Source organism: Dasypus novemcinctus, chromosome 6 (genome assembly GCF_030445035.2).
Source record: "Dasypus novemcinctus isolate mDasNov1 chromosome 6, mDasNov1.1.hap2, whole genome shotgun sequence".
In the NCBI taxonomy this organism is placed as follows: Eukaryota; Metazoa; Chordata; class Mammalia; order Cingulata; family Dasypodidae; genus Dasypus; species Dasypus novemcinctus.
The window spans coordinates 93,382,352-93,444,159 of record NC_080678.1 but is presented as its reverse complement, the minus strand read 5'-3'; the positions used below and the strand labels follow the sequence as shown (position 1 = coordinate 93,444,159).

General features: G+C 38.5%; 1 protein-coding gene across 4 annotated transcripts; it reads left to right on the top strand.

Moving 5' to 3' along the window:
* Nucleotides 1-10,532: 10,532 nt before the first annotated feature.
* Nucleotides 10,533-61,462, top strand: CSGALNACT2 (chondroitin sulfate N-acetylgalactosaminyltransferase 2). Of its 4 annotated transcripts, none has more exons than XM_058299217.1 (9): nucleotides 10,580-10,742; nucleotides 23,639-23,670; nucleotides 25,795-26,725; nucleotides 28,925-29,141; nucleotides 30,542-30,643; nucleotides 33,864-34,042; nucleotides 35,751-35,845; nucleotides 46,615-46,696; nucleotides 59,360-61,462. In XM_058299217.1, the coding sequence occupies exons 3-9, from the start codon at nucleotides 26,065-26,067 to the stop codon at nucleotides 59,650-59,652; spliced, it is 1,629 nt and encodes a 542-aa protein (XP_058155200.1). In that variant the 5' UTR covers nucleotides 10,580-10,742; nucleotides 23,639-23,670; nucleotides 25,795-26,064; the 3' UTR covers nucleotides 59,653-61,462. The 4 variants fall into 4 exon arrangements, with proteins under 4 accessions (XP_004452148.2, XP_058155200.1, XP_023442762.2 ...); XM_058299219.1 differs by having other exon boundaries at nucleotides 10,601-10,742; nucleotides 25,795-26,485; XM_004452091.4 differs by lacking the exon at nucleotides 23,639-23,670 and having other exon boundaries at nucleotides 10,533-10,742.
* Nucleotides 61,463-61,808: the final 346 nt, after the last annotated feature.

Below are 61,808 nucleotides of genomic sequence, written 5' to 3'. Positions count from 1 at the left end.
AAACACCATCTCTTCAGGAAGTAGGAGAGCATCTGAAAGTTACTTAACTTGCTGTCCACTTTGGTGTACCTTCCAGCAGAGGTAAGAAACCCCTACTGGGAAGCGGACTTGGCCCAATGGATAGGGCATCCGCCTCTCCACATGGGAGGTCCGCTGTTCAAACCCCAGGCCTCCTTGACCCACACAGTGCTGATGTGTGCAAGGAGTGCTGTGCCACACAGGGGTGTCCCCCGTGTAGGGGAGGCCCACGTGCAAGGAGTGCGCCCCGTAAGAGCTGCCCCGTGTGAAAAGTACAGCCCACCCAGGAGTGGCGCCGCACACACAGAGACCTGACGCAGCAAGATGACACAACAGAAAGAGACACAGATTCCCGGTGCCACTAATAAGGATAGAAGCGGTCACAGAAGAACACACAGCAAATGGACACAGAGAGCGGGGGGGAGGGGGGGCGGAGAAAAATAAATAAGAATATAAATCTTTAAAAAAAAGAAACCGCTATTATTTCCAAAGCCTCTCAAAGCCATGTATTACCCCCAAAAGCATATCTGCTCTCTGTATATGTTTACTCTCTGGTCTTTGGTCAGTTGACATGCTCTAGTAAGTGCAGTGAGCTCTGCCATCTGGGCTGATTTCCTCTCAGGTAGAGGACTATATTCTAGAGGAGGGTTTAAATTAGTGATGGGATATCCTGCTTGATAACCTCCCATTTCAGTTTTGATGTACAATCCCTCAACAAATAATTTTAAGTCTGAGTTCTCAATGGAAGTTTCTAATATAAATCTGAGCATAAAAATCCCCTAAGTACGACAGTCCTGAGGCTCCCTTTCTTCCAGTCGAGGAGGGGAGTGGCAGGATTCGGGGCAATGCAGCAGTGAGCAGTGACATCAGAGGGAGGTGGTAACCGTGTCTCATAGGACGTGAATCAGCTGGCTGAAAAGTGCGGTGTGCTCCTACTGAGCAGTAATGTCTGCATTGTGTGAGGACCCATGAGGTCAAGCAGGGAGCCTAGGATTAGCTCAGCAGAATCATCAAGTTTTGCAGTGGCAGCTGTTTCCCTAAGACAGAGGGGATCAGCCTTGTCAACCAGGTCAAGAGTAACGCTATAGTAAGCTCTGGGTTTTTTTATCGTTCTCCTGAAGCTGAGTTAAAACCCCCCAGGGCTTGTCCAGATCACTCATGCACAAATAGGTGACATGGATTTTTGTACTTAGAAACGCCTACGAAAGGAGGCCATTGAAGAGCCTTCTTCAGGTTGCAGAAGGCCTGTTCCTGTTTGGAGTCACAGAAGAGAGGGCCCCTTCTCCGTTCTCAGAAAAATGTGGCACCCATTGTCTGTAAATCCTGTTAAACCTAGAAATCCTCTCAGTAGTCATTTTGTGAGGGGGAGGCCAAGGGATGACGGATTCCTCCAGGTTTCTTGGCTATATTACCTAAAAGAATTTAAGAACACGCCATAAGGTAGGCCAGTAGTTTATTAAAAATGGGAGAAAAGAACAGTTTGGCCTCTAAACTGTAACTGCGGACTCCTCTAGGAAGAGTGTTTGGGCTTATGGGGTGAGCCTTATTAAGCCATTCTTCACTCCTCCCCTTCCTAATGCTGGGGGAGAAGCCCCGGCTGTTTGCAGTTCTGAGTGATTACTCAATCAGAACAGTTCTCAGGGGGCCAGCGGGGAGGCCTTTTGAAGACATCCGGCTTCCCCTGACCTGAGTGGGACCTCATAGCCAGCGTCTCGTGGGACCTGCCCTGCAGCCCTTCCCTCGGCAGGTTTCCGGGCAGGTTTCACTGCCACGTCCTCTGCCAGGTCTCAGCTGTGGCTCATCTTCCTTTTCCCTAAACTATTCTGCCTAAAGGGGTCTAGGATAAATTTGGGTAGATTTTAGTCTATTAGGAGAGACTTTTTCCCTCCTTAGAAAGGTCATGCCTTAAATAATGGGCTGTGTTTGAGCAAAATTTTAACTTATCTTTTGAAACTTTATGTCCCTTTTCTGCTAAGACTGCAAATGGAATCCTTTTTATAGACTTCCTTTTGTCTCTGAAAGAAGGAGTTATTGTACCAGAACTGAATCACAAGGGAAATTTAGATCTTTTAAGTGTTGACTGGGGACCTGGGAAAGTAGGAGGGGGCTTTGGTGAACCCCTGGGGCATGACCGTCCAGGTGTATTGTTTTCCTTCCCAGGTGAAGGCAAAAAGGTATTGACTCTCCTGGTCTAGCTGCATGGTGAAAAAGGCAGAACAAAGATCCACTGCAGTGAAGCCAGTGACTTCAGGAAGAATTGATTACAGGATGGCATTTGGGAAATGAGGGATAACAATTTTGTTGATGGTCCTGAGGTCTTGAATGTTCAAACTGATACCCTCATCCACTTGGTTTCTTCCCAGGCAGAACAGAAGTATTACCTAACAGCTAGTGGACATTATGAGATCTTTGACCATGAGACTTTCAACTAGACGGTTGTGCTCTTCCTTTGCTACTTGCTTTAAAGGATATTGTGGAAGTTTGGGCAACAGTTTAGCAGGATCTATCTTTTATTTTATTTATTGATTTTTTTTAAAAGAAGCTTTAGATTATATAAACATTACATAAAAAATATAGGGTGCAATGTAAACTATAATCAATGCTGTGAAGCAGGGCTCTAAAATATTCATCAAATGCAATGAATACAACAATGATGAAAGAGGTTGTTAATGTCGGAGGAGTGGAGGTAGGGTGGGGAGTGGGGTATAAGGGAACCTCTTATATTTTTTAATGTAATATTTTGTGTGATCTTTGTATCTTTAAAAAAAGATAATAAAAGATAAAATAATGAAAGATAACTAAGAAATTAATTAACAGAAAGGATGACCATGAACAAATAGCCATAGTTTTTTTACAGCCATTTCCTAAAATATGGAGTCAGAAGAAAAGTCTACAAAAATAATATAGAAGTTAAAATTGATTTATATAAATTAAACAAATAAAAATTAACCTATAAGTTAGAGTTAGGAGAGTGGTTTTCCAGAAATTGGGAAGTTGTCTAGAACAGAGCAGAAATCTGGGAAATTCTAAGGTTCTGGTTTTACAGGGGTATTCATTTTGTAAAAGTTCAGCAAGCTGAATATTTTTAATATACTCTTCTGTGAGTAGTATTTTTGTTTAAAAGTTATTTTTATTGTGAAGTGACAGGAAGGAGATAACACATCAGATGACTTTGTAAATATATAGATTCTTCACTTACATACCCTTTAATGTTTAGAACAAAATGTGTATAAATGTCAGAAATTTTGCTTAAAGAAATGGAAAAATCATATATCTCACCAAATAAAATAAGGCAAAACATGCAACCCAGTCCTATATCCCAAAGTATATATCACATTGCATAGGATTACCAAGATTTCTTATTTCAATGAGTAGATGTTAATTAACAAGCACAATTCTTTCAGCAGTGACCAGAGGTTCTGAGGTGAAGGTGAGGGAAGAATGGGAAGAACATGAGGCATTTTGGGGACATTGGAATTGTTCTCTATGATATTGTAATGACAGACAGAGGCCATTATACATTTTGTTAAAACCTAAAAAATTGGACAGTGCCAAGTGTAAACCAGGATGTAAACTATAGACCATATAATAGCACTGCTTCAATATTTATCAATTGTAACAAATGTACCACACTAATGAAAAATGTTATTAATAGGGGAACATGTGAGAAAGAAAGAGGGTATAGTATATTTTCTCTTTTTTAATGAGTTGTTAAGTCAGCTGTAAATGTTTTTGGCAAATTTTTTTATTTTGAAATTATTTCCAACTCTTAGAATAGTGCAGAAAACTTTTATATCTTTTACACAAGTTCCCAAATTATTATTTTACCATGTTTCCTTTATCATTTTCTCTTTATGGGGGTGGCAATGGTCTCTGGAATAAATATCAAAACCCCACCTGTAGCAGTTTGATATAATTGATGAATTCCAAAAAGAAATATTGGATTATGCTTGTAATCTGATCTGTACCTGGGCATGATTGAGTTATGATTAGGGCATTGCATCCCCACCCCTTGGTGGACGAAGATAAAAGGCATGGCGAAGAACAGAGCTGGGGATTTCTAACATTAGAATTTGATGCTGAAGACCCAGGAAGTCAGCACCCAAAGGAAAGAGAAGCCAGCACCAGGAAAGAAGGAAACTTGAACCCAGAGAGAAGCAAGCCCCAGGAACATAGGAACCCAGGAAGCCTGAACCCTCACAGATGTCATCAGCCATCTTGCTCCAAACAGACTTTGGTGAGAGAAGTAGCTTATGCCTTATGGCCTGGTATCTGTAAGCTCCTACCCCAAATAGTATATAATGTAAATGCCCTTTATAAAAACCAACCCGTTTCTGGTATTTTGCATTAGCACCCCTTTGGCTGACTAATACACCACCCCATCCTGGAGAATAATAATACCCTGTGAATTCCCTACCGTTTCCATATAACTTTTCTGTAATCTAAAACTTCTTTAAAAATAAATTTTAAGAAAACAAACAAAAATATAGGGGATTTCCATATGCCCACCCCATACCTCTCCCACACTTTCCCACATTGACAACATCTTTCATTAGTTTGGTTCACTTGTTTCAATTGATGAACACATATTGAAGCATTGCTACTAGCCATGGACTATAGTTTACATTATAGTTTATACTCTGCCCTGCACAATTTTATAGGTTATGACAAAATGTATAATGGCCTGTATCTGTCACTGCAATGTCATGCAGGACAATCTGTCTGAACTTTAATAAGTTCTGATCCAATTATTTTTCCTTTGTCAGTGGAATTTTTAGCCCATAGTGTGTTAGGTAAGGTCAAAATTCTTATCTGGGCTTTGCCTTAAATATAATGGAGAAGGCAAAGATCTATCCAGAGCAGGTGCAACTTGATTATGAAGAGTCCTTTGAAATCTCAGGAAGTAGCCCCTCTGGTATGCATTTCATATTACAAATACCCTTTGCAAAGTAAGTCTTGCTATTAAAATTGCAGGGGTGGTATCACAGAGCAGGAAGGAATGTTTTTTAGTCAAGGGCTCAAGGGTTACAGTTAAGGGCTAGGACCTGGAGAAAATCTGTGGGTTATTGGAAATACCCATGATCTGCATTGTATGTTTGTGCTAAGGACGAGCTTGAGCACAGGTGGTAGGGTTTAATGTAGAAAGCACCCATGTCTCCCAGGAATTGATAGCGCTCCTTATTTATAGATTTTTCAGCTTGAGTGTCCAAAAGAAAAGGCAGGATAATGGGCACTCTTTGCACTCTTTCCTTCCTTCCACCCTTGTTGACCTGAATTGAGGGATTTTGTCTTGGTTTTACTTTTGTAAAATGGGACAATCTTTTTCCCAGTGTACCTTCTATTTAAAATATCTATGTGTGTCCTTGTCAGTAGACTGTTGGTTGGGAAGTGGGCAACATTTGGTGGGAATGTAATGCTCGTCAAGTTTTCTCTCAGCCCCCAGACTGACAGTTGGCTGCCCCAAAAGCAGACCTGACAATTTGCACACCCAACAGGAGGAAAACCAAAGAAAACACTTTCTCTGGATCAAAGCCAAGCTCTCAGCACAAGATAATAAAGATGGAAGGAGAACTTCGTCCAGTTTTCTGGTAACCTACAGTAAAGTTTGTCCAAGTGGATTGTCCACTAAGAACCTCAAGCTCACGTGTGCGCCAGCTCAAATAGCAGGCTTATAGGACCTACACCTGTTATCTACCCTATGGTTCTGTTTCTAATGGCAAACAGCACTTTTAGACAACCAACACAAAACAGTAACACAAAAGACAGCCAAAGAGAAGAAAAAGAATGATCCGACTCCACCAAGCATGCCAAACAAATCCTGGGTACCAAACTGAAAATAAATAGCCTAGGAACTCAATGCAAAGCAAGCGGGGTTCAGACCTGTTGCTGACTTACCACCACAGCACACGCTTGAGAAGCTGTGTAATGGTCAGGCTCATGTGTCAACTTGGCCAGGAAATGGTGCCCAGGAGTTTGGTCAAGCAACCACTGGTCTGATTGTTACTGTGAGGACATTTTGTGGACTTAAATCATTAGTAAGTTCATTTCATGTAGCCGATTACACCTACAATCAATTGAGAAGATTGCCTTCAGCAATGAGGGAAGTCTCATCCAACCAGCTGAAGGACTTGAAAGGAGACATGATGATTTTAGTAGTCAGAGGAGAGAATTTTCATCTCTACTTCTGCCAGCCAGCTCTTCCTGGGGAATTCGAGCACCTTCACCAGAGTTCCCAGCTTGAGGCCTGCACTCTGGAATTTGGACTTATACACCCCCAAAGTCACATGAGATGAATTTATAAAATCTCATACTATTTACAGATATCTCCTGTCAGTTCTGTTTCCCCAGAGAACACTTGGTTAATACAAGCTGCAAACAGGAAGGCACAAGCGGCCTGTGTAGATACTGGGCCTGAGCAAAGGGTAGGTCCACAACGATAGGCAGTGCAGAATAAAGAGCACCCAAGTAAGAATAAAGTCTTTCTACTCAGAGCTTGTTAGGAGGGAGTCCACTATCATCACCTGCATTTGACAGAGATGCAAAGGCAGGGAGAGGAGTGGGAAAGCTTTACGGTGGGGAAAAAAGGGAAGGCTCTGATAGTTGGAGAAATACTTTTTTTAAAAAAACTACATTCTTCTAATGCTAAATACATCACAATTTTACTATAGCATTTTCCCCTAAGGGAACCATTTATTTTATAATCCCTATTATATCATCCATTATCTGCCATAGAATTTGGACTATGGTTTATCTTCTCTCTTAAATTCAAATCACATATATTTAGTATTCAACTCACCTATTAAATAAAAAATAATAAAAAGCTAACAAAAATCCACTGGTGGGAGAACCTTGAGTGCTTTCAAAATGGCAATTCTAATGGAATTGGAAAAGCCTTGGCCATTTTCTTTCCAAGTTTCAGTTTTCCTAATTGTAAGCTGGGGATTAGAACCTACTTCGTAGGACTATTGAGAGGACTAAAAGGGTTAAAACAGGCTGAGTGCTGGGTGTATCACAAGTTCGATATGTCCTAGATGTGGGATAGGCTATGATCAGTGAGGAAGGAGTAGGATAAAGGGAATGCTATAAATGAAAAAGAAAACCCAGCATTTGCAGGGCTAGCTGAGGAGGACAAAGAAAGAAAAGAATGCTTAACATGGAGGGGTTGGTTCTCTCATGGGCTGCAGCACACTAGGAAGTGAAATTGTTTTTTAAATACTTGGGCTTGCACTGTATGAAAGTTGGAACTACAGGGTTTACTGGCATTCATGCATTCATTCATCTATGCACTGGGTGTGCAGTGGACCTGGCAGGGGCCTGGCAGGGAGAGGCCGGAGAGGATGGCCAAGGCTGAGGCCCTGCTGTCACTGAGCAGGCAGTCCCATCCAACCGAAAGTACCCAGTGGCCTCAGAAGGAAAGAGCAGCCTAGCATTGCCTGTTAGTGGACACGAGGCAAGTGGACAAGGGGGCAAATGCCCCCTGTGTTTTGTGAACTTCCAAAACCAAAATCTGTCCCTGTTTCCTGGGGATGCTGTACAAAGTACCACAAACTGGTTGGCTTAAAACAACAGCAATGAATCCTGTATGGTATGCATGATTGTTTTGTAAACTCACAACTTCTCAAATAAAAATAAATAATAATAAAACCAGCAATGAATTCCCCCACAATTCTGGAGGCCAGAAGTCTGAAATCCATGTGCCCCCTGAAGTAGACTCTAAATCCAGGATGATGTCATCTCAAGAACCAGGGGTTGGGGAAGCGGACTTGACCCAGTGGATAGGGCGTCCGTCTACCACCTGGGAGGTCCATGGTTCAAACCCCAGGCCTCCTTGACCCGTGTGGAGCTGGCCCATGTGCAGTGCTGATGCGCACAAGAAGTGCCCTGCCACGCAGGGGTGTCCCCCATGTAGGGGAGCCCCACACACAAGGAGTGCGCCCCGTAAGAAGAGCTGCGCAGTGCAAAAGAAAGTGTAGCCTGCCCAAGAATGGCGCTGCACACATGGAGAGCTGATGTGTCAAGATGACGCAACAAAAAGAAACACAGATTCCCGGTGCTGCTGATGAGGATAGAAATGGTCACAGAAGAACACACAGTGAATGGACACAGAGGACAGACAACTGGGGGGGGGGCAGGGAAAGGGGAAAGAAATAAAAAATAAGTCTTAAAAAAAAAAAAAAAAAGAACCAGGGGTTGGCATGGGATGTGAGGCAAGTTCCTGAGCATTCGAAGCCTGAGATAAAAATGCCTACCTGATAGGGTCCTCATGAGAACTAAATGAGATAATACATATAAAATATTGGGACAATGCCTGGTAAAGAGTACTCTGTTATACTAGCTGTAGTCATTATACAAACAAGTAGCTTTTAAATCAGAAATGTTAAAATGTATATAAGACAGGCATTGTTAATAAAACAGCAATAGTAACATTTAAAAATATCAGCCTGTATTAGAAACCTAAGTGTGAGACAATGTGTGGTTGCATATATACATTTGGTTGTTTCTTATGATGAAATACTAGACAGACAGTAATGATGTAGAAGAGCTATTGGAAAGTTTTAATAATATATATCTGGATGTTGTAGCAGGTATTGACCCATGGGGAACGTAAAATTTTGTTCTTTATGTTTTCTGTCAGTAACGTATGTTACTTTCATAATGATACAAAACAAAAAAGAACCAGGGATTGGGTTTCCTCTTTGTGATGCCAAGTACAGGCCAGAATTACATCTTAAATAAGGGACTCCTGATGCACTTAGTCTTGAATTTTGAAGAGCGTCAAAGCTGCCCACCTAGTAACGAAATTCCCTAACAGGCTGGTGATTTGCCACTTACACTTACTTGTACTAACAGCTTAAGAATTTTAAAGAACTTTTGTTTTATTCTCTCACATCAGCCAATTGTGTGCTCTGAATCATTTGCCAGAGATTCCCAAATTCTTTAACTCTCCCAAGAAAGTCTAATTCCCTTCTCATTCACACTCTTGGTTGGGTCCTCAGGCTGGCAGGATGAACAAAATCCATGGCAGGTCCAGTCACCAGAGGAGTGATTTACACTAGCCAGACTCTCACAAGACTGAGCTCTATGGTACAGCAGAAACCAGCCAACCCCCTGGACAATTTAAGACCTGGAGTGAATTTGAGGCATGCCATCTTGCTGGCCATGTGACAGAGATTCTGGGCAGAGGAAGGTTTCTTGCACATTTTAAGTTATCTTTTGTTTAATATTACTGCATGCCAAGTACTGGGAGATGGAAAAGACACAGTGCTTGTCTTCAGGCGCCCACAGACCTGAGAAATCTATCACTAGAGGAATTCACCAGGCTGGGGTCATGTTGGCTGAGGAGAAGTGGAACTGTAAATGTTTACATTTGCTCAGAAAGGACAACAGCTTGGAGTGAAACCTTGGGGACAGGCAGAGACTCCGGAAAATTCAGCAAGCCTGGCCCAGAAGTAGGCAGCCAGAGCCTGTCAGCCCTTAGGGGCGACCAGTGACAGGATCGGCGGAGGACATGTGGGCTGAAACCCACACCTGTCAGCCAATGAAAGCAGCTGTGGGCAGTGGCGAGCCTCTCCTACAGGAGGGACCCCACCCCACCTCACCCCCACCCCCACTCGCCGGCTGGTGTTTTGGCGAGAGCGTTTAACGGCTTGCCGCCTGCCAGGCACAGCGCTGAACGCTTCAAATTACGAAAATTACGAAATTGCATTTAAACCTCCCAGCGACCTAGGAAGCACCCTGTCCCCAAGACACGACTGACAAGCCTGAGGCTTAGAGCGACGAAGTCCGGGGGTCTGCTGAGGGCACGGGAGGGAGACGGGCCCGGCCGCGGGCAGGCTCTGCCCACAACCCAGCAGGGGCCGCGCTGCCCCGAGACCCCTCGCCTTCTCCCGCACGAGGGTCTCGGAGGACAGGGCCTGGCTCGCAGCTCAACGGGGACGGGGGCAGGGGAAGCAGGGGCTTCTTGGTCTCCCCACCCCCTCACTAAAATCACACAACAGATCTCCAAGCAATCCTCCAGGACCTCTGCCAGCACTCCCCGCCGAGCGGAGCGGGAAAGAGGCGGCGCGCCTCGCCCGGCCCTCGCCGCCTGGGCAGGGCTCCCTCCCCGGGCCCCGCCGCGCGGCCACCAGCCCGTGGGGTCCCGGGGTCCTCCGGGGCCACCGGCCCTGAGTTCAGAGCCCACGCAGACCCCCCCTTCCCCGGGGCAGGGCCTCCACGGCACGCTGGGGGCCTAGCCGGCCAGAGCCGCTTTCCCCACCGCTCAGGGCGACCTCCTGGGCCGGCGCAGCGCACCCCCCGGCCCCTCGGCCGCAGGCGCGGGCTCACGGCCCGCCTCTGGCCGTCCAGCCCCTGCACCTCGTCTACTGAGGAGACAACAAGGCGTAAACCCACACGCACATATTTTTCAGCAGACGATGTACTAACGAAAACCAGGTGCCACTTGCCGAGCCTCCTTGCCAGGCACTGGGTGTGGCGCGGGGCGGGGCCCGGAGAAGGGGCGGGGCCCGGCGAGGGGGCGGGGCCCGGCGAGGGGGCGGGGCGCCGGCGGCCTCGTTTCCTCGCGCGCGCCGGAAGTGGCTTTGAGAGGCGCGGCGGCTTGCCCCGGGAAGGGGCGGCTGAGGCGGTGGCGGCCCCAGCGAGCGGGGTTTTGCCCGCCCGGGTGTGTGTGCGGCCCAGGAAGAGGAGGGCGCTGTGGCCGCCGCGCACCAGAGCCCTCGAAGGCGGTGAGTACGCGGCCGCCCGGTCTCCCCTCCGCGACTCACGCCTTTCGGGCCGGGGTTCCCGGGTCCCTGTCGCGGTCGGGTTGCCTCGCGGACAAGCCCTCCGGCATCTGCTCTGGTTTCAGGGAATGTCGCGGGTTTTCGGAGCGGCTGGGGTTTTCTTCTGAGAACCTGTGCTGCCGTTGGTTTGCATGTCAGGGTTGTTGTTGTTTTTTAATCGCCGTGTTAAAATTTTATGTATCATTGTTATTATTGTAAATCACTTCACCACTTTCTCCGCTTTTCTCAGGGGTTGAACTTTTTAGTCAGCTGTGCTCTCTTTATTGCGTGCAGACGGTCTTTTCTGGTAGCTTCCACTCGCTCTGCTTCTGACAGCTCCAGGTCGGACGCCTCTGCCGGAATTAGAGGGGCCGGGAGGCGACGGGAGGCGGGAGCCGCTTGCGCTTCCAGAGAATGTGTCTGGAAAATTGTGCTGTTCTGAGCAGGTTGCTAGGGAGTCATTGGTGAAGCGCGGTGGAGATCCCTTGATTTGTGGTGGTGGTGTTGGCAGAAGGCAGTCTGATTATAAATCCCAGTCCCTTGACTTGTAAAGCTGGGAGGTCGCTTCTGGTCTGCTCTTTCCATCTCTAGGCGGTGTTTTGACATTTAATCGTCATTGAGCGCTCTCAGGGGCTGGGCCTTCCTTTCTGGTGGCACTGATGTCTTTTAACTGTTAAAATAGCACTTTAGAATTTGGAAGTGAGAAATGAGGTGTGGAATGACTGTTCCTGTTCAATTTGTGCTATAATTCTGGTAAGGTTTGTTTTAAATTGCCCCATAAAGGATGTTGGGTTTCCAGAATTTATGGCTCAGAGAGTTTTTGACAGTGAGCGAGCAGTGTTAGTTTCAAGCGGTTTGGAAATTACTTTTTTTTTTCATTCTTTAACTTTTTTGTTGAAGTATGAAATACACATAGTGAAGTCATCCAGTGCATAAATCTTAAATATAAAGCTCAGTGAATTTTTTTACATATGTATTAGCTTGTATTACCACCACTTAGATTATATTACACCTCTAGAACATTCCTATCATCCCAGTCATCCAGGAGGTTCCCTCCACTCTTCCCAGCTGCTAATACCCCCTCCCCCACCTATCAACATTCTGACTTCTGTCGACTATTGTATTAGTTTTGCCATTTTGAGCTTCATATTAATGGACTTATATAGTACGTTCAGCACATTACCCATGAGATTAATCATATTTCATGTATCAGTTCACTCTTTTTATTACTGTATAATATTCCATTGTATGATATATGATTACGCTTTTTTTGGTGGACATTGTGTTTCCACATTTTGATCATATGAATTTTAGATCTTAAGAACATCATGAACATTACTGTACATTGCTTGGTGAACATCTGTATGTATTTCTGACAGTCACGGAATTGCTAGGTCATTGAGTAAGCCAAAAATTACATTTTAACCAACATAGGTGTTCCTTTTTTTTTTTTTTTTATGTAACAAAATGTGTTATTTATCGGGTACAGCATTAAAGGTTGGTAAAGCATACTTTAATGAGTTCAAGACTTAAGTGATTTATTACTGTATGATTATTTCCCCCTGGAGCATATCTTTGACAGTCTTCTACCAGACTACCTCGTTACTTGTTTTACTATCTAAATTGATTGAGCTGGTGGTGATCTGACCCTAAAGTTTGTTGTGTAATACTTAGCTAAGAACTGCTTTACTCAAGTTAGTGGTTGTTTGGGGGAGACCAAACACCAAAAGGATATGACAAAAAAAAAAAGTGAATTGAAGAATATTATGGGATCTCAGATGAAAGAACTTACATTATTGTCATGGTCACAAGAAACAGAAAAACTGAATTCTATGATTAGTCAGAAATATGAATTTACTGTAGGAGTACAGCAATTTTCACATGTACTGAGATTCTGGTACATTGATAATGTTAACAGATAACAAAAAAAATCACTAAATAATTCTAGGAAATCAATAGCATGGAAGAGAAGCCCTAAACTGAAAACTACAAGAACTAGACCCTTTGAACAATAGTTACTGTAAGAAACAAGAACACCTGAAAATATTTGTATCCTCATATTTGGAAGGTCATCATGCCTATTAAAAACATACAGTTTTTGACCATTAAACTGTGTTTATGAAGTTAAAAAATAAAAACTCCATCAAAGGATTGGATAGCAGAATGTATATGACTAAAGACCAAGTAAGTAATCTGAAAGAAAGAGCCCAGGGGATTCTCCTAAAACAGCATGAAAGCATAAAGAGAATTTACAGAAGAATGCCATGATGTGGAAAATAGAGCCAGGAGAACCAATGTACATTTAATAGGAGTTCCAGAGGTTGGGACATAAGCAATGACCACAGAGATAATAAAGATATGGAGGATAGGCATACCCAGGCAGAGACTTTGACAGACTTTTGGCAACTTGAGCCAGACAGAAAGATCTATCCATTAGGGAATAAAGTACTAGCAAATAGAGATCAACCCTCCCCCTCTGTGTTTCTTCATCTGTGCAGTGGGGATGATCAGGAAGTATGCCTTTAAAGCCAGTTATGCAAAGATGTGGCCCAGATCAAAGGATTCTTGTGCTCATAGTTCTTGTTCCCTGTCTTTGTACTCCCCACTCCTCCCCCAACTCACAGTAGATGCACATTTCCCATTCCTACCTCACAGTAGGATGGAAACAATTAAAATACTGTATCAGGAGGAAAAAGGGAGGGGGAAAAAAACAAGATTTCGCCAGAATTACATGAGTTTACGAATAGAGTAGACATGCAAGAGTCTTTAAAATTTTTTGAAGAAAACACATCTAAATACATTCTCATGAAATTTATGTACTGCATGGATAAATATACAATCACAAAGGCTTCCAACAAGAGACTCTTGATTACCTATAAAGGCATGGAAATCAGACTTTTAGTCTGTAACATGGAATATTAGATGACAGTGGAGCAAAAGGTGTTGAGGAAATGTATTTTGAACTCAGAATCTTATCCCTAACCAAATTGCCATTCACTAAGGGACAAAATAAAGCCATTTCTCCCTATACCCCAGGATGTACTATATCAAAATTTAAAATTAGGTCAAGAAAACTAGATGTAAAATTCAAGACATAGTGGTGATGATCAAAGAAAACCGTAAAACTTTCTTCTCAACTCTAAATTGTTGATAACTGTAGCGGAGAAATTTAATGTATTAAGGATTCATAAACCTGAATAGACATAATTTAAAAATCTGTAGCAATCTGGAAAAAGATTTAATGTGATTTTAAAGTTGATGGGGAAGGTGGGAAAGAAGTAAAGGTATGCTGAAAGGTTACCTTGAACAAAGAAGAAGCTATAGGTACTGAGCAATTACATGTTGAAATGAATAATTTAAGGAAATTTGACCTAGCAGTTCCATGCCTAAGGATTTATCCTTAAGATAAAATAACGTGTGCAAAGTCTTACACATTTGAGGCCATTCATGCCAAGTTGTTTAATAGTAGCAGTAGATTTAGAAGAATATACAAGAACTGAACAGAGAATCTGGGCCTCTGGGATAGAAGGGAGACTTTTCACTGTATGCTGCCCTTATGTTTGACCATTTTATCACACGTTTATTCTGCAAAACTTTTAGAAGTATAAAAAATTTTAAGGGTTTAGAACAGTGGTCCCCAAATCCAAGGGATCACTGCAACCTAAAGGAGATTTTTACAGTGTTGAAAAGAAAAAAAATCAAAAGAGTAATATTTCATGACATGTGAAAATGATTTGAAATCCACATTTCAGTGTCCATTGGAATGAAGCCAAGCTCATTCATTTATATTGTCTATGGCTGCTGTTGTGCTACAAAGGCAGAGTTGATTAGTTATGATATGTTCTGTTTGACTCTTTACCTAAAATGTTTGCTTACCCTGGATTTAGAAAGACCAGAAATCAACCTTATCAGAACGGTATTTTGCTTGTGAGAAAGGTGGCATTTCAAATTCACGAGAAGAACATTGGATTGCTTAATAATGGTAAAAACCATTATTGAGGAAATAACTTGGGTTTCTATTATTTAAAAATTAAACAATACTAGAAAATAAGATATTTTAATAATAGATAGCTTGTTATTTAGGATTACTTCAGGTAGAGAAGCTAAAATCAAGAAGTCACTGGGGAGTGGATGTACCTCAAGTGTTTGAGCACCTGCTTCCCATGTACAAGGTCCTGGGTTCAATCCCCAGTACCGGCTTAAAAAAAAGGAAAAGTCATGTAGGAAAAGACTGTTAGATTTGAGTACATTAACAACAACAAAACTTTGCATAATGGGAAATAATACCTAACACTTGTTGAGTGCTTACTGTTTGTCAGGCTTTACTTGATTAACTGTCACAGTAGCACAGTAACACAGTAGGTTCTATAATTATACTCACTTAACAGATGAGAAAACTGAAGTTTATAGAGATTAAGGAATTTGTAATGAAGAGTTAAGACGTAGTAGAACAGATATTTCAACTTAGGCCATCTCACAAACCTGTGCAGAGACAAACTAGGAAAATATTTGCAGCATGTTAACACCCTTTTATAGGTATTATCTATGAATCTACTTCATTCAAACATTGTATAAATGTTCTGCGGTTTATTTAACCTTTCCCCTATTGATGGATGCTAAGTCGCTTTTATTTTTATTTTGCTATACATATAACACTAATAAACATGTATGTGACTTTATGCAGTTTGTCTTTAGTTAAAGGAATCATAACATCTTGGGAGGAACCTTGACCATTGGGCAAACCATGTTATTTTAGAGATGAAGCCCAGAGATGTTAAGTGTTGTGCCCAAGGTTACATCGCTTTTAAATACCTATGACACTTGACTCTTTGAGTTGTTGTTGTGATGCCACAGACTGCCTTTGGCATTTTTTGTCTTACCTATGAAGATGTCATGAACAGTACTGTCATTGTCTTGTTTACATATGGGTACCATGAACATACTTTTCTCCAGACTCACTTGTCCAAAGGATCCATGGTGTTAACTTGTTCTTGGCATTTAACTTGGGTGCTCAAATCTTTGTTGAATGAATGCTGCCTCCTGGTGATTATTATTTTTATTTCTAAATACTCACAAACCATTTATTCAGTGACCCATTGAAGAATCCATGTGTCATTGTAATAACTCATTAAGTGTTCAAAAAATAAAAAGTTGTATTTCCCTCCTTCCCAAACATTTATACTTCATAATGTTTTTGATAGCTGCTATATTTTCCAAATAGTTTTATGACCTTGCTTTCACAGTCTGTGTAAAAAGTAAACTCAAGTTTTGAAAACTTTAATAAGAAATTATTCTGTACAGACAATTTTAGGTGATTATACAGAATAGACTTTAAAAATCATTACACTCAAATGGATTGTATGTATTTTGCTGAAGGCAGTAGTAAGTAAGTTCCACAAACTTACTGTGGAAGTTTAGCAAACTACAATATAAGTATCCTGAGAATGATGCATAAGATATGTATTAGTAGTTTCGTAAAATTGTAGAATCCAAAAATTGAGCAGAAAACTCCCTAAAGGTTAAATACTTATGTAAGGCATCAGTGTTGGAGAACTATCTTTAACCCTCTGGCATTGTCCCAAAAACTACAAAACAAATAGAAAAGATGTAATAAGAGACCTTCAGCATAATATGGACTCTGCATTGTTGTTTTGTTTGGTTTAATTTTTTAAATCCAAACTTGTAGTAAAAAAATCTTCACACTTGTGTTCTTAATGATCAAACTGGAATTTTCTTACAATTATTTTTTTGACACTATTGTTAAAACTAATTCCGATTTTTTTAACGGTGTCCTTGAGGTCTAATTGACATACAGTAAACTATATCTTTGAAGTATACAATTTGATACATTTTTACATATGCATATACCTGTGAAATCATCATATAATGAACATAATGAACATAACCATCACTCCCCAAACTTTCCTCATGCCCTTCTATAATACTTTCCTTGTGCCATGCTCCATCCCCACCCTCATCTCCATTCCCAGGCAACCACTGACTGATCTGCCTTTTTTTTTTTTTTTTCTCTCCCCTTCCCCCCGCTGCCCAGTTGTCTGCTCTCTCTGTCCATTCGCTGTGTGTTCTTCTGTGTCCACTTGTATTCTTGTCATCGACACCTGGAATCTGTGTCTCGTTTGTTATGTCATCTTGCTGCATCAGCTCTCCGTGTGTGCGGTGCCATTTCCTGGGCAACTGCACTTTTTTTGTGCTGGGCGGCTGTCCTGACAGGGCGCACTCCTTGCGCGTGGGGCTCCCCTATGCAGGGGACACCCCTGCATGGCACTGTACTCCTTGTGCGCATCAGCACCACGCGTGGGCCAGCTCATCACATGAGTCAGGAGGCCCTGGGTTTGAACCTTGGACCTCCCATGTGGTAAGCAGACGCCCTATCCATTGGGCCAAATCCGCTTCCCTAATCTGCTTTCTATCATTAGATTACTTTGCATTTTATAGATTTTTATATAGATGGAATCATGCTTTTTTTCTTTTGATCTAACTTTAGTGTAATTACTGTGATCCATCCATTGTGTAGTATATATCAATAGTTTATTCCTTTTTATTGTTGAAAAGTGTTCCATTGTTATGGCTCTACCACAGTTTATCCATTTCCCGGTTGATGGTCATTTCGATTATTTCTGGTTTTGGGTTGTTACATATAAAAATGCTAAGAACATTTGTTTACAAGGCTTTGTATAAACATATGCTTTGATTTCTCATGGATAAATATCTAGGAGTGGAACGAGTGGATCATATGGTAGATGTTTAACTTGTTAAACTACAAATCATTTAGCATTCCCACCAATAGTATATGCGAGTTCCATTTCCTCCACATTATCACTAACACTTGGTATAATCAGTTCTTTCAATTTTAGCCATTCTGATGTGAACTGTATCTCATTTTTATTTTAATTTATATTTCCCTAATGGATAACAGTGTTGATCATGTTTTTTGTGTGCTTATTTGAGGTGTTTATTCAAATCTTTTGCCCATTTTGTGAGTTATGTTTTGTTGTGTTTTGATATTTCTTTTTATACTCTAGATACAAATCCTATATCAGATGTATGTTTTGCACATATTTCCTCCAAGTCCATGATTTGTTTTTTCATTCTCTTAACAGTGTCTTTCAAAAGAACACAAGTTGTTAATTTTGATGAAGTCCAATTTATCAATTTCCTCTTTTATACATTGTGTTATTGTCATATTTAAGAAATCTTTACCTAACTCAGGGTCACATTTTCTCCTGTATTTTCTTCTAGCAGTTTTATAGTTTCAGATTTTCCATTTAGATCTGTGATCTATTTTCAGTTACATTCTCCTAGATATGAAGTGGTATCTCATTGTGGTTTGATTTGTTTTCCCTGACTGAATGATGTTGAGCATATTTTCATGTGTTTATAGGCCATTTGTTTATCTTCTTTGGAGAACTGTCTTTTCAGATTCTTTGCCCATTGAATCTTTTTATTATTTATTTGTAAGAGTTCTGTATGTAATCTGAACACAAATCCCTTATCAGATATGTGATTTTCAAATATTTACTACCATTTCTTGAATTTTTTCATTTTCTTGATTGTGTTCCTTGCAGCACAAAAGTTTTTAACTTTGATAAAGTCCAATTTTTCTGTTTTTTGTCTTTGGTTGCTTGTGCTTTTGGTGTCATATCTAAGAAACTTATATATGCCAAATCCAAGTGTAGCAGTTCAAGCTTTTTGTGGATCCCAGGAAAGAGCATGTTCTTGGAACTAATCCATTCTTATAGGTATGGGACCCTTTGATTGGATTGCATTGAATTCTTTTGGGGTGCCATTGATTGGATTGCTTCAGTGAAGCGTGACCCAGGGTAGGTCTTGCTCTTTTTGATGGAGTCCTTTATAGATGGAAGACTGAAAACAGGTCCGAGAAGCCCGAGGCCGGAGTCAGAGGAGCACAGAGGCCCCCAAAAGGTTCAGAGAGAGGCCTGAGAACAGGGGAGGGGAGAGATGAGCCATGTGCCTGATCTCCCAAGATGAGCTCAGGGAAAAAGAAAACCTGGAAGGGAAGGCAGAGGCCCTTGCAGAGCCACTATTGTCTACCACATGGCAGGAATCCAGGATTGCCACCAGCCCTCCATCAGCGAAACAGCATCTCTGATGATGCCTTGATTTGAACATTTTCACAGCCTCAGAACTGTAAGCTTTTAATCTAATAAATTCCTATTATAAAAGCCAGCCCATTTCTGGTATATTACATTGGCAGCCTTTAGCAAACTAAGACACCAAGGCAATGAAGATTTATCCGTGTATTTTCTTCTTAGTTTTGAAGTTTTAGCTCTTACATTTAGGTCTTTGATTCATTTTGAGACAATATTTTAATATGGTGTGAATAGAGGTACAACTTCATTCTTTTGCAAATGGGAATCCAGTTTTCCCAGCAGGATTTATTGAAAAGGCTATTCTTTTCCCCATTGAATTACTCTTACACCCTTGTCAAAAATCAATTGACTGTAAATGTGAAGATTTGTTTCTGGACTGTAAATTATTTTCCATTGATCTTTATGTTTGTCCTTATGCCAGTACCTCATTGTTTTGATTACTATTGCATTGTATAAGTTTTCAAATTGGGGAAGTGTGAGCCCTCCAACTTTGTTCTTCTTTTTCAAGATTGTTTTGGCTATTCTGGTTCCCTTAAATTTCTATATGGATTTTAGGATCAATTTCTTCAAAGAAGTCAGCTGGGATTTTGAATATTACTGTATTGAAACTTTAGATCAATTTGAGGAGTATCGTCATCTTAATATTAAGTCTTCCAATTCATGAACATGAGTGTCTTTCCATTTGTTTAGATCTTCAAGTTCTTTCAATAATGTTTTGTAGATTTCAGAGTACAGGTTTTATACTTCTTTTGTTAAAATTATTAAGTATTTTATTCTTTTTGAGACTATTTTAAACAGAATTGTTTTCTTAATTTCACTTTATTTTCACATATGGATCTTGTATCCTAAAACCTTGTTGAACTCATTTATTAGTAATAATAAATATTTCTGGAGTCAGTTTCAATAGTTTGTACTTTTTAGAAATTTGCCCAATTCAGTTATCCTTTAAAAGGATTTAACTAATGAAAATAACCTTGTAATTTATTCATATAGTTAATATTTCTGATGTTATTAACCACTTTGTGTAGATCCATCTTTCCATCTGGTGTCATTTTCCTTCTACCTAAAGGACATGTATTATAGGTCTGATGATAATGACTTCTTTTAGCTTTTGTGTGCCTGAAAAAGTATTTGCCTTTTTTTTTTAAAGAAACTTTTACTGGGTATAGAATTCTAAATTGATAATAATTATTCTTTCAGTTCTTTAAAAACTCTCTTTTCTTGTTACTTTCCTTGTTACAAAAGAGTAATCTGCTGTCATTTTAATCTTTGTTCCTTTATATGTGAGGTGTGCTTTTCCATGGGCCATATTTAAGAGTTTCTCTTTATCACTCGGTTTGAGCTATTTGATTATCATGTACCTTCGTGTCATTTTCTTTATGGCTCCTGTGTTTGGGATTTGCTGAGCTTCATGGATCTATGAGTTTTTTGTTTTCACCACATTTGGAAAATGTGCAGCCTTCTTTCTTTACGTATTTATTCTGTCCTCCTGCTCTTTCTTTGGGGACTCCAGCTACAGTTATATTAGACTACTTGAAGTTGTAACACAGCTTCCAGATGCTCTTTTCGTGTTTTTCATTCTCTTTTCCTCCTATATTTTGCATAGCTTTTATTGCTATGTCATCAATCCATTAATATTTTCTTCTGATATATATAATCTTCTGCTAATCCCATCGGGTATATTTTTTATCTCAGAGAGTGGAACTTTCATCTCCTGAAGTTCAGTTTGTTTCCACTTATGTCATCTGTGTCTCTACTTATTTTTTTTTACAAACATTTCCCCTTCCCCTTCTTTACCCTTACTCCCCTCCACCATAACCTTTACTCTGCTCTCTGCAAATTTGCTGTCTCGTTATCACATATACGTGATATCATACAATTTTTGTCCTATGTATCTTGCTTGTTTCACTGAGCATTAAGTTTTCAAGGTTCTTCCATGTTTCAGCAATGTCTCCTAATTTCATTCTATCCTATGGCCAAATAATATTCCATTGTGTCTGTGTACCACATTTTGTTTTTCCGTTTATTTGTTGATGGACATTTAGGTTATTTCCAGCTTTTGGTTACTGTGACTAATGCTGCTACATACGATGGTGGGCAGGTATCTGTTTGCGAGACCTTATTTTCACTATCTTTGAGTATAAACCTAGGAGTGGGATTGCTGGGCCAAATAGCAATTCTGTATTTAACTTTTTTGAGGAACTACAATATTCCTTTCCACAGTATCCATACCATTTTACATTCCCACAAATAATTGCACTAGAGTTCAAATTTCTCCACCTCCTTTCCAAAACTTATTTTTCTGTTTGTTTAATAATAACCATCATTGTGGGTATGAAGTGGTCTCTCATTGTAGTCTTAATTTACATTTCCCTAATGGCTGGTGGCAATGCACTTTCCATACGATTATTGGCCATTTGTGTATCTTCTTTGGAGAAAGGTCTATTCAAGACCTTTGCCCATTTTAAAAATATGTTGTTTGTCTTTTTGTTGTTAAGTTATAGGAGTTTTTTTATATATTCTGAATATTAAGCCCTTTTCCAATATATGCGGTTTTTTTGTTGTTGTTTTTTAAGATTTATTTATTCCCCCCCTTCCCCTCATTGTTTGAGGTCGCTGTCTGCTCTCTGTATCCACTTGCTGTGTTTTCTCTGTATCTGCTCATCTTCTCTTTAGTAGGCACCAGGAACAAAACCTGGGACCTCCCATGTGGGAGAGAGGCACTCAATCGCTTGAGCTACCTCGGCTCCCAGGTTTGTTGTGTCTCTCATTGTCTTTCCTCTTTGTGTCTCTTTGTTGCAACATCTTGTTGCACCAGCTTGTTGCACCTGCTCATTGCACCAGCTTTCCTTCTCCAGGAGTCACCGGGAACTGAACCCGGGACCTCCAGTGTGGTAGGCCCAATCGTTTGAACCACAGCCACTTCCCCAAAATATGATTTGAAACTATTTTTCTCCTATTCTGTAGATTGTCTTTTCACATTCTTGCTAATTCCTGCCTATGCACAAAAGTTTTAAATTTTGGTGAAATGAAGTTTATCTGTTTCTTTTGTTGCTTATGCTTTTGTTGTCATATTTAAGAATTCATTGCAAAATCCCACATCTTAAAGATTTGCCCCTGTGTTATCTCCTAAGAGTTTTATAGTTTTAGTTCTTACATTTAGGTCCTTGATCCTTTTTTTTTTTTTAATGAAAATTTTTTTAGATATATTCACATATCATACATTCCATCTAAAATATATATTCAGTGGCTTTTGGTGTAATCACAGAGTTGTGCATTCATCCATTTTGAGTTGATTTTTGTGTATGGGCTGAGGTGGGGCTCTAACGTCATTCTTCATTCAGCATGTGGATATCCAGTTTTCCCAACACCATTTGTTGAAGAAACTATTCTTTCCTTAATACATGACCTTAGCACCCTTGTCAAAAATCAGTTGCCCTTAGATGTATGGGTCTGTTTCTAGACATTCAGTGCTGTTTTGCTCATCTATTTGTCTATCTACTTAAGTTTTTGAACTTATGGAGTACAGTTAAAATATCTCTTTTAAAGTCTTTTTCTATGAATTCTAATATCTGCATCAGTTTCAGGTCAGTTTCAATTGATAGGTTTTTCCTCGTTAAAGGTCATATTTTTCTGTTTCTTTGCATGCGTAGTTTGAATGTCAGATATTGTGAATTTACCTCTTTGGGTACTGGATGTTTTTGTATTCCTATAAATATTCTTGAGGTTTGTTGTGTGACATAGTTCAGTTACTTGGGAACAGTTTGATCCTTTCAAGTCTTACTTTTAGAATTTGTTAGGTGGAACCAGAGCTATGTTTAGACTACAGCTAATTATTTCCCACTACTGAGGCAAGACACTTCTGAGTACTTTACCCAGTGCCTCATGAAGTTTGAGATTTTCCAGTCTGGTGGAAGCATTTACTGTTCCTGACTCTGTGTGAATTCTGAGGTCTATGTTCTCTTATTTTGAGGGTGATTCTTTCCTTAGCTTTACTAGTTTCTTTACATACATGCACTGATGTACTCTGCTAAATACCGAAAGGGTGCCCTCTTCGGACTTGAGTTGGCTCTCTGTGTACCTTTCTCCCTTCTGGATACTCTCTTCTTTGAACCCTAGCTGCTTTTGTCTTCTTGAACTGTCAGCTCCCTCCTCAATTCAGCGAGTCTGCTGGGCTCTGCTTAGTCTCCCGGTCTGTACCCTGACCTGGAAATGAAGGCAGTAAACTGAGCAGTCATTTATTTCTTATCTCTTCAGGGATCACTGTCCTTTGTCACCTAATGTCAGCATCTTGAAAACCATTGTTCCCTATGGGGTTTTGTTTTGTTTTGTTTTGTTTTTGTTTTTGTTTCTGTTTTGTTTGTTTTTGGTTGTTTCGGGCAGGAGTGTAAATCCAGTCCCTGTTACTCCATCTTGGCTCTAAGTGGTAGGCTTGGTAATAGTCTGTTCTAGAGAGTTAGAATTCATGGCTTCTAAGATTTTTTCAACTCTGAGATCTTTGCTTTTGTATTACATAGCCATTAACATTTCATTTTCCCATCCCCACAGTCTGTCTTTCTCTCCTCAGAACACTCATTTTTGCTATTTGTGTTCTGGGCTGTGAATAAGCCTTATTTATAAATACAAATTACGTAGAATGATGACAATTATGGTGTATAACAGCAGAAAAATGGATGTTTTCTCTAATATTCTTAACATATTCAGAACTGTTATAATCTTGTCTTCTAGGATGCAGTCAAAGAATTGCCTTCAGGAACTAGGCAAGTAATATTTTTAACAGCCACAGAGCTTTATAGCTAACATTTATATTCCAAAATAATTAATCTTACTTTCATTTCAGTAGAAAAATATGCAACTGTAATATTAAATAGTATGTAAGATATCTCAAAACCTATATCTTGCTTAAGAGGGGCAGAAAGAGCTTAGCTTTAATGCTACTACTTAACTGATATATCCTTATTTATGTCTTTTACTTTCTGAGCCTCATTTCCCTAAATACAAAATGAGGACAGTATCAGCTCTATTCTGAAAGGATGTCATGGTAAAGTGCTTTGTAAACCAGATTTTTTCAAGATTTTTGAACCACAGCCCATATAGGAATATGTTTTCTATGGCGATCTCATACATATACACATAAAGTTGCAATACAAAACTTACTCTGCCATAGTGATATTTTCTGTTCTATTTCAATGAAAAAATAAAATGTTGATTATGATCCATTAGTGGGTCATATCTCACAGTTTAAAATACATTAAAATACATTGTCTATTAAAAAAACTATAAAGTACCATCTTAATAAAATGTAGTGGATTTGCACATCATACTCTTAGTTCTGTTATCCAGTTTCACTTCAAAACAGTTTAGGTATAATAATGATTCAGTGTGTATACCCATATTAATAATTTATACAAGATTGCATCCCCATTTTTTTCAGTTTTAGCCTTTCTTTTCCCTAATAAGTGGGCTAGTAATAACTTTATAAATAATAAAAGAGCTCCCTCTCTTAGTTTTATCTTTAAAGTAATACAATTCAAGTTGTGTCTTATGTTAAAGCTTATAGTTTTGAGGTATAATAAATTCCTGAAACTAATATTAGATTTGCATCCTTATTTTTTAATTAGATAGTATTCCTTGAAACTGAATTTGTCCCTGTTTTTTTCCTACATCACTTAAAAATAAAACAAAATTTACAATCAATGAGAGAGTCACAGTAAAATACTCCCTTGTCGTAAATTAAAATGTTCAAGACTCTTGGGTATCATTTGGTTTAATAAAATAATAAATGGCTAAGGCTAGTAAAGTTCATTATTTATGTCCTAGTAGCCACAGAAAGTTTGAATCCACCAGATATTTCATACAAATGTATGACACAAGAAAATTTACCCTGGAGCATTTTCCACAGGAGGCATAGAGACTTTCCTAGTCACTGGGAAATTATCTAGGACTGATATTCTCTAATAATCTTCCATAGGTTCTGCTGTACTGTAGAAACTGTCTCTACTAAAAGCCTGTAGTATCATATATCCTTCTTGACAAACATTTGTTAGAATGAAGTTCTCTCTCCAACAGAATCCTCCCAGACTTCCTTAATCCTTAGTTTAGAATCCTTAGGCATAAGAGCTCCCATAACTGTGAGAAAGATAACATGTAACTTTTCTAATTTATAAACAATTTTCGAATTTTTTTCCTCTGCAAATAAGCATGATTAAAATATTCATGTTTTTTCTCTATATAGACTCTAAACCTTTCCAGACTTTCAGGAAATCTGTTGCTTTGGAAAGAACTGTGTGATCTAATACTCAAATAATCTAATGAAGGGCTTTGGATGTAAAAAATTTTCTTAATGTGTTTTCCAGATGTCTGTGACCTTTTGAAATGTTTTTTACCCCCACTTAACTTTAAGACCTCTTCAGTTGGGAGAGTAAACCACAGAAATTAATGAAGTAGAACATTGATTCAAATAAATTGGAAGAAACTCTGTCTCGCCAGTAAGCCGTTATTAATACAACAAAAGCAGTTTATAGAAACTCAATTACTAGTCATATGCTGCAGTTGGGAGATGGCATGTTAATTAAAATATGTTAATGAAGAATTATAAGTGATTTAATTTTCAGATAATTAGAGAACAGTGGAATCTAGGGAACATAAACTATGCTGAACAATCATTTTAATTTTTTTTCACTTTGGGAAGTTATGGATTTGTAGACATGCTGGTTAAAAGTATTTCACTTAACACTTTAGTGTTTTGTGAGATATTTTTCTTAATGTTTCTTAGTGCTTTCTTTTAGTATTTATTGAATATTCTAAGTTATATAGCAATTATGTAGCCACATTTACTGAATCTGCAAAAAAAATTCTGATTGATTCCCATCTGTTTCTTTCAGAAAAGTCCCACCCTTATAATGGATTTTATCTGATTCTATAAATCAGATTCCTTTCTTCTGGATATCATTACAATACAGGAAATATGCATAATTTTTTATTTCTGCAAGTAGTTATCACTGCTGAAGAAAGAAAATTTTTAAGGTGCAGCAGAATTACTTTTGGTGCCTTTTATGGAAATCCTGACTTTGTTTTTAATGTTTAATAACCTTTTGCTAAAGGTATGAACGGGCAAAGAACTTACCTCATTAGGCAAATGCACATTAATAAGAATGCCTAGAAGAGGATTGATTCTTCAGACCCGGACCCAGTGGCTGCTGTTGGGGCTTGCTTTACTCTGTAGTTTGGTATTATTTATGTACCTTCTGGAATGTGCCCCCCAGACAGATGGAAATGCATCACTTCCAGGTATCATTGGGGAGAGTTATGGTAAGGAGTATTATCAAGCCCTCCTACAAGAGCAAGAAGAACATTATCAAACAAGGGCCATCAGTCTGAAACGCCAAATTGCCCAACTAAAACAAGAATTACAAGAAATGAGCGAGAAGATGAGATCATTGCAAGAGAAAAAGAATATAGGGGCTAATGGCATAGGCTTTCAAGGCAACAAAGAACAAGCACCTAGTGATCTTTTAGAATTTCTTCATTCCCAAATTGACAAAGCTGAAGTTAGCATAGGAGCCAAACTACCAAGTGAGTATGGGGTCATTCCCTTTGAAAGTTTTACTTTAATGAAGGTATTCCAATTGGAAATGGGTCTCACTCGCCATCCTGAGGAAAAACCAGTTAGAAAAGACAAGCGAGATGAATTGGTAGAAGTCATTGAAGCTGGCTTAGAGGTCATTAATAATCCTGATGAAGATGATGAACAGGAAGATGAGGATGGTCCCCTTGGAGAGAAACTGATATTTAATGAAAATGACTTCATAGAAGGTAACGTGAAAAGTGTTTTGGTTTATAATTATGTTATTATGACAAAATGCTAATATTGTATGCTGGTAATATAAGTCAGTCATTATCCAGAGTTTTAAAACATTTAAGTTTTTACCCACTTCTTTCTATCAAGAATTTGAAATGACTTATTTAGAAAAAGTTACAATGAGATTCATAATCAGTAGGGAATATGGACCAGGGAAACATAATAAATCTGAGGATATTACTATGAATATAGAGGAATACTACTGAGGTTGACGCTCAGCTGGAGCAATATTCTTCTGGCTCTTGTGGGTTATCTATATATTTACATTCCTCTCATTTTGTCTTGCAATTCTTTTTATACATTTGTAAAGATATAAAATAAGACTCAAAATTTGGAAAACATTTGATAAAGTAAAGAAAAAAACTATTTTGGTAGATTTGTGGTATTTCCATTTTTGGAGGACAGAGAGGCAGAAGCTCATGTCAGAACATCAGGGAGGCATGTATAGTTTTGAAAAGCATTTTTGATATTTGGAAAGTTAGGGAAATAGCTCTTTTCTTAATACAAGCTACAGAAAGGGCATGCAATTTTTCTTTATCAAGAGGGGGCATGAATCAGAGATTGAAGAACACTGCTATAAATTTCAGGCATTTGTTGATTGATAGAAACGGAATAATTAGAGATCCCTACCCTTGTCCACCCTAACACCCCTGGCTAGGTATTTCATAGCAGACTTAAAATCTTCCCTAAAAGTTGTCTTTGCCTAATTTCATAAACAATATACCACATGTAGTTTTTGTTTTGTTTTGTTTTTTACCCCAAGTCAGCATGAATATCGCTTTCTGTATTATGATAACATCAAGCCTTTGGAGGCCATTGCGGGGAGGAGCGGAGTGCATTGTGCTTTTCTGTGGCATTTCAGCTTGCTTCTCCCTGTGCCCTCTTTTTTTTCTGCTATCACTTCCTACAGTATTTGATGGGTCGTTTCTCTTGAAATGCTTCTGAATTTTCTGTGGGGTCAGCGTTTTTGTCTTTCTCTTTGTATTTTCAGGTTATGGCAGTATTGAAAGCTGCAAAGAAAATAAGTTAGGGAAATAACTTAATGTGTAAAATGTCATCACATCAGCTCTACCTAAAAAGAAAAGAAGCTATGCCAGTTTTATATTCTGCAGCTTCTGCTTATCTTATAATTTTCCTTGGATTCTCTTAGTTACAGGAACATATTCTGTCCCTCATTTTTCCTCCACTTGCCCATTCCTTTCCCCAAAATAACTAGTAATGATGATTGAGTAATTCCTATTCATCTTCCAGGCTTTAGCTCAGATGCCGCTTCTTCCCAGAAGTCATCTCTAGCCCTGCAAGTTTGAGAAAGCAGTGCTTCCTGTGCACCCTTGTATCCCTCTCCCCTTTTCTTCCCCTCTCATAGCTTGTATGATTGTGTGGAATTGCCCATTTACTGGTTTGTAATTGCTACTAGACTGTAAGCCTCAGGAGGGTCTGGACCAAGTGTATCTTGGTCACCATTTTACTCTCAGATATTGATTAAGTAGCTCACAAGTCTATGGGTCTAACCTTTTCTCACCTGCATGTCACATTTAAAAATCAGATAGCCCAATTAGACTTCTGTACTTTTCTCCCAAAGGCATCTCAAATTAGTCTTTCTTTACTAAATTTTTTCTTTGTCGATTTCACTCTATTCAGTGTATGTATATCACACACTACATTGTTATTTTTTGTTTATTTTTCTGTCCCTCTCACTAGACTGACCCTTCTTCAAGACCAGGGCCATCTAGCCTTCTTTATAACACTGACAAGAAAGTACTCAATTCATTTTTGTTGAACTAAACTGAGTAGTATACATGTCAACTCTTGGGTCCAGAATTTAATATTGCTAGAAGTAATTTTTTTTTACGTTTGTAATATAACTGTTATATTGATAGACTCTAGTATTTTTTAAAATAAAGTCACATAAAAAGGGATAATTGTCATTTGGAGTCTATTTTACAGATTGAATAACAACATAGCAGAGCAGCAAACATTTTTTTTTACCTCTCCTTTTAAAGAAAAGGTTACTTTACAGTGGTGATAATTATTTTCACAAATAGATTAAAAAATAATCTACAGGTCTGGTTTAATACTTTGATCTTTGACTAAGTAAAATCAACATTACTACTGATTTTGTATACTTTGACACTCCTAACTCTTTCCTTTAGGTTATTATCGCACCGAGAGAGATAAGGGCACACAGTATGAACTCTTTTTTAAGAAAACAGACCTTATGGATTATAGACATGTCACCCTCTTCCGCCCTTTTGGACCTCTCATGAAAGTAAAGAGCGAGATGATTGACATTACTAGATCGATTATTAATATCATTGTGCCACTTGCTGAAAGAACTGAAGCATTTGCACAGTTTATGCAGAACTTCAGGTAACTGTCAGGGCTTAATGATTTAGCTAAGTTCTCCTAACATTAACATAACTATGATTATTTAGAATTACAGAATAATTTTATAGGCTTTAGGATAACTTTTATTTTTTTATATTCTCTTTTGTCTTAATGCATGTTTTGTGTATAGTGTTATCGACAGTTTGAACTATGAAGTAAATTGAGAGTGACAACTATTAGAAATGAAACTAAATTTGATGGCCTTTATAATTGTATGTGAATCCATTTCAGGACAAATTGAGTTTTTTTAAAATCAATGTTATTGAGATGTAATTTACATACAGTAAAATTCACTCATTTTAAATACAGGGATCTCATCACTTTTGACATGCATTTGCTTGTATATCCACCATCCCATTCAAGACAGAACGTTGCTAATTCCCTTGAAAACAAGTTGAAATAAATTTTTTAATTTGAAATAAATTTTAGAAATACATTCAACTCAAAATGGGAGAAAGTTATCTCTTGGGAAGCAGAGAACATAACAATTTTATAGAGAATATTTCTCTTTTTTTGTCAATATATTTGGATATTTTAGAATACTGAAGTGTTAAAAGAATTAACTAAATATTAAGATGACTATTTGAGGAAAGTATTGCTTTTTTGTTTTCATTGAACATTTGCCATGTTTTAAATACTTTTAGATATTTAAAGATTATTTAGATATTACAATATAAATAAAACTTGATTTTTCATTAATGCTTTTTAAGTGACTATTTTGGTGTTATAAATGTCAAACTAAGTATTCTAGACTAGTTTAAGTGCTTTGTAATTCTAATCTTTAGTCTCATATTGAAATTGTTTGATTAAAAATGTTAGGTAAGGCTATTATTTAGCAAAATATCAAGAAGTTATGCTTCCAAATGTGTTTTACCTTGTTTGAGCTTATTTAAAACCTGATTTTCTAAAGCATTTTTTGATTGCCTTTCTTCGAATTGCTTTCAGGGGCCATTATTCTTTACAATTACATAATCTCAGTCATAGCAAATCTTTATTCTTTGAGGACAGTTAGTCTGAGGGCAAAGTAACTCTTGATCAATAACTTGAATATTCATTTGTTTCTGGACATAATTTGCTTCTGAAGGCAATACCAAAGCAAAAGTTCCAAAACTGTTTTGAAACATGGCAACATTAACGGAATACTTCTTTACCCTCCATGGGTTACACTTATTTAGACATATTCAGTTGTTATACTTTTGCTCTGATGCCTTTAATAATTCAGCAATATTACTATTTTTATATTTCCTTAAAACTTTGGGTACTTGTTTCCTAAATGAGTAATACCTCTTTAGTATTCTCGTTAAAGATTCATGTGACTGCTTTCTGAATGAAAAGTGTCTTGCATATTTTCTTGAATGAACTTTATTCTTCAATTCTGTTAGGGATGTATGCATTCACCAGGACAAGAGGATTCACCTCACAGTGGTGTATTTTGGTAAAGAAGGACTATCTAAAGTCAAGTCTATCCTAGAATCTGTTGCAAGGTTGGTGAGTTATGTTCATATTGAGTACTTGAAGAACGAGAATTTCAGATATTAAAAAAATTAATAATATTGAATAGCAGCTGTTTAAAAGTTGACTGAACATGTATATGGTGGTGATAATAAGTTCCTCTTTTCACATGCAACCCTAAATAACTTACATTCCCTTAAAAAATCTTAGCAGGCCACCTGTAATGATCAGTCTTCTCTCACTTTATGGTCCAGCCACTTTTTATATATTTGCCTCCACTTACTGTTTCTTCATTGCCTTCTGATACTCTCTTTCCTTTTAGTAAATCTAATCCCTTCACTTTGATTTCATCCTCTTCTGTGTCTGTCTCTTACTTGTCATCTTTCTTTCCCACATACTGTATCCTTCCATTTCCCTAAGTTCCTTTATCTCACCTTGCAAATAATGCTGAAGTCTTCTATATCCTTTAGAAGCCGCACCTTACTCTATAGTACCCAGTATGACTGTTAACATTTTTCTGTCCTTTCATACTAAACCTCCCAGAACAGTGATTCTATATCCAAGTAACTAATACAGTATACCTGGCACGTGGTAGGTGATCAGATGTTTGAATGAATGAATAAATTAGTAATTCTTTAATGCTTATTACGTCTGTAGCTTCTCAGCCTTTCCTCTCTAAATTGTGGTCCCAAACTGCCAACTTCAGCCTTTTCTCTGTCTTCATCTTTGATCTCATATTTTGTAACCAGTACTTCCTTCTTAAAAGGTTCTTGTGACTTTTATAACATGTAAATATTTTGCGAATGTAAATATGTTGTAATGTAAAATATTAAGCTGAATATTTCTGACTTTCTGACTACCCCAACTCTGTCCCCTTTACTTCTTTACCAATCTATTATACTATTTGTGACCACTCCCTAAGATTCCGTGTTTAATGGGCCATTCTTCTTGAATCACTCAATTTGCATTCATTGAGGCCTACCCTTTACGTTCCAAGTACACTACTGTGGAGTTTTTCTTCTTTGCTTGAAAGAAAACTGGGCCCTGATAAATTAGACACAATCCCTTCCTTGAAGGGACTCTTTCAGTATTGGTATATATAAACTAAACTCATTGCCTCCTTCTTCCTTGCCCTTTACCAGCTCATCTTCCTGATAGCCCTCTTTCAGTTCAGAGGAATCATTCTCCTGATCCCTTAACTTGACATCAAGTCTAAGAGTTAGTCTTTTTCTCATTCTTTACCATATATCTTATATAGCTCTAATTAGTCCATTTCTGCCTACTTCATGGGACCTTTCTCTGTCTCTTCCTTGTTACTGCTACCATCCTAGCCCAGACTTTTTCTTCATTTCTTCCCTTCCTCCTTTCCCTCCCTATCACTTTTAGAACACCTGCCAAGTGCCAAGCACTTGATTAATAGCATTCAAGTTGCCCTGTGGCAAATGATAGAAACCTACCTTGAGCTTGCTTAAGGAAAATGGAATATTATTGAAGAATATTTGGAGAGCTCCCCAAATTAAAGAAATTGTTAACAACCAAATTTTGGGAAAAATACCAAAACCACTTTGGCATATCAGAGACTTGTCTGTTTTTCTCTGCATGTTGACCTCATTCTCCTATTGCAGATTGGCTTCTTCCACATGGTGAGGGATATGGCTGTTGGCGGCTCTGGGCTCACATCTTCTCAGCTTTGCCATCAGAGAGGAAAGAGCTTTCTCCCAGCTGCAGTTGAGAAAATCCCAGGGAAGGACGTTTGCCCACTCTTGAGCCAGTCACTATGGCCAGGTGGGGTGGGGAATTGTGAATGGCCCAGCTTGAGTCTGGTCTCCACCCCTAGGAAATTACTGTGGTTGGGGCGGGTAAAGAGTGCGGGGTATTCTGTGATTGGTACCTCTACTTGATGCTGGATGTTGGGGGTTGGTGAGCAGCAGTTTCCCCAAAAGAAAGGAGAGGTGTTTATCTCGGAAGAAGGGAAGAGGAATCCTAGGCACACAGAGCACTTGGTGTCCATTCCATGTATTGTTTGAGCCTTTACTCCCACCTCTTCCATTGCCCATTCTATACTCATAAGAATAATCTTCTCTAAATGTTACTTTTTTGTTGGCTTTACTCTAGTTCAGTGATTCACCAACAATTGAATCAGAGTCACATGGAGGGCTTATGAAAACATAAGTTCTCAGCCCTGCCCTCAGCATCTGATTGAGTGGGGCCTGAGAATGTGCATTTCTAACACATTCCCAGGGGAATCTGCTACTGTGGTTAGGAGGCCTCACTGAGTGAACCACTGCCCTAGTGTGAAAACCCTGCTGACTCCTCTCTACCTCTAGAACACTGACCAAATTCTTTAACCTTGCATGAGAGGGGCTCTAACCTTTTCTGTTTCTCTCTCACTCTTCCCATTTTAGGTTCCCTCTCTTCCAATCTGATTTGTCCGATGCCTTTTCTCTTAGGTTTTCTGCTTTCTTACCTCTTTACATTGGAAACAATTAGAAAGTTTGACCTTTACACTTACCACAGAATTCAAGATTTTAACGAAAACAACTCAGGTTCTGCTTCTAACATCTTCTCTATTTCAGACAAAAGCAAACTGTTTTCTCTGAACTAATTTTCATTCCTTCATTCATTCATTCATTCATTTAGCAAGTTTTTATTGAACTCCTTCTTGAGGGACGCTGGGTCCACAGTTATGAACAAACTATGGAACTTAAATTCCAGCTGTGGGAGACACATGAACAAATATAACATGTCCGGTTATATATTTAAAGGAAAATAAAACCTAGTAATGGGGTAGAGATTCAAGAAAAGAAGGCCAGTGCTACCTCACACTCGGTAGGTAGTCAGGGAGGATCCCTCTGAAAAGAGGGCATTTAAGCAAAGACCTAAGGATATGTGTCTTTGTATACATCTTTCATGTGGAATGCATTATTGATTACCCAACATTATGGCTGTTTCCCTGTGTGTTTGTATCTTATCTCCCTAATAGGTTTTTAAGAATCTGAAGGACACTGGCCATTTTTAACTTTTTTACCTCACAATACCAGCATGTTTCCTCAAATATGGGAATTTAGTGAATATCTGTCTTTGGTGATGGTAAGGCACATGAAGCTGATAATTTCCTTTCCCTGTTTGAATGTAGAACCATATAATAAAAATATTTGAAGTATAAAATGTATTTTGTAAGTTGTGTTAAAGGAAGAGAGTTGTTAAAATTTAAGTGGCACTTACTATTTGTTATGTGTGCTTTCCTTGTAGTGAGTCTAATTTTCAGAATTACACCCTGGTCTCATTGAATGAAGAATTTAATCGTGGACAAGGACTAAATGTGGGTGCTCGAGCTTGGGACAAGGGAGAGGTCTTGATGTTTTTCTGTGATGTTGATATATATTTCTCAGCCGAATTCCTTAATAGCTGCCGATTAAATACTGAGCCAGGTACGTAAAACATTGGTTGATGAGCTGAGTTTAGACTTTAGAAAAATATCAGCATATCCTATATTTTGAGTCGAGTTGATCTGAGGGAAAATAAGTTTTAATTAAAGCCTAGTCTGCCTTGTAAGTTACGTTAGGGGTAATTTTTCTGGAATATTAAGTAGAAAATTGAACATTTGTCCCTCTGAAGTCCTTACCCCTTGTTCTTTTGGGACCAAATTACAATAGCTACATTTGGATCCAAATAAACAGATAAAAAGTATGAAAATAGACCATGGAGAAGCAGCTGAACACAGAGGAGAATGTGCAGGGATGGTATAAAAATGTGTGAAACGCAGAAGTGCTCAATCCAGACTTATGTTGCAGACACACATATGCAGAAATCTAGATACATATATTGTTTGATCAAAAGAACTATACATTTTTGTGTGATTTACTATACTTTGCTTTACTTTATGTTGTAGATTCTGTTTTTGGAAATGGATGAGCAAATGACATTTTTATAAATCAAATTTTATTTTAAATATAAAAAGAACATTTTCTTCATTAAAGAATCTCATAGTAAATGGTTTTTATGTAGAACTATTTGTATCATTCAAATTATTACTTTCTTATTAATCAGTTTTGTTAGAAATAGTTGTCAGAACTCTCTGAAAGCCTAATGAGAAAATGAAGGTGTAGGTTTACTTTTCTTCCTCCAGACAGCCGGAAATTCAAAGTGTGGAATTTTAAGGAAACAAATATTTGCTCAATGTAAAAGAAATGTTCTCATATCCAGAAATAAAGTAGGTTTGCTTCTGGGGACTTGAGCTCAAGTAGGTTTTAATGAAAATAAGATGAGCATCTGCTAGGGATCGTATATTAAAATGCTACAACAGGGGAGCAGATGTGACTCAAGTGGTTGAGCACCTACTTCACGGGTTCAATTCCCAGTGCCTCCTAAAAACAAAAAAACAAACAACAGGCAAACAAAAGAAAAAACCAACTCGGGAGCCGTTGTGGCTCAGTGGTTGAGCACTGGCTTCCCACATACGAGGTCCCGTGTTCAATCCCTGGCCCTGGTAACTCAAAAAAAAAAGTGCTACCATGTTATTTACATAGTGCTTCATAATTTACTGAGCATTTTAGAGTCATGTTTGATTGAGGTCAATCATAGAAAGAATTTCTCCTTTGAGAGGCAGAAGGGCTAGCTCTGTAGAATCAATAACAGGGTCTTCTGCTAATGTCAAGTACATCAGGTATTTTTAACCTTTATTCCCTTAATTGTTCCATCTATTCCAGTTTGTTCAAATCTGTAGTTCTGTAGTTTTAATTATTCTTTACATATCTACTATTGTACAGTGTTTTTGCACTGCTAACTCTTTCAAATAATCTTGGAGAGTAGATTTCACAGAAATGTTTAGGTTTCTTGCTAATTATCAGAGGTTAATCTATATCTATTACTACTGATTAGGTAAAATAATGAATAATAATAAATGGCTAACCTTATGAATATCTAAGAAAATACCTTTGTGCAGGTCCCAAAAGTCAAAGGGAATAAATGTGTGGCCCACCCTTGAGTCTGTTTTCACTCTGTTCTATTGCAAGGTTATAGATGACCTAATAATATGTTATAAAATCATTGTCGTGGTCATTAAATCAAGTTGCAATCAAGATCAGTCCTTCATTTTGTAACTCGTTTGCATAATTAAGCATATATTTTAATTTATAGGTAAAAAAGTCTTTTACCCTGTGGTGTTCAGTCTCTATAATCCTGCCATCGTTTATGCCAATCAGGATGTGCCTCCGCCTGTGGAGCAACAACTAGTAAGTCTTTGTCGTTGTCAATGACAAGATGTTTAAAAATTTTCCTTGGATTCCTTTATGTTTGGTGAACAAGTCAAAAACAGAGTTCCAATAAAAAACTGTAGTTATAAACACATTTCCATAGTCTCCTTTTCCCCCTAAAATGTTTTCCTATTTATTGTTTGAAAATTAAATGTCATTCTAGAAAAAAAAATCTAAGAAAGCCTCATCTTCCACAATGTGGAAATTGCATAGTCATCTCTGCCAACTTATTTTTAGTAGTACTAAAAATAAGTTTTAATTAAAAAAAAACTCTTCTAATCAGAAATTAGAACAATTTACTGAATAATTAAGAAGGAATAAAATACAATGGAAAATTACTTAGAAAGTCATGAAATAGAAATGCTGTATATCAAAACTTGTACTTATTGCCAAAGCTATGTTTATATAAGCTTTTTTTTAAAAACTCAACTTGTTATTTTTGAATAATTTAGATTTACAGAAAAGTTGCAAGCATAGTACAGAGAGTTTCTTTACTTCACCCAGTTTCCCCTAATGCTAACATCTTACATAACTGTGGTACATTTGTCAAAATTCAGTACACTGGCGACTCTATTAGGATTATACTGGTTTTCCACTAGTGTCCTTTTTCTGTTCCAGGATCCAGTCCTGAACCTTGGCATAATTTTTTATTAGTAGTGTTAAGAAAGAACAGAAATAAATTAACTAAGAAGTCTATTTAACATGTGAAATTAAAAAAAAAAAAACTCCGAGGAAAGAAATAAAGGCAGAAATAAATGAAAATAAAAATAGTAGGTTGATAAATATAAGCTTGTTATTTATGTGTAAAGAAAATTTTTTTTTAAATAAGAAAGTGGGCAGATTCAGGGTAAAAAGGGAAAACTCAGCATTGGAAATTATGATATAAAAATATTTAGAAAAGTCAATTTTATATGGTAAATTTCTAATTCCAAATAAAAGGAAAGATGTGAGAATTCATAAAAAAAATTAAATTAGCTAAGATGAAAGTTGAGAAGAGACCAAGAACCATACAAAAAATTAAGACAGTTGTCACAATTTTTTTTGTAAGATTTATTTATTTATTTATCTTCCCTTCCCCCCCCACCCGGTTGTCTATTCTCTGTGTCTGTTTGCTGCATCTTCTTTGTCCACTTCTGTTGTTGTCAGCAGCACGGGACTCTGTGTTTCTTTTTGTTGCATCATCTTGTGTCAGTTCTCCGTGTGTGTGGCACCATTCCCAGGCAGGCTGCACTTTATTTCGCGCTGGGTGGCTCTCCTTATGGGGTGCACTCCTTGCGCATGGGGCTCCCCTACGCGGGGGACACCCCTGCATGGCACTGCACTCCTTGCGCGCATCAGCACTGCACATGGGCCAGCTGCACACGGGTCAAGGAGGCCCGGGGTTTGAACTGCAGCCCTCCCATGTGGTAGACGGATGCACTAACCACTGGGCCAAGTCCACCACCAGTTGTCACAAGATTATGCTGCATAGATACAATATTTTATTGATGAATTTTTCCAGACTTTCAAAGAACAAGAACATTAGTACATGATCTACTTAATGTATTTTATGTGGCCAGTATTATCTTGATACCAACACTTGGCAAAGCCTGTGCCTATGCACATACACACACGTGCGTGTACACACATACCATGCATACACCCCTAATTTATCTGTAGGCCGGCATTACTTAAGAATATAGATACAAATAGGATCAAAATGGCAAACTGAACAGCCACATCTGACTTATCTCACACTCCAAATTTTTTGTGAAAATGAATTATTAAAAAGAACTTCCGTGGGAAGCAGATATGGCTCAAGCGATTGAGCTCCCATCTGTCCAGGTTTGATCCCGGATACCTCCTGAAGAAGCCAAACAAGACAGTGAGTGACACAACAGGCAGGCATCATGAACTGACACAACAAGGAGACACAAAGAGGAAAGACAAAGAGAGACACAACGAAGCAGGAAGCTGAGGTGGCTCAAGTGAGAGAAATGCCATTGGCAGGTCTCAGTTTTAGAAATTTCTGTAAGATAGAAACAGTTGGCATAGGATTGATAGAGATATGGCATGGAAGAAAGAAAAGTCTAGAATGCGTTCACGAGAACACTGAGTGAAGACAAGGCTGCTTTGCGTCGTCTGAACTCCTAAAAGACAGGGAAGAGGGTGCTAGGGAGTATGTGTGCTTCCCTGGGTTACGCTGAGCAGGCTAAGCAGTCCTGCGATCACTGGGGAGGCAGGGCAGGGCCCTGGGAAACTGTTGAGTTGCAGGATGAATAGGGAGCCCCTAAACTCAGAAGATCTGTTCATCAAAGATCATGTTCTGTACCCCCACTGTGATTAGAGGTAAGCAGCCCCTTGTAATGATTGCCAACAGTCACGGATTTTTGAAACAAAAATGAGTAGCAGCTAACCAAGGCTGACGAAACATTTGAGGAAAACCAACACTTATGAAAGAGAGGCACTAAATTGTAATAAAACGAAAAATTAACACACAAGAATATTCATATGGGTAAGCAGCTTTAAAATAAATATATCTACAGGGAGATTGGAAAAACATTAAGTTCATAAAACAAGATGTGTTGTTTAAAAATCAGAACTTGGAAATTGTGAAAATGTAAAACTTAGTAAATGGGCTGAATTAGCAGAGTTGTCACAGTGGAAAATAAATTTGCAAACTAGAAAAGAAGCCCACTGCTGGGTACAGAAAGACCAAAAGATAATGTGAGAGAAAAACTGAGACATGGAGAATCAATCCAGAACCTCCCAGAAGCTTCCAAACTGTTTAATAGGAGGTCAAAAGGGAAGGAAAAGAGAGAAGTGGGAAGGAGGAAATGGAAGGCTAAGGAAAGACCAGTCTTAGGCATTTTTGAGAATAGTAGTTAAGGGATGATCCAAAGAGCATCCAGAGATACTAAAAGTAGCAAAATCCAGTTTATCTACAAAGGAATAACAATCAGATTGGCATTCACTTTCTTTTTGATAATATTGCTGCTAGAAAGCAATAAAGAAATACTTTTAAATTATGAAGAAAAATAACTTTATAGAATCCATATCCTAGTATAAGGACAAAATATTTTTTGAGTATTCAGGGATTCAGAGTTTACTTCTCACAGACCTTTTCTAATCCAGCAGAATGAAAAGTGAACACATTGAAAAAGGAAGACAAGAAAGGAGTGGTAAACAAAACATATAGTAAAACTTTAAATAATGGTTGTCGGAACACATAATAAAAAAAAGAAATAGCTTTTGGGGATTAAAAAAAGATCAAATGTTATACATAGATATATTTCCTAGCTCTGTCCACTGGGAGTGCCTAAAACCAGTGACACCTCAGTAGCAAGGAGCATACTGAGCACCCAGACCTTAGTTTCTAATATTATGGTTGGGACAGGGGACATACAAGAGCAGCTGGGAGCATCTTACAAAGCCAGGAAGTAAGGAAGTGCTCCAAAAACGAAGGAGTGGAAGCATGTCCCAGGAATATAACCAAGCAGAAAGAGCTCTCAGCGCCAAAGCTGGAACAATTGGAGCAAGAAAATAAATGATGAAGTACCGGGTTATAACCCAAAGTATAAAATATCTGTGAGTCCATTCTGATATAAATGAGTGACTAAGTAAATAACTTAATGGTGGAGAAGAGACAAATCTTCTTACAGAATTACAGATAACTTATGTAGCTACTCCCTTCTCCAGAAAGGTAGAACTAAGTGATTTACTTCCAATAACAGAGTATGAAAAGGAAAAATAACAACTTTTCAGTGGAGAGACCTGGCACACACCACCCGGTACAGCTGCAGGTGTAGCTCAGTAGCAGTATTCTGTATATGAGGTGATGAGGACACTTCACCTCTGTGGTCTTTCCCAAACATCATAACCCTAGTAGAAGCATAACCCTAGTAGAACCCTAGTAGAAAACATCAGACAAACCGAGATTGTGGCTGAGAAACATTCTACACGATGTCTGACCAATGCTTCTCAAAAGAGTTAGGGACATAAGAAACAAAGCCTGAGAAACTGTCCCAGACCAGAGGGGAGACTAAGGAGATATAAGAACTACATGCAATGTGGGATCCTGGACTGGACCCTGAAACAGAAAAAGAACATTAAAGGAAAAACTGGTGAAATTGAAATAAAGTCCAGAGTTTGAATAATAGCCTAGAATTTAGTGAATAGTAATATACCCATGTTGGTTTCTTAGTTGTGACAAATGTACCACCACAATGTAAGATGATAACATTAGGGGAAGCTGAAACTGGATTTAGGAGTTCATGGGAACTCTCTTTACTATCTTTGAGACTTTTCTGTATATCTAAAATTGTTCCAAAATAAAAAGTTATATTTATAAAAAATAATAATAAAAGAAAACAACCAAAAAAAAAGTGCCAGATGTGAGTGAGAAGGAAAGTAAAAGCATGCTAGTATTCTTGTCTTGTTTGGAAGAACATGGGGAAAGAGTGATTTGAAAGCTGATTCATTCTGGATGTTGTGTGGAAAAATATGCTTAAGGACTTCCACTTCAGAGTCTACTTCAACCACTTCATGACCTTTGCAAGTTACTTATTCTTCCTTTTTTTTTATATATATATTTTGCTTTACTGTTTTCTTCCTCTCCCCTTCTCGCCCCCCCCCCCAGTTGTCTGCTCTCTGTCCATTCACTGTGTGTTCTTCTGTGACCGCTTCTGTCCTTATCAGCGGCACCAGGAATCTGTGTTTCTTTTTGTTGCATCATCTTGTTGTGTCAGCTCTCCATGTGTGTGGCACCATTCCTGGGCAGGCTGCATTTTCTTTCACGCTGGGCGGCTCTTCTTACGGGGTGCACTCCTGGCGCTTGGGGCTCCCCTATGCGGGGGACACCCCTGTGTGGCACATCACTCCTTGCGCACATCAGCACTGTGCATGGGCCAGCTCACCACGGGTTAAGAAGGCCTGGGGTTTGAACTGCGGACCTCCCATGTGGTAGGAAGACACCCTATCCATTGAGCCAAGTCCATTTCCCCTACTTACTAATCTTCAGTCTCCTTACTTAAAACAAAGACAAAAGCTTGCTCTCCTTAATATTTAAAGAAATATTAAAAGTAAAGAGGAAATACTCCCGATAGAAAAAAATGCCTTAAAAACAGTTGCTGATAATTCAAAACAAACATATTTAAATCATCAACCTTGCTAGTAATAAAAGAAATGAAAATTCCAGGCCTGCTTCTGATTGGATGGGTAAGTCTATTACATTCTAGAATAAAGTGTTAGCAAATCCTCAATGCCTGCAGAGCTAAGGCATTTTCTCCAATCTAGTGTTTACCAGTGATAATCTGGTATTTTGATCTCCATCTTTGTGACTCCTATCAATCATTTTCCACCTGGGGTGTTATTTGTTGGCCCTGTAAGATCGTAACAAACTTGAGTCACACTTTATTTATATATATCACATTCCAAATCTAATTTTTATCCAAAAAAAATTTATTGAGCACCTTCTGAGAGATGAGTATTATTCTCAATAATGGGAATATAAAGATGAATCCTTGCTCTTATGGAACTTATGTTTATGAAACATTGTTAAACATCAAACAAATAACACTTTTTTAAAAGTAAGACAGCGGTGCCATGCCTTTTTGAAAGAAAATAAGCAGTCTCACAGGTGGGGCTCAGTGAGATGAGTGTCCTGCCACGCGTGCTCTGGGGGAAGGCTGAGGGATGCAGCTCTGGGCTTTCTGGGGCAAGAGTTTTCAGAATAGGTTCATTGCTCTGATCCAGTAATTCTCACTTGCAGGATTCTCTCCTTAGGAAAGAACTAGAGTAGCAATATGCTTAGTAATGACACATTAAAATCAAGCAGAACTCCAATAATAAAACATTTTGAACTATAATGTGTATGGTGGTGAATATTATGTATCAAGATGTTATGAAATGTAAATAAAGTAAATATAGTGTAAATGTAAAGAAAAATTAAAAGTAAACATTGGGAAATGATATTTGTATATTTTAGATGCTCTTTCAATGGTAATAGCTAGTATTTTTAATACCCTTTACTGAATGCAAGGCGCTCTTCTAGTTTCATAGATGCTAACAACCCTCTGAGTTGGCTGCTGTCTTTTCACCTAGATGAGGGACTGCTGGGTGGTGGTGATGTGCTTTGCCCAGGGTGTACAGCTGGTTGGGGTGCAACCGGTACCAGGCAGTGAGGTTCCACGTTCTCACTGTTCTCCCGTGCCACACCGACTGCCTTGCTGCTATGAAGTCCTGAAAGACCTGAGCGTGTGTTCTATGCTTGGAACCCTGCCCGGCATCTGGAGCCTTACAGACTTGTGGCCCTCGGGAGCCTTTATTGTTGTAGCGGGGGACCAAAAATAAATGCCATGCAGAACATGAAAACAGGCTGAGTTGTAAAGAGTGACTGAGTGATTACCATGGTTTGTTTGGTCAAGAAAGGCTTTTTTGTGATGAGGTTGTTCAAAGAGCCATCTGAATAACAGAAAGTAACCAGCTAGTCAATGGCTGGGAAAGACAGCTCCAAGCAGAGGAACAGGTGATTGTGTTTCCTAAGATGACTGGAGACACAGGAAGGGAACACAAAACTGGGCATGGTCATGTAGAGTTCCATAAGCCCATGTAAGGAATTTGTGTGCTAAGTGTGATAGAACGCTTTCGAAGGTTTTTGAAGAATAGTGCCTGCTTTCTGGCTGCTGTGTGGGAAATGGATTGTTCACACGTTCAATTAGAAGCAGCCAGGGGAGACTAGTGTGGCTCAGGTGAGGGCAGTAATTGTGGAGGAAGATTTGGATATGATTTGGAGATTGAGTTAACAGCTTGCTGATGGATTAGATGTGAAAAGTGAGGGAAAGAAAGGAATCTAGAGAGAAGTAGTGTTGGAGGAAATCTCAGGAGTTCGACTGGAACCATGTGTTATATATAATGAAGCTACAAGTGAAGCTGTCAGGTTGGCCATTAGATTCACAACCCTGGTGTTCTGTGAAGAGGTGACAGCTGGAGTTCTAGGTTGTGTATGAAAAACTGCATCCTCCACATGCTTAGGAGGACAGAAAAAAAAATCTAATTAGATATTAGCTCTCGGAGGATTATGGATGATTTGAATTTCCTTCTACTTGCCTCAGCAAACATGCATTACTTTAAACATCAGTCAAAACCAGTGATTCCTTTCCCCAAAGCTGATACTATTTGAAGAATATTTAAAGAAACTATATTATAAATGAACTCACAGATTTTGGAAAAATCAGTGTTGGGCCTGGAATGGGAATGTCAAAGTGGATGTTTATGGAGACGCTATTAAATCTTAGCCTAGGTGTTTTAAAACTTTGTACCAGTGTCGTATTTTGACTAGAAGATAAGAATATCAGAATCCAGCCTTGGTTCTGTTACTAAAATTGTGCCACTATAAATTTATTCATTAAATATTTATTGAAAGCCTACCATGTGCTTGGCATTGTTCTAGGTGCTAGGGATATGGAAATAATTAAAATCAACAAAAAGTCCTGCCCTCAGGGAGCTTTACATTCTAGAAGGGAATGACACTCTTTCCCCTCCCCCCATTAGAATTAAAAGGAAAATACATACCTCATTTATCAGCTCCAACTTCAGCTGTGTGCTCCATGGTACCTGGAAAATCTTTGCTTTTCCAGTCAGTCCTCCCATTCTGCACAGCAGCTTTTCAGACATTCAAAATTTCCCAATTCTATGGATACTTATAGTGTTTTCATTCCTGCTAGCTACAGAAATGTCCACGTGACTACTCTACAGATGACCTCCAATCCATTACGTCCATAACCACGCGCCTCAGTGGGCCTTTTCTCTGGGCCAGCCCTTTTCTCCCGTGCTCCCAGTTTTTGGGAATGGCACTCTCATATGCCCATTTGTCCAAGCAAGAAACGTGGCTTCCACCACTCCCCCTTCCTCCCCTACCTGAGCCCCCTTCAATCACTTGCTGACTTTTGTCATTTCTATGCCCTACATCTTTTTCATATCCATTCACTTTTCTTTCTTTCTGTACATATCCCCGTTGTCTATATCACCAGCTTCCCATTCTCAGAGTATAGCTACTGCCTCTTAACTGGCCTCCCTGCCTCCTTTCTTGCCCTTCTGGTTTCTTATCAATAATCTAGCCAGTCTAGCCAGAGTGATTTTTCAAGAACATCTGATCACATTACTGTACCTCTGCTCATACTCTGGAGAATTCCCACTGCCACTGGGATAAAGCCCAAGCCACGTGGCCTGGCATACATGGCTTTGTCATCTCAGGGAAACTGCTCAACCCTTTAGACTGGAGGTCAGCATACTGCTGCCTGTGGGCCACCTTGGCCTGCCTTACCCAGCTTGGGTAAGTCATTATCAACCACCTCACATATGCACTCATTTCCCTTGTCCCTCACTGCATCTGTGTGTCTGCCTACTCTCCCTGTTCTCCAAGCTGATTCTCCTCACACCTCCCAGCATTCCCTCACCATTCCTCTCCCTCTGTTTATCTTGCTGCTTGTTTCACTTAGAAAGGAGGAGCAGTCAAGAGACAACTTCCTCATTCTCCTATCATAAAACTGTCTAACTCACTGCATCTGTATTATCTGCTCAGTCTTTTCTCCATCTCAGAAGAGGAAACAACTCCATCTATATCTTCTTGTAAGGCCAGCCATCCTTTTAGTTAACTAGAGCTCATCCCTTATCTTTAGAAAATATAGAATATAATTAAAATATCTTGAATTGCTTTAAAATAATATCTTTAAAAATACTAAAAACCTTACTTGGCCCCACGGCCTCGTTCTTTCTGTTCTTCCCCTAATTCTCCCTGCTCTAGCCAGTCATTTCCATGCTGCTGCTCCTGCCTCTGAGCCCTTGTATGTGCTACTCTCTTCATCTGCAGTGATCTCCCCATGTTTGCATAGCTCACTCCCTCGCTTCATTCGGTTATCTCCACAGGCATCACCTTAGAGAGGCCTTTTGTGTGATTATATCCAAAATATGCTGCCCCTCTATCTCTATAGCAATATCCTGCTGCATTTTTCTTCCTAGTATGTATTACCACTGGTATGTATATTTGTTTGTTTGCTATTTTCCCACCAAAACAAAGGCTCTGTTCAATGCTCCGGCCCAGCTCCTAGGACCATATCGAACAGTACATGTTATCAGGCTTCAAGTTTTACTTGATTCTGGGGATTCGATGTCTTGAAAGCCCTGATTTTTTTTTTCATTCTCTATTTGGACTTCCTTGGTGACAACTCCATTTTAAAGGTGATTTCCCTCATGGTGGCAAAATGACTACAGCAGTTCCAAACTTCACATTTACACTATACACCAGGAGTTGGTACACTTTTTCTGTAAAGAGCCAGATCATAAGTATTTTAAGTTTTGTGGGCCACATAGTCTCTGTATTAGTCATGCAAAGGGGTGCTGATGCAAAGTACCAGAACTCCTTTGGCTTTTATAAAGGGTATTTATTTGGGTTAAAAGGTTACAGTTACAAGGCTCTAAAGAAACAACTCAAGGTTACTTCCTTACCAAAGTCTGTTGCCACGCGTTGAAGCAAGCCGACTGCCAATATCTGCCTTTTTTCCTCTTAAGGATCCATGGGCCCAGCTTCTGATCTCAGCTGTAGGCTTGAGGGCTCATTTCTTTCTGGGTTCAGGCCTCTACTCTCTTCTCAAAGTCAGCTGTAAACTATCAGGCAAATGGCTCATCTCTCTTCCCTGGGCTGCTGGATCAGAGCTGACAAGTCTCTCCTCTTCCATGTCTGTGAGGCTCTCTGTTCCTCTGTTCTTCTGGGTGCGTGTACGTTAATACAGTCTACCAAGGGGGTGGAGACTTAACCTTGCACACCTTACTGACGTGGTTGAATCAAAGCCTTAATCCTGATTTAATCAATAGTAAGTGTAAAAGCTTTGAATTTAAATCACCAAAGGGTATCAGAGGAACAGACCAGTTTACAAACATAATCTATATCTCTTTTTGAAATTCATAAATAATGTATCAAATTGCCACACTGTTGCAACTTCTTAATATGCCATTGTAGCGTGAAAGCAGCTTTAAACAATTTGTAAACAAATAAGTGTGACTGTGTTTAAATGGAACTGTTTATAAAAAGCAGGTGGTAGGTCAGATTTACCTGCGTGCCATAGATTGTGACCCCTGCCGTGCACCATCCAAAAAGCAATTGTCTTTTCTAATAGCCATCTCAGCAGAGTAGGGAGGCTTTATTTTCCAAGGTTCCCAGCAAACTCCCTTGTGGCTTGTTAGCCTGAGTTGGGTCTAATGCCTGTTACTGAAACAATTCCTACTGCAGGTGTGATGAGACCCCCCTCACAGGTATAGGCTACTCTTGGCCCTCCTTGATACTACAAGTGGAAAGAGCTTTCCCTGAAGCTCTTGGGCTGCAAGGGGCCAGGCAATTACCAGAACAAAACTGTACAGTCAGGAAAGGGAGTGGGGATTGGACACCGGGCAGAAATCCAAGGAAGGTGTACTGTATGGAATTTATTAAGTGTGTTACTATCTTTGTGCAACTATTGTCCTCCCCCAGGGTGTAAGTTCCTTAAGGTCAGCATCACATTGTTTGATTCATTAGTAATCTTGGCATGCCCCTTGTACAGGGCTTAAATTCAACTAAACTGAAAATGTCAAGATCTGTTGCTCATGGGGATTACAATTTTTGTTGTTTCATAGGGATTCAATAACAAAAATGCATGTGATAGTTTATCAGTTACATGAAAGGAAAAATATTTTAATTTGTTTCATTGTTGGTTGAAACTTCTTTTTTTAAATTTAAGGTTCACAAAAAGGATTCTGGCTTTTGGCGAGATTTTGGCTTTGGAATGACTTGTCAGTATCGATCAGATTTCTTGACCATTGGTAAGTTTACCTTACATTTAAGGATAGGACCTTAGGTGTTTGTTCTTATAGCTTAGCATTTGTCTAAAAGATCTCAGATTTGAGTGTTTTCCTTTTAAATTACAAATGTCTAAAGGTTAGTCGAAAAAAAATCTGGCACTATGAAAGGAAAAGTAAGTTTATAATTAATGTCTTTGAATAGCAGAAATAAGGTCATAAAGATAAAACAAAAGTATAACATATTTTCTCAACAGTTGTTCCTTTAAGATCAAAGCACCAGTAGTCTTTAAAAACACCCATTTGACTTGTACCTGTCTTAACAGTTAGTTTGGGTATACTACCTAACTTTAATGGTCTAGTCTTGGATTGCTATATCTGGAAATAATCTTGAATTATCTAGTCCAGAAATTCTTTTTTTAAGAGATGAAACCCCCTTTAATTGTTTGTGAACTATTGCGCAAAATCCCAGTATTTAAAACATGAAAGAAGAGCTTCTCTTTAACTCTGGTAGATATTGGAATAGGGAATTTGTGGTTAATGGCTTAGTTGTCTGTTTCCCTAAGCAAAGAGATGGACCTTGAGGAATCTGGTCTAAGGTTCCTTCTCTACTCCAGCTTCTGCCTTACCCAGCAAAAAATAAAGTCTCAGAATAGATTAATAAAGCTCAACTAAATCCTGATTTCATCATCCAGTGGCTACCATTATGTTACATATTAGAACTCATAAAATATACTTTATGTACATTTTAGGTCCATATTACACGTTTTCATAGTCAGCGATTTGCTTAAGAAATCACCCCTTCTTATTTCTTTAAAATTGTAACACTTCAGTAATGGAAAATCAGCAAATAACAATAAAAAGACTATTAAATGAAACTAATACTTTTTCCCTGATGTTTTGCTTAATTAAAACAAGAAGCATTCAGAATCCCTCAAAAACAGATTTTGTACATTTTTTCAGCAGTGTCTTAAATAGAGTTCCCTTATCTCTTATTTTATAACAACTTTATTGATAAATAATTCACATATTATAAAGTACATCTTTTCAAAGTATACAATTCCCAGATTTGTGCAGCTTATTGCTACAATCAAATTTGGAACATTATCATCTCCCCCAAAAGAAACTCCATACCCATTAGTAGTTCATTCCTCATATCCAACCAGCCCAGACCCCCACCCAGTGCTAAGCAACCTTTAATCTACTTTCTATTGATTTGCTTTTTTTAGACATTTCATATAAATGGAATCATATAGCATGGTTCTTTTGTGACTTTATAACTAGCTTCTTTCACTTAGCATAATGTTTTCAAGGTTCACCCATGTTGTAGCTTGTCAGTACTTCATTCCTGTTTATAGGCAAATAAATTTCATTGTATGCATATAGACCACATTTTGTTTATCCATTCACCAGTTGATGGAGAGTTGCATTTTTTTCACTTTTGGCTATTATGAATACTACTACAATGAATATTCGCATCTAAGTTTTCCTTTGGACACAGGTTTTCATTTCTCTTGGGTATATACCTAAGAGTAGATTGGCTGGGTCATTGACAACTCTATGTTTAATGTTTTGAGGAACCTACCACACTGTTTTCCAAAGTGACTACATCATTTTACGTTCCCACCAGCAGTGTGAGGATTTCAGTTTCTCCGAATCCTTGCCAAAATTGGCTGTTCCTTTATATAATCTATATATATCCATGTGTATATGTGTGTGTATCATAGCAATCCTAGTGGGTATGAAGTGGTCTCTCTTTGTAATTTTGATTTGCATTTCCCTCATGATTAATGATATTGATCATCTCATGCTTGTTGGCCATTTGTATATCTTCTTTGGAAAACTTTCTGTTCAAGCCCTTTGCCCCTTTTTTTTAAGATTTATTTTTTATTTATTTATTCCCCCTATCCTCTTGTCGTTTTGCACTTGCTGTGTCTTTCTGTCTTCTCTTTAGGAGGCACCAGGAACTGAACCTGGGACCTCCCATGTGGAAATGAAGTACTCAATTGCTTGAGCCACCGCAGCTCTGTTTTGTTGTGTCTCTCATTGTCTTTCCTCTGTCTCCTTGTTGCATCAGCTTACCACACCTGCCCATCACACCAGCCTGCTGTTTTGCTCATCCTCTCCAGGAGGCACCAGGAACCAAACCTGGGACCTCCCATGTGGTAGGCGGTAGCTCATTCTCTTGAACCACATCAGCTTCCCCCTTTGCCCATTTTTTAATTGGGTTGTCTTGTTATTGAATTGTAGGAATTCTTTATATATTCTAAATATTGAACCCTCATCAAATATATAATTTCCAACTGTTTGCTCCCATTCTTTTAGGTCATCTTTTCACTTTCTTGATAATGTCCTTTGATGTACAATTTTTAATTTTTATGAAGTCCAGTTCATCTATTTTCTTTTTTTGTTACTCATACTTTTAGTACTATATGTAAGAATTCTTTGCCAAATCCAGGGTTATGGAGATCAACCTATGTGGTGCTTCTAAGAGTTTTATGGTTTTACCTCTTCTATTTAGATTGTTGATCCATTCTGAGTAATTTTTAATATATGGTGTGAGATAGGCGTCCAGCTTCATTATTTTGCATGTGAAAATCCCTGCACCCTCTTCGCCTTTACACAGTTCATTTCATTAATATTCTTATTTACAATTTCTGGTTCCTTTCATTCATTCCTGTGGATTCAAGTATCTGGTATCATTTCCTTACTCCAATATAGCTTTGCTTCCAGCTACCTCCTCTATGTTACTACTGTCGAATATGTTGCATTTCTATAAGTTGTAGATTCAATAATGTAGTTCTGTATATGTTATTGAAGTTAAAGAGAAGAAATATGCATTAATATTACCTTTAAAATAATCTAATTACCCTTATAGGTACTGTTCATTTTTTTCATATGGATTTGGCTTACCATCTGAGGCCACTTGCTTTCAGCCTGAAGAGCTTTCTTTTAGTATTTCTTGTAAGGCAGATTGGCTAGCAACACATTCTGTTTTTATTTATCTGGAAAAGTTTTCATTTCACCTACATATATTTGAGAGGTTGTGAGTTAACAAAACGATGCATACCATATAGGAATCCCATAAACCAGCCCCCCCCAAAACCTTACCTTGTTTAACACATTTGTTAAAAGTGATGAAAGAACATCGTCACACTATTACTGCTATCTATAGCCCATAGCTTATATTTGGAATATTTTTCCCACAAACCATCCTATTATTAACACCATGTGTTAGTATTGTATATTTGTTAGAGTTCATGAGAAAATGTTAACATATTTGTACTGTTAACCACAGTCCTTCATTCACCACAGTGTTCACTGTGTTCTATTGTCCCCTGCCTGGTACAGTCCATCCAGTGTACAATGACTGGCTCCAAGTTTCATAACAGAATTATTCTGTTATTAGCCTAGTACATTTGAAAACTATTTCATTACTCCAGAAGGAAAAATCCCGTACACTCTTATACTCCCCCCTATTGACCCTTAGCAGTTGATATAGTACCTTCTTTGCCATTGCTGTAAAAAAATATTACAGTAATACTGTTAACTATATTCTATATATTAGTTATATTTTTCCCATGTATCTCCATCTTCATAATACTTTTTAATAGAGGAATATTCTTGTATTTGTACTATTAACCACAATCATCATCTACCACCAAAATCAGTTATACAGTCCATAGATTATCCTCTAGCTTTCAATTTGACATTACCCTCCCTAGACTGCCCCTTTTAGTCACAATCACATTTATAAATCAGCAGTGTTGATTATATTCACTATAACTTGTTATCAACTGTAATCATTTCCCCACATTTACAATTCCCTTATTAAACTTTCTATGTACATTCAGCATCAACTCCTCCTTCTCAACCCATATTCTATATCCTAGTAACCTAAACTCTGTAGTTTAATTCCAGGAGTTTACTCATCATATTTAGTTCATATTAGTGGGACCATATAATATTTATCCTTTGGTGTCCATCTTATTTCACTCATCATAATGCCCTCAAGGTCCATCCATGTTGTAATATGCATCACAACTTCGTCTCTTCTTACACCTGAATAGTATTCCATCATATGTATATATCTCATTTTCTTTATCCATTCATCAGTGATAAGCACTTGGGTTGTTCCCATCTTTATGCAATTGTGAATAATGTCACTGTGAGCATCGATACACAAATGTCTGTTTGCATCCTTGTTTTCAGTGCTTCTGAATATATTCCTAGTAGCGAATTGCCAGGTCATATGGCAGTTCTCTGTTTAGCTTCCTGAGGAACTGCCAAACTGTCTTCTACAGAGGCTGTACCATTTTACCTTCCCACCAACAGTGAAGGAGTGGTCCTGTTCTCCACATCCTCTCTGATACTTGTAGTTTTCCATCTTCTTAATAATGGCCATTCTGTAAGGTATAAAATGGTATTTCATATAGTTTTGATCTGTGTTCCCTTAATAGCTAGTGATGTTGAGAATCTTTCCATGTGCTTTTTGGCCATGTGTATTTTTTCTTTGGAAAAATTGCTGTTCAAGTCTTTTGCCAGTTTTTTAATTGGATTGTCTTTTTATCATTGAGTTCGTAGTCTGTTTATATAACATGGGGATCAAACCCTTATCAGATATGTGGTTTCCAAAAATTTTCTCCCAATAAGTAAGCTGCCTTTCTAGCATAGTCATTTGAAGTACAAAAGTGTTTAATTTTGAGGAGTTCCCACTTACCTATTTTTTCTTTTGTTGCTCATGCTTTCAGTATAAAGTGTAAGAAACTACCACAAGACCTTGAAGATGTTTCCCTACATTTTCTTCTAGGAGTTTTATGGTTCTAGCTTTCATATTTAGGTCCTTGATCCATTTTGAGTTAATTTTTATATAGGGTGTGAGATGGGGGTCCTCCTCTTCTTTCTTTTGGATATAGATAGCCAGTTCTCCCACTACCATTTGTTGAATAGACTGCTCTGACCCATCACGGTGGGTTTGATAGCCTTGTCAAAAATCAGTTGATAGGCATGGCAGATGGCTCTGGAGTGCAATGCCTTGCCAGTGGGCCCTACTTTGGAATTTATGCTCCTCAGTGTGATGGAGTTGGACTCAGATGTGACCTTTCTACACATGACTCTTCTGTCATTTTTACTGAACCAGTATTTGGCACTAGGGTTGGTGTATGCTCAGGAGACTTGAATCTCTGGACTGTCCATGTGCCCTGAGCCTCAGCAGAGTTGCAACACGTACTCTCTGGTTCGTTGGACTTACCCAGGTCAGCTAACAGGGAGGTGAAGATAGTCACCCATCACACCAAGAAACTGAGAGTATCTACTCTGCAAGCAGGAAGATCTCATCCATCAGCCATGTGGGATCTAAGCCCCCTCTCGATATAGAAATGAAGTGGATGTCATCATCCCAGGATCCACAGGCTGGAGGAATAAAATATGGATTAGAGTGGACTTACTGGTGTTCTACTATAGAACTACTGTGACTCTAGCAATGGAAGAAACTGTTATCATTGATATTTAAGACACTGGCCACGGGAGTTGTTGAGGGCAGGGAGAAGGAAGAAGAGGTGTGATGTGGGGGCATTGTGGGGACTTGGGAGTTGTCCTGAATGATATTGCAGGGACAGATGCAGGACATTATATATCCTGCCATAAACCACTGAATGGACTGGGGGAGAGCGTAAACTACAATGTAAACTATAATCCGTGCAGTGTAGCAGTGCTCCAAAATGTATTCACCAGATGCAAGAATGTACCACAACGATGAAAAAGAGGTTGTTGATACAGGAGGAGTAGGGGGGCAGAGTGGAGTGTGGGGTGTAAGAGAACCTCTTATATTTTTTAATGTAACATTTTTTGTGATCTATATATCTTTTTAAAAAAAGACAAAAATTTGAAAAACAAAAACAAAATATCAATTGACAGGCAAGTGAATGTGGCTCAAGCATTTGGGTGCCTGCCTACCACATGGGAAGTCCTGGGTTCAGTTCCCAGTGCCTCCTAGAGAATACAAGCAAGACAGCAAGCTGACGCAACAAAAAAACACAAAGAGGAAAGACAGTGAGAGATACAACAAAGCAGGGCACAGAGGTGGCTCAAGCAATCGAGCTCCTCTCTCCCACATGGGAGGTACAGGGTATGGTTCCCAGTACCTCCTAAAGAGAAGATGAGCAGACATAGAGATGGCACAACAAATGGACACAGAGAGCAGAGAGCAAGCACAAATATCAAGGGGGAGGGAGAAATAAAATAAATCTTTAAAAAAAATTAATTCACTATAGATAAAAGGGTTGATTTCTGAATTCTCAATTCAGTTCCATTGATCAATATGTCTATCTTTATGCCAGTACCATGCTGTTTTTCCCATTCTAGGTAAGTAATATGCTTTTTTTTCTTAATTTATTTTTTTTAATGTTAAATTCAAAAAATATGAGGTCCCCATATACCTCCCACCCCCCTCACCCCACTCCTCCCATAACAACAAGCTCCTCCATCATCATGGGACATTCATTGCCCTTGGTGAATACATCTCTGAGCATCGCTGCACCACATGGTCAATTGTCCACATTATAGTAAATAGTTTTCTCAACATTACATTATCAATCACATATGACAATCTCCTGTGTTCATATGTTCCCCCACCCTCCCCCCAGTTTCTTGGGCCAGATTACCCATCCTCCCATCCCTAGCCCCGCTAACCACAAAGCCCCACACAAAGGTATCCCTATGCCCCCATTTTATCCCTTCCCTGTAATATGCTTTTAAAGTCAGGAAGTGAGAATCCTCCAATTTTGTTCTTTTTCAAGATGGTTTTGACTATTCAGAGTCCCTTACCCTTCCAAATAAATTTGATTATTGGCTTTTCCATTTCTGTAAAAAAGTATGTTGGAGTTTTATTAGGATTGCTTGAATCTGTAAATCACATTAGGTAAAACTGACATCTTAATGATATTTAATCTTCTAATCCATGAACACAGAATGTCCTTCCATTTATTTAGGTCTTGGTGTGGTTTCTTTTAGCAATGTTTTGTAGTTTTCTGCATACAGGTCCTTTATGACTTTGGTTAAGTTTATGCCTAAATATTTGATTCTTTTAGTCACTATTATAAACGAAATTTTTTTCTAATTTCTTCCTCAGATTGCTCATTAGTAGTGTATTGAATCACTACTGATTTTTGCATATGAATCTTGTATCCCACCACTTTGCTGGACTCATCTATTAGTTCTAGTAGCTTTGTCGTTTTGTTTTGTTTTGTTTTTAATTTTCTAGGTATAGGATCATATCAGTGAATAGCTTAAGTTGTACTTCTTCCTTTTCTGTTTGGGTGCCTTTTATTTCCTTTTCTTTTTGCTCTAGCTAGAACATCTACCACTATTTTTGATAACAGTGGTGACAGTGAGCATCCTTGTCTTCTTCCTGATCTCAGAAGGAAAACTGTCAGTCTTGCACCATTGAGTACAATATTAGCTGTGGGTTTTTCATATCTACACTTTACCATTTTGAGAAAGCTTCCTTCTGTTCCTATCTTTTGGAGTGTTTTTATCAAGAAAGGATGCTGTATTTTGTCAAATGGCTCTTCTGCAACATTTGAGGTAATCATGTGATTTTTCTTCAATTTATTAATGTGCTATATTATACTAATTGATTTTCTTGTGTTGAATCACACTTGCCCACCTGGGATAAAACCCTCTTAATCATGATGTATAATTCATTTAATGTGTTCGTTTGGATTTGGTTAGCAAGTGTTTTGTTGAGGATTTTTGCATCTATATTCATTAGAGAAATTGGTCTGTGATTTTCTTTTTTTGTGGTCTCTTTGTCTGGCTTTGGGATTAGAATGATGTTGCCTTTATTGAATGAGGTTGGTAGCATTCCCTCCTCTTCTATTTTTTGGAAGAGTTTGAGCAAGATTAGAATTAGATTTTCTTTGAATGACTGGCAGAATTCACCTATGAAGCCATCTGGTCCTATTTTTCATTTTGGGGTGGGGTTTTTGATGATTCTTCTTTGTGCTTTTGTTGTTGTTGATTTTTCTTACCATATATATTTTATTTTAAGGAGACAATCATAGAATTATTTTTAGGGACAGGGCCTCATTAACTGGGTCAAACAAATGAATGGCTCTATTATATCATTAACTAGAGTACATTGTTTTTATAGTTGTTTTTTCTTACCTTTGATGTAAAATGTATATATTCTATATATTTTAAAATACTAATAATATATATAATAAAATTCACAGATCTTAAGCCTACAGTTCACTGAGTTTTGACCAATGTGTAACCTAAACCCCTATCAACATAGTGGAATATTTTCTTTACCCTACAAAGTTCCCTTGTGCCTCTTCCCAGGCATTCCCTGATCTACCCCCAGAGGCAATCATTGTTTGATTTTTTTCCACATTAATTATATTTGCCTGTTCGAGAACCTCATATAAATGGAATCAAACTGCATCCTTTTGTGAAGAGTTTCTTTTGCTTGCCACAATGCTGCTTTTTTTAAACATGATCAAGGTCTCCTCGTTAATGAAGAAAAGAAAAAAACTAAAAAATTTTTTAAATGCTTAATCATATCCATATCTCATTGATATAGTACTTTCTTTGCTTTTCTACAAAAATATTACAATATTATTGTTAACTATAGTCTATAAGTTACTTTAGTTATATTTTTCCCATGTTATATTTTTCCCTTTTTTTTTTAGGTACCAGGGTCTGGGGATTGAACCCAGGACCTTGTATGTAGGAAGCCAACACTCAACCACTGAGCCACATCAGCCCCCCTGAGTTCGTTTTTTTATTTGTTTGCTTGTTTCTTTTTTAGGAGGCATCAGGAACTGAACCTGGGACCTCCCGTGTGGGAAGCAGGCATTCAACTGCTTGAGCCACATCTGCTCCCTCACCATATTCTTAACACCTTATACTAGAAGAACAACCCCGTATTTATATTATTAACCGCAATCCTCATCTACCACCAACATCACTATTATACAGTCCCTATATTATCCTCCAGCTGTCCTTCAACTAACATTAACTCCCTAGACTACCCATTTCAGCCACAATCATGTTCATAAATCAGTGGTTACTGTGCTACCATCAACTCCATCCATTACCACATATTTACAATTGACCTTATTAAACATTCTACATATATCCAGTATTGTCTCACCCCTCTCATCCCACGTTCCATTCTTCCACCAACCTACACTTCATAGTCCAATTTCATAAGTCTATTCTTTGTGTTTAGTTCATATCAGCGAGATCATACATTATTTGTCCTTTTATGTCTGGCTTATTTCACTCTAACTTTTGTTATTTCCTTCTGCTTGCTTTTAGATTAGTTTGCTGTTCTTTTTCTAGGTCCTTTAGGTGTGCAGTTAGGTATTCAATTTTAGCTCTTTTTTCTATTTTAATGTAAGCATTGAGGGCTATAAATTTCTTTCTCGGTACTGCCTTCACTATCCCATAGGTTTTGATAATTTTGTGTTCTCATTTTGATTTGTCTCAAGATATTACTGATTTCTCCTGCTATTTCTTCTTTGAACCACTGATTACTTAAGAGTGTGTTGTTTAACCTCCATATATTTGTGAATTTTTCCTTTTTCCCCATGATTGGTTTCTAGCTTCATTCCATTGTTATCAGAGAAAGTGCTTTGTAATTTTGATTTTTTTTTTTATTTATTGAGACTTGTCTTGTAACCCAACATATAGTCTATCCTGACAAAGGATCCATGAGCATTGAGAAAAATGTATATCCTGCTGTTCTGGGGTGTAATGCTTTTGTAAATGCCTGTTAGGTCTATTTCATTTATCACGTTATTCAAGCTCTCTGTTTCCTTATTTATCCTCTGTGAACTGTTCTGTCCAATGCTGGGAGTAGTATATTGAAGTGTCCAGCTTTTACTATAGAGGCATCGGTTTCTACCTTCAGTTTTGCCAGTGTGTGCCTCATGTGTTTTAGGTCACCCAGGTTACTGCATAAATATTTATGATTGTTATTTCTTCTTGGTGAATTGCCCTATCAATATTTAATGACCTTCTTCATCTCTTATAACAGTTTTGTGCTTAAAATCTCTTTATTTTGGTTACTATTTGCATGGAATATCTTTTCCTATCCTTTCACTTTTGACATATTTGTGTTTTTGGGTCTGAGATGAATCCTTTGTAAAAAACGTATAGTTGGATCATGCTTTTTTCTCATGTCTGCCAATCTGTATCTTTTTATTGGGGAGTTTAATCCATTAACATTCAATGTTATAACTGTAAAGGCAGTACCTACTTCAGCCGTTTTGTCCTTTAGTTTTTATATGTCCTATCTTTTTGTCTCTCTCTTCCTTTATTGCAGTCTTCTTTTTTATATAGTTGATCTTTGTGACATATCTGACAGACCCTTTTCTCATTTCTGTTCCTGTGTGTTTTTAAAATAACTTTCTTCATGGTTGCCCTGAGGTTTGTATTATACAATCCACACCTATAACCTACTGTTTTGAAAAGATACCAGTTTAGCTTCAACAGCACACACTTTTTTGGAGTGAGTCTGCTAAGATTTAGTCTGTTTGGAGGATGCTGTGCTTCTTGGGACATGTATATTTATGTCTTACATAGGGTTGGGAAATGTCTGCCATTATTTCTTCAGATATTTTTCTGCCCCTTTTCCCTTCTCTTCTCCATCTGGGACACCCATGACATGTATATTTTTATGGTTCCTGCTGTCACTCAAATCCCTGAGCCACTGCTCAATTCATTCTTTCCTCTTCTGTTCTTCTGACTGTATGATTTTGATTGCCTGGTCTTCTAGTTCACTAATTATTTCTTCCACCTGCTGGAAGCAGCTGTTGTATGCCTTTAGTTTTTTTTTTCCTCTCCCCTTCCCCCCCCACCCCAGTTGTCTGCTCTCTCTTTCTATTCGCTGTGTGTTCTTCTGTGATCGCTTCTGTCCTTATCAGTGGCACTGGGAATCTGTATTTCTTTTTTTGCGTCATCTTGCTGTGTCAGCTCTCCATGTGTGCGACACCATTCTTGGGCAGGCTGCACATCTCTCCGTGCTGGGCGGCTCACCTTACGGGGAGCACTCTTGCACGTGGGGCTCCCCTATGTGGCACAGCACTCCTTGCGTGCATCAGCATTGCACGTGGGCCAGCTCCACACGGGTCAAGGAGGCCCAGGGTTTGAACCATGGACCTCCCAGGTGGTAGGCGGACACTCTATCCATTGGGCCCAGTCTGCTTCCCACCTTTAGTCTATGTTTAATCTCTACTATTAGACCCTTCCTCCCCATAATTTTTGTTATTTTTTTTTTAACTTTCAAATTCTTTATGCTCGCCCATTGTCTTCTTAATATCCTTTAGTTCTCTCTCCATTTTCCTTCATCTCCTTGAATTGACTTAGGAGATTTGTTTGTACTTTTTCAATTAGTTGTTCCAAAGTCTGTCTCCTGTGGTTTTCATTTATTCCATTAACTGAGCCATATCTTCCTGTTTCTTAGTATGGCTTGTAATTTTTTGCTGATGTCTGGGCATCTGATTATTTTGGTGTGTTAACTCTGTAGGTCAGTTTCTCCCTCTTGCCCTAGTTTTATTGTTAATTGGTCTTGTGTTAAGGCTCTTCTTATTCTTTCTTATTTCTTCTTATTCTCCAACTTATTCTTTCCCTTTAGTGTAGCCCATGTTTAACTATTCAGATTTTTTTAGCTCTTCTTCATCCGATTCTTGCCCTAGATATGTGGTACAATTTTTAAGATCGTAATTTTTGTTCAGTTGTTTCATCTCCAAAAGAAAGCTTCCTTTCCTCAGTTCCTTCTCTGGGAATCTGTTCTCTTTGTTTTTGTGCAGAATTTTCTCCCCAGCTCCTATGATCTGTTTAAATTCTCTCCCTCACTCAGTGCCCCCTTTTCCTTTCACTTTTCTGTTCTGTGACCCATCCTGTCCTACAGGCTTTTCTGCCTCTGGTTTCTTCCCCATTAGTGATTACCGCTGCAAGGACCCAGATGGGCTCAATCCAGAAGGTTCATTTTGCATTTAGGTGGTCAAGCCAACAGAGGTGGGATTGAGTGTGCACACCTCTTGCCAACAGTTCTGCTGTGATCTCTTTTTTCCATGGGGTCATTTTTGTTTGTGGCACTCCTCAGCCACTTATGTTCTGCCCTGGGTCTCTGCAGACTTGGGTCACTGCCTGGGGTTCTGACTTGCTGCTGTGAGTGGCTCTACAGTCTGCATCCATGGCCAGAGGGGCCCAGACCACGAACCTCTGCGCAACTCCCAGACTCCACGGAACTGAGTGAGGGGTAGGGTCGGATCTGGCAGGTCTGAGACAGAAATCTTCTAACTGGTCTTGAAAATGATTTTTCTTCGATTCAGCATTTGTGGAGTTGTTCTCCAGTCTCTATCATACTCCAGAGATCCAAGCAAGTGGGATTTATCCATTTTATGAGGTGATTCTGAGGGGAGACTTTTCCAGGGGATGCCTTACGTCACCATGTTGATGACATCGCCAAGCCTAACCTCATTTTGATACCCAGCCTTGAACTACTAGAGTCTAACTGGTTATTGGACTTCCAAAGTAGGAAGTTATTCCTCTGTATCAAGTGTCTTTATGTGTACCAGGCCCTCTTGTGTGAAATGAAATGTTTGAATCTTTATCATGCATGACTATGTTCTGGCTACCATACAGTTTCTTATAGTGTCAATTTTGATCCTGCAGGTGGATTTGACATGGAAGTCAAAGGTTGGGGTGGAGAAGATGTTCATCTTTATAGGAAATACTTACATGGTGACCTCATTGTGGTTCGGACTCCAGTTCCTGGCCTTTTCCACCTCTGGCATGAAAAGCGCTGTGCCGATGAACTGACCCCTGAGCAGTACCGCATGTGCATCCAGTCCAAAGCCATGAACGAGGCCTCCCACTCCCACCTGGGAATGCTGGTCTTCAGGGAGGAAATAGAGACACACCTTCATAAACAGGCATACAGGACAAACAGTGAGGCTGTTGGTTAACAGTCTGGAATGCATTACAGTCTCAACCACAAACCAGCACTATTTATTTAGCCTTAATTCCAATTCAGACACAGTGCCTGTTTCAGAGACGAAATCTTTATCTTTTGTGTTATTTCTGACATTTCTTTAACAGTTCTACTTTGAAAAGTCAAGTGTTTGAATACAAAGCCTGTTTTGTGAGAATACTGCACTTACAGAATACTTTGAAAATTGAAATATGATATTTGTCCCAAAAGTAGTTTTGACTTAATTTCAGCCCTCATGTCCCTTGTCCAGGATGTGTCCTGCTTGTGTCTGGGCTGGATGATTAAATGTGCTATGCTGATGGTGGAACCAAGGCATCAGGTCCCTACAGAGAGGACAAAGGGTTACAGATGTTGAAAGTAGGCAGGCAGTCTTCACCTGCTGCCCACTAAGTAAACCTGCTTGATTTTTAAGCGAAGATCTTATGTCAGTTGCTTGAAGAATCCTTTTTTGCTGAAGCAGAGAGTAATACATGACACATCTGAAATCTCCCATCCAACCAACAGAAGGCAGAAATCAAAACCCCTTAACTTAATGTTCTTAAGCCCCCGAATGTCTATTTTTCAAACAAATGAGTAATAGAAAATATTTAGGATAGAATCTGTGGCTTGATTAAAGAAAAACAATGTGTAATTACATTATTATCATGTTCAGGATTATAGTCAGAGTTCCTGTAACTGTTTTGAACAAACAGAAATAAACATGAAAACGTTTCTAATAGAACGTTTAATTATGTTGGATGCAGGATGCTGTGTCTGAGAGCATCACTTAAGGTGAGCCAGGCTGCATCAACACCTTGGGGCAGCTCAGAATCGCTGGGCATGTCATGGTTTTGTTTGTTGCTTTGTATTGTCTCCATTAATATGGGCCCATATGTTATTATTTTCCTCTGTTTTCTGATATGTTAATATATGCTTTATCTATGGGGAAAATGTATTTGCATATTTGAGTTGAAAGAGAGTTTCTTTGGAGTAAGGAATAAAACAACAATGTAATGATATACCAGAAGATCACACAGATTTGGTAAAAGGGAGGGGAGGGGCTACTAGGACTGGAAATCTGAATTGCAGAATATTTTAGAGAAATACCTTGTATTATTACAGATAGAACAATGTCTTGAGGAGGAAATTATGTTGCGATGAGGTGAATAAGCTATTTTATTCAGATAGGACTGTACTGTGTTATCACACATGGGTCTTTTACCATAAGGTCAATTACTAGATCCAGGAATTAGAGATGTGGTAAAAGGCATACGTAAATATTTGAACCTTTGGCTTTTAAAAGGGACCTATATTGAATTCTTCCTATTTGTGCATAAACTCCTGAAAACTCACGGAAGAAAAAACATTGCAAGTTTTGCTCACTAAATCATATCATCTGAAACATTCCAAAATTCAAACTTCTGGGTGCTACATGAATTTCATTTTACAATAATCCTAACTAATTATTCTCAGAACCTTTAAGTTGGAGTAGCAGTTAGGCATGTCTTTAAGGTATGTATAATGTTCTTTACAGAATTATTCCAGCTGTTGTCCTTTTTTATACACAAGAATTCTTTTGTTAGTCATTATGAATGCCAGTGAATTTTGGTATTTAAAGTAAGAGAATGTAACTATTTGCAAGAGTAAGTTGCCACTTGTTTTCTGACAGAATCAAATGATTTACCTTTTTTCCTGTTTCTTTCCAACCAACTTTTTATTTGAAGATGGAAGTTAAGCAATGGAAACATTACTATGTTTTTTACATCAAACGGTACCAATAAAGTATTTTATTACCAAAACTTAAATTAGAATGTGATAAATTAATTTCTTGCTATTGTAAAGCATCATAAACACAGAAAAGTTTATGACATATAATTGTGCCCTTTAAGGAATAAAGCAAACACCAGTGCACAAGCTACCCTAAGTGTTTAGGTCACAAATCCACACTTTCTCTGTCAGTCACCAGCCTGATTTTTGTGATAATTATTCACTTGTTTTTCTTCACAGTTTACCTATATGTGTATGCCTCCCTTCCTGCTATATCATTTAATTTAGCCTGTTTTTTTAATTATATACATTTTGATTTCATTATACATTCTACTCTTTCTTTCCTTCAGTATTGTTTTGAGGCTCACCCATGTTAATCTCAAA

Coding starts and splice junctions, on each gene's coding strand:
- CSGALNACT2 (XM_004452091.4), top strand. CDS start 26,065: ATGCCTAGAAGAGGATTGATTCTTCAGACCCGGACCCAGTGGCTGCTG. Junction 30,644..33,863: donor ATCCTAGAATCTGTTGCAAG/GTTGGTGAGTTA, acceptor CTTTCCTTGTAG/TGAGTCTAATTTTCAGAATT. Junction 46,697..59,359: donor ATCAGATTTCTTGACCATTG/GTAAGTTTACCT, acceptor TTGATCCTGCAG/GTGGATTTGACATGGAAGTC.